The sequence below is a fragment of the Vulpes lagopus genome, chromosome 2 (assembly GCF_018345385.1).
Source record: "Vulpes lagopus strain Blue_001 chromosome 2, ASM1834538v1, whole genome shotgun sequence".
Classification (NCBI taxonomy): domain Eukaryota; kingdom Metazoa; phylum Chordata; class Mammalia; order Carnivora; family Canidae; genus Vulpes; species Vulpes lagopus.
Window position 1 is genome coordinate 117635968 of NC_054825.1, and position 72089 is coordinate 117708056.

The following is a 72089-nucleotide window of genomic DNA, read 5'->3' on the forward strand; positions in this document are numbered from 1 at the left end:
ACCATCATAAGTCAGGGACTGTCTGTATATACACTCTAGCTTTAGGAAATCTTTCTTCTTTCCCCATTATATCTTGATCCTTACAATGAAAAATAATTGACTATAATGTAAATTTCTTTTGGATTTTGAAATATCTCTTTAAATAGAGGAGTGCTTTCAAGCATTGAAGCTAGAGAAACCTAGTTGCCTATCTTACTCCACCATTTACTATCTGGAGATCTTTTTTCCTCATATATAAAATTACAATAAAATTATGTCTACATTATCATTTTTTTGAAAATTAAACTTATAATGCATGTAATGCCAAAATATAGTGATCACTGTTATATACTGAGTACTCAATAAATGTTCATTATTCCAAGTCATAGGAGAAAATTATATTTAGATAGTGTTACATTTATTTGGTTAAATGCCTATGAGCTACAAAGAGACTGACTATAAACCCCCTAAAATCTATGAAAATGTTATTCTGATCATGCTCCACAAACTCTTATGTAAAGCAGGTATTCAATTAATATTTGTTGACTTGACTGATTGCATTGATTAAAGAACACTTTTTAAAAATAAAGCTTTGTCTGTAAGTGTGTTTTTTCCAGGAAAAGGAAAACTGTAATTAGCTCTTGTTGTGAAGAAAATTCATAAATCTGTATTGCCATGCTGTACTTTTTCTTCTACCAGCATATGATGTATATAATGCTTAAAAATAATTAGAAACTCTTTGGAGGTAATCAGCATGCCTTCATACTTTATCTAGAATGTATTAAACTGCATTTATGTTTGGAATTCTGTTAGTCTTCACTAGAAGCTGGTATCTGCTGTTTTGTTTCCCTTTGCTTTGTTTTCATTGAGAACAGTGACTCCCACATACCACAGACAGGGTAAGTTAGAATTACCTGTGTTGATTATTAGCATCACAACTTGCTGGCCTCCATGTCTGACCCATTCATCAGAATCTCTGGGGAGGATTCTGGAAATTATACAAACCCCCCAAGAGATTCTGATGTGTAGTAATGTGTAAGAAACTCTCTTCTGGAAAAGCAGCTAATGGAATTACCATGTACAAAATAAAGGGCAGCAGACTTTTATAGTAACTATCATTTCTATTATATTTTCTGAAATGAGGGAAATTTCAAGCTTTGGATTTTCCTTTCACAGAGAAGTCTAAATGATTCTCTGGTTCATGGTTTCTCACTAAAATTAATGATAATTTAAACTTATAGTTTCCCATTTCTTAATTGATAAAGCCTTTTGAATATTCTGATGGGGCTATAAAATTTTAAAGATTTTAAAACTATAAAATTTTTAAATTATATAATTTATAGAAATAGAAGCTTGTCATTACAGAATAAGTATCAATGAAATAATGCATAATCCACTGACTTTTAAGATCTGAATAGTAGCAGCAGTTTTGAAACTATATTCATCTTGTTGTTGAGTAGTATTTCATTTATAAATATTCCATATTTTGCTTATCTACTCACCAATTGATAGGCATTTGGATTGTTTCCAATTTTTGGTTATGAATGCTGCTGCTATGAATATTCACGTACAACATCCAAGCCTTTGCCGGGACATATGTTTACATTTCTCTAGACTGCCTACATAGAAGTGGAATTGTTGGTTCATATGGTAACTTTGGGTTTTTAAGGCTTTAAGACACTGTCAAAATCTATTTTTGCCACTAGAAATGTATGAAAGTATCTGTTTCTCTACATACATGCCAACACTTGTTATTACATGCTACAGCATGAATGAATCTCTGAAACATCATTCTATATACATGAAGCTAGGTGGAAAACACCATATATTGTATCATTCCATGTGGATGAAATGTTCAGAGAAGACAAATCGACAGAGACAGAAAGTAAATCAGTGATTGCCTGACAGTGGGAATAAGTGTTGCCTGCAAAAGGTTATGAAGTATCTGGAATAATAAAAATGGTTTTTAAAATGGATCATAATTGGGGCATCTGGGTGGCTTAGTTGGTCAAGTGTCTGACTTTTGATTTTGGCTCAGGTCATGATATCACAGTTTTGAGATGAGCCCCACTCACATAGGGCTGTGTACTCAGCAGGGAGTCGGCTTGAGATTCTTTCCCTTTCTCTGTGCCCCTCCACCCACTTGCAAGCGCACACTCTCTCAGAGAAATCTTTTTAAAAAATCGATCATAACAATGATTGAATAATTCTGTAAATTTACTATTTTTTTAGTTTTGTGATATGTAAATAATACCCACCTAATGATGTATGTATATGTAATTATATATGGACATATATATGTAGATGAATGTGTTCTTTTTCAAAACCTTCATTATGATAATCAAGAGGCAGTTTTCTCTACTATATTGAATACAAAAAATAAACATAAGAGCTTATGCAATTATCAGCTGAGTTAGTGGTTATATCAATGATCAATTTTCCCATAGTTCTTGAAGTAGAGAATCATTTCTTGAAAAATGTGTAAAAGATAAAAGCACAATATATTTCAGGAATGCCTCTTGGATGAAAAGAAAAAAAAATCTTCATTAATATGCTTAGTTTCTATTATAATATCTTCCCCAACTCTTTATAAGGATGTCTTTAACATCTAAATTCATAGTTATTGGTATAATTATGCTATTAGTAATTATAATCTTGTATTTACAATGTTGTACTTTTAGTCTTCATGATAAACATACTTTGATATTTTTGGTCATTTGTTTAATTGTTCTGATATAGGTGAAGTGCATTTCCTTGAGCGGTTGAGCTTCTTCTTTTTTTGACTTATATGTTTGTTTCCAATACTTCTTCAGTTAAGTATGTTTAAATCCTTTGCCCATCTTTAATTAAGTTTGCTACCTCTTATTATTGAATTTTGAGAGTTCTTTATTTGAGATCTTTTTTTTTTTTAAATGTATTCTGGGTACAAGTACTTTATGGGATATGTACATTACAAATATTTTTCTCAGTCCATAACTGTCTTTCCAATCTTATTCCCTTTTCAAACAGTGTAAGGTCATTAATCATGATAAACTACAATATATCCCTTTTTTCTTTTATGGATCATGTATTTTGTGATATAATGAAAAATCTTTGACATAATCACAAATATTTTCTCCTGCATTATTTTCCAGAAATTTTATAGTTTTAAGTTTTACACTGAAATCTCTGATGGATTTGGTGATTATTTTTGTAAATGGAGAAAAGTCTTGAATGAGGTTCTTTTTGGTATATATGGTTTTGCAATTGGTACAGCAACATTTGTTAAAAGGACTATACTTTCTGCATTGACTTGTTTTAGTACTTGCCCAAAATAAATTGACCATGTAAGCATTTGAGTGCATTTTTAGAACTCTGTTCTGTCTCATTGATATGCTTTTTCTAACTTTCACTAATAACACACTGTCTTAAATATTGTAGCGTTAGAGTAAATTATAATATCAAATAATGTGAGTCCAGAAAATTCGTTCTTGGAAATTTCTACCAAAGCCCAATTGATACTTTGATGGAGATAACATTGATTCTACAGACTAATGAAGGGAGAATTGACAATATTAGCAATATTGTATCTTCTAATCTCTGAACACCGTATATTTTTCAATTTATTTAGTTTTCAGCATAAAGTCTTGCACCCATTTTGTTGGAATACTACAGTATTTATGATTTCATTATACTACAAGACTTATTTTTATATTCCAATTATCATTATTCATTAATATATAAGATAAATACTTTTGTATATATATGTATATTCATATTTTATGTATTTTTTAGTCTGACTTCAAATTCTGTAATAATTATATAGCAGTTATAAATTATTCAGATTATTCTGCCTTGAATAATGTCTGGTGTCTTTGACGTATTTAAAAAAATTTGACCATTTCACTAAATTATTGAATTAATGGCCATAAGTTTTTCATAATAAATATTCATTTTACTTTTCATCTCCATAGGATAATAGTGATATTCACTGAGTTAGACAATTTTCCTTTAAAGTGATCAAAAGTAAAGTTAAAAACAAGGACTTTTGTTATTTACCTTAATTTCACCATTTCTGGAGCTCTTTTTTGTGTATATATATATTTTTTTCTGGTATCATATTCCATATGCCTAAAGAACTTCCTTTAATAGTTCTTTTAGTACAAGTCAGTAGTTAATTCCTTCACTTCTTTGTCTAAAAAGGTCTTTCTCATTTCTTCTCTGGATATAAAGTTCTGAATTGACAAGATTTCCTTTCCTTTTTTTATTTTTTTTATTTTTTTTTCCTTTCCTTTTTTTAAAAGATTTTATTTATTTATTCATGAGAGACAGAGAGAGAGAGAGAGAGAGAGGCAGAGACACAGCAGAGGGAGAAGCAGGCTCCATGCAGGGAGTCCGAGGTGGAACTCGATCCCGGGTCTCCAGGATCACGCCCTGGGCTGAAGGTGGCACTAAACCACTGAGCCACCCAGGCTGCCCCTTTTTTTCTCCTTTCTTTTCTTTTTTATTTAGCACTCAAAGTTACTCCCTTGATTTCAGGTGAGACATCTGCTATAATTCTTATTTTTGTTATTTCATATGTAATGCATCTTTTTATTCTTTGCCTGTCTTCATGACTTTTTTTAGGTGGTTTTAAGTTATGGAAATATAAGAGTTGCGCACATATGTTTGTGTGTGTGTGTTTCTTTTCTTTCCCTTGTCCTGGGTGAGGGAGGACAAGAGGGATTGTGTGAAATTATCTTGCTTAAGATTCTCTGAAATTTTTGGTCTGTAGTGAGATTTTCATTTTTCATTTTTGTCTTACATTCTCTTCTCCTTCTAGAATTCCTATTAAATAAGTGTCTAATAGAACACTTGAGAATGTCCCATGGGTCTTGGTGCTCAATTTGTTTTTGTCATTATTTTTTTCTCACTTTGATTCATTTTGCAAATTATATTGCTTTATCTTATAGGCTTATATGCTCTGTTACCATATGACTTTAATTCTAAATTTTTATTTGACCCTGTCTTATGGTACCTATCTCTGTTGAAATGTCACATCTATTCATGCATGTTATTCACCTCTTCCACTAGAAATTTCAACATATCCATCATAGTTAATTTAATTCCCTGACTGACAGTTTCAACACATGGTTAATCTTTTTGTCAGGTTCTTTTGACTCTTTCTCATGGTGGAATATTTTCATTTGTTTTTGTGTATGTTTCATAATTATTTTATTGAACACCAAAATCAAGTGAACAGTAAAGACTGAAATAAATACTATTTATTTTTCTAAAGAGTTACAATTAAAAGAATAAAATATTTTCTGCTCCACTTTCAACTTTAGTCCTCTGTGGCTTATTGATCCTCAGAGAGGGTCTCACCATGTTCCAGCACCTCTCCCAGAGACAGACTGCTGTTGTCTGTTACCTGGTGCTTGGTAAGGTGCAGGGTGACTCCTTTGTTTTCCTGATATAGCTTCAGACTTATGCAGATCCTATATCCCTGGGTCTCAGCCGAGGGTTTTCTATGTACCTGCCTTGCCCCTAAGATTAAAAGATTTCTAATTGAGTTCCCCTTTCTCCACATCCTCACCATTCGTTGTTTCCTGCCTTGTTAATTTTAGCATTAAGGAGGGCGCATGATGTAATGAGCCCTGGGTATTATATGCAACTGATGAAACCCTGAACTCCACCATGACCAAGTAGGATTTATCCCCGGGACACAAGGCTGGTTCAACACTCGTAAAACCATCAATGTGATTCATCATATCAGCAAGAGAAAAACCAAGAACCATATGATACTCTCATTAGATGCAGAGAAAGCATTTGACAAAATATCTCTGCCTCTCTCTCTCTCTCTCTCTCTCTGTCTCTCATGAATAAATAAATAAAATCTTTTAAAAAAAGGAAAGGAAATCTTGTCAATTCAGAACTTTATATCCAGAGAAGAAATGAGAAAGACCTTTTTAGACAAAGAAGTGAAGGAATTAACTACTGACTTGTACTAAAAGAACTATTAAAGGAAGTTCTTTAGGCATATGGAATATGATACCAGAAAAAAATATATATATACACAAATGCTGTATTTTTCTGAACACCCTTCAGAGTGTTGGGATAGAGGGAACTTTCCTTGACATCTTAAAAGCCATTTACAAAAAGCCCACAGCAAATATCATTCTCAATGGGGAAGCACTGGGAGCCTTTCCCCTAAGATCAGGAACAAGACAGGGATGTCCACTCTCACCACTGCTGTTCAACATAGTTCTGGAAGTCCTCGCCTCAGCAATCAGACAACAAAAAGACATTAAAGGCATTCAAATTGGCAAAGAAGAAGTCAAACTCTCCCTCTTCGCCGATGACATGATACTCTACATAGAAAACCCAAAAGCCTCCACCCCAAGATTGCTAGAACTCATACAGCAATTTGGTAGCGTGGCAGGATACAAAATCAACGCCCAGAAATCAATGGCATTTCTATACACTAACAATGAGACTGAAGAAAGAGAAATTAAGGAGTCAATCCCATTTACAATTGCACCCAAAAGCATAAGATACCTAGGAATAAACCTAACCAAAGACGTAAAAGATCTATACCCTAAAAACTATAGAACACTTCTGAAAGAAATTGAGGAAGACACAAAGAGATGGAAAAATATTCCATGCTCATGGATTGGCAGAATTAATATTGTAAAAATGTCAATGTTACCCAGGGCAATTTATACGTTTAATGCAATCCCTATCAAAATACCATGGACTTTCTTCAGAGAGTTAGAACAAATTATTTTAAGATTTGTGTGGAATCAGAAAAGACCCCGAATAGCCAGGGGAATTTTAAAAAAGAAAACCATAGCTGGGGGCATCACAATGCCAGATTTCAGGTTGTACTACAAAGCTGTGGTCATCAAGACAGTGTGGTACTAGCACAAAAACAGACACATAGATCAATGGAACAGAATAGAGAACCCAGAAGTGGACCCTGAAATGTATGGTCATCTAATATTCGATAAAGGAGGAAAGACTATCCATTGGAAGAAAGACAGTCTCTTCAATAAATGGTGTTGGGAAAATTGGACATCCACATGCAGAAGAATGAAACTGGACCACTCTCTTTCACCATACACAAAGATAAACTCAAAATGGATGAGAGATCTAAATGTGAGACAAGAGTCCATCAAAATCAGAGAAGAGAACACAGGCAACACCCTTTTTGAACTTGGCCACAGTAACTTCTTACAAGATACATCTATGAAGGCAAAAGAAACAAAAGCAAAAATGAACTATTGGGACTTCATCAAGATAAGAAGCTTTTGCACAGCAAAGGATACAGTCAACAAAACTAAAAGACAACCTACAGAATGAGAGAAGAGATTTGCAAATGACATATCAGATAAAGGGCTAGTTTCCAAGATCTATAAAGAACTTATTAAACTCAACACCAAAGAAACAAACAATCCAATCATGAAATGGGCAAAAGACATGAAGAGAAATCTCACAGAGGAAGACATGGACATGGACAACAAGCACATGAGAAAATGCTCCGCATCACTTGCCATCAGGGAAATACAAATCAAAACCACAATGAGATACCACCTCACACCAGTGAGAATGGGGAAAATTAACAAGGCAGGAAACCACAAATGTTGGAGAGGATGCGGAGAAAAGGGAACCCTCTTACACTGTTGGTGGGAATGTGAACTGGTGCAGCCACTCTGGAAAACTGTGTGGAGGTTCCTCAAAGAGTTAAAAATAGACCTGCCCTACGACCCAGCAATTGCTCTGTTGGGGATTTACCCCAAAGATTCAGATGCAATGAAACACCGGGACACCTGCACCCCGATGTTTCTAGCAGCAATGGCCACAATAGCCAAACTGTGGAAGGAGCCTCGGTGTCCATCGAAAGATGAATGGATAAAGAAGATGTAGTCTATGTATACAATGGAATATTACTCAGCAATTAGAAACAACAAATACCCACCATTTGCTTCAACGTGGATGGAACTGGAGGGTATTATGCTGAGTGAAATAAGTCAATCGGAGAAGGACAAAAGTGTATGTCCTCATTCATTTGGGGAATATAAATAATAGTGAAAGGGAATATAAAGGAAGGGAAAAGAAATGTTGGGAAATATCAGTAAGGGAGACAGAACATAAAGACTCCTAACTCTAGGAAACGAACTAGGGGTGGTGGAAGGGGAGGAGGGCGGGTGTTGGAGGGGAATGGGTGACGGGCACTGAGGCAGACACTTGATGGGATGAGCACTGGGTGTTTTTCTGTATGTTGGTAAATTGAACACCAATAAAAATTAATAAAAAAAAAAGAAACCCTGAACTCTACCTCTGAAATTAATAATTCACCACTATATGCCAATTAACTTAATTTAAATAAAATAGAACTTAAAAAAAGAAAATAAATAAAATGAAATTACATTTAAAAAAAAAAGATTTCTAATTGTTGGGCCCAAAATGGTTTCTTCTCTCTTGGGAATAAAAGCATCTTTCTATTCTCTTCTTGAACTAGTAATGTCTTCATTGGTGGTCTGAGACAACAAGGTCTAACTGATCCTCCTTAGTCACCAAAGACTTTGTTCCTTAAGGTCAAGGCTGTCACACTGACTGCTTCCTGCCTCTCCCACAGCAGGAGCTGATTCCTTTCTCCTGGTTGGCTCATCAAAGGAAGCTTTCTCCAATCCCAGCCTTGTGAGCAGCTGGTGCAGGGCCATAGAGAAAAATCTGTAAACCACTATTAAACACTCTGTATCTTTGACTCCAGGGAATTCTATACTCTCATGCTATTCTACACTTGGCCTTCAGTAATTCACTAAAAAGTTTAGCTGAATTTTGTTATCCACTTGTGTCGCAATTAATGTCTTTTTTTTCCCAAACTCTGTCATTAAGTGACATGTTCTATCTCTACTTAGATTTCAGCCTAGTTGTTTGCCCTGCAAACTTTGTCGTTTGACGGATTTAAGAAAAATCATGAACTTGTAGATTATTATCAACCTTCTCTTGTAGTTAGAGTTAAGGTGATACTTTTTCTTAGTTTTATAAATCCTAGCTGGAAACCAGAAATAAGTAATTTAAAAACAAACAAAAAATCTGGGTACCTGGTTATTTCTCATCAACTTTGGGTTTTTTTAATTTAAAAAAATTGAGTCTTAAAATGATGTTATTTTTATCCAGACATTTTCATTTGATTTTACAGGTCACTGGAAACACTACCTTTTCATAGTACCTCAATATTTTTCTGGAATTGAGACCTTCTGGCTCATTCAGATGACATGAAGCTAAGCTGCATTTTACACAAGATGTTATTTAGTTGTGCAGTCCATGGGGATGAAACCTAAGGCACAAGATATTTTGGAGAAATGTTACCATTGCCAAACCATAAAACTCAACTTTTGTCCTCCTACCTCAGGGTAAAATAGTCACAAATGCTAAGCTCATTCTTCTAGATCTCTGAGTTCTACCATTTCCTGTGTCTTGACTGGGTACTTTTCATCATCCTATTGTTTACCAATCTCAGTAATACATCAGTGCCTGAAACTTTTTTTTTTCTTAATTCTAGCTGGTTCTCCTTAAACAAAGTCTTGCTTTAACTCCATTGGTCTTTCATTAATATCTGTATGGGTTTTAGATGACTTAAGTAGTATAAATTTGAACCTCAGTCCTATTTGTCAGTTTGTTACTTTGAATTTCCAGGAATTCGTCTTCCTTCACATAATGAATGTCAAAGCATTTTATTTTTCTCACCAATCCCCTGTGCAACCTTACTTTTTTACTTTTTTTTTTTAGTTCATATTATCACTGACACTGTAGCATGTGTTCTTCTTTACCTTCCCACCTCCTGTATACTTTTAACAGTTTTTTTCTTCTGCCCCATCTTCTCACTTATAAAATGAAAACCCCAAGTTCCCAGTTTTAGCAGATTCTTTCAGGATAGGCACCAGATTTACATTTACATTCTTACTTCTTTGAGTTGGTGCTTTAGATTCATGTTTGATCTCTATGGCATATTAATATAATAGGCTAAATTTAAAAAAAGTTTACAGTTAATATTCATGTACCTACTGTTTATATCATACCAATTAACAATTTGCTAGGCTTGTTTTGTCATATATCTAATCATTTCACCATCCATCAGACCTCTTATTTTTCACTGTAGTATTCCAGCTGTTCTCTCTTTAAATCTCAGGCTGAATTCGTTGGTTTTCAGGATGATTTGAAAGCTATCTAGGTAATTTGGTGGGGACAGGTGACTTGGGGACCCTACTCTTCTGCCATCTTGTCCCTTCCTTAGACCTTTTATTTTTAATTTAAAACTTAACTGTTGACATTTCTATTGAAATATCATAAATATGTTGACATATTTATTCCTTAAATATATCAGCATACATACCATTAAATAAAGTTCAATATTTGTTTATAGTTTTATTTTAATTATAAAGTTTACATACAAGAAATTGCACAAATTTTAACTGTATATTCACTGAGTTTTAACAAATGCATGTATCTATGTAATGCATTGTTATCAAGATACAAACAAACATCTGCATAGAAAGGATTTTCAATCTTCTTTGCAGTCGATACTTGCCTCCATCTCCACCTCCAAAGCCAATCATTTCTTCTTCTTTTTTTTCTTTCAAAATAGACTATATTTGTTCTGAAATATCATAAAGTGGATTTTTATTATATTTGGTCTTGTGTATAAAGTTTCTTTTATTCAGTATGTTATTGAGATTTATCCATGTTGTTGCATGTATTGGGAATTTGTTTTATTTTATTGCTGAGTAGTTTTCTATTTTATGAACCTACTACTATATGTTTATCCACTCTCATGTTGAGGTGTACCAGGACTTTTTTAAATATAGTTTTGGATATTATAACTAAAGCTACTATAAACATTCATATACACATCTTTTGGAGAAACAATTTTCAATTTTTAGATAATCTCCCAAGGTTGGTATAACTAGGAAATAGAATAGGGTATTTTTAATTTTATAATAGTCTGCAAGAGCTTTTAAGTGGTTACATATACTGTATTCTCACCATAAGAATATGTTTTATATCTTCACCAATATTTAGTATTAAAAGTATTTTCAATTTCAGTCATTTTGATAATCGTATAGCAATATCTCAGGTGCACCCTGACATCGGCATCTCTTCCAAGGCCATGAGTATCATGAACTCATTTGTGAACGATGTGTTTGAACGGCTGGCTGGCGAGGCTGCCCTGCTGGCCCAGTACTCGGCTGGACCACACTGACATCTGGGGAGGTCCAGACAGCGGTGCATCTGCTGCTGCCCAGAGAGCTGGCCAAGCATACCGTATCTGAGGGCACCAAGGCCGTCACAAACTACACTAGCTCCAAGTGACCCAGGGCCTTCCATTAATAAAGAGTGAGCTGCTCCTCCTCCCCGCCCAAAAAAATTATAATTTTTACTTTTCTGATGACTAATGATGCTTATCAGTTTTTCATGTGCTTAATGGCCATTTGCATGTAAAGTGTTCAATTCTACTGCTCATTTATTTTTTACTAGATTGTTTGTCATTTTATCATTGAGTCGTAGGAGTTCATTTAAAATCCTGGACACTGGTCCTTTCTCAGATATGTCTTTATGAATCCTATCCTTTTGACACCTAGCTGTGTATTTAAACTGGCTTTAAATATGGATTTTTAGTACTTTTGTAGTGAGAAATTTTATTGAGTTATTTCATTTTTTATATTACTTGATATTAGAAGGGAAACTTTATGTTATCCAATCTGCCAGTAGGTGCAATAGATTTTTGTTAGCTATAGAAGTATAGAGTTTGGGAGAATAAATTACTGTATAATGCCTGCCTCAGTGGTATACACAAGAGGTGAAATCAAATGCCTCAATGCTGAACAATATGAAGATGGATATAATTTAGCTCACATATATTAAACATATGTGACCAGCACTATTTTAACAAGAATAAGAAAATATCTTTATCTTTGAAAAATATAGTCTAGATAGATAATATGATTAAACAGCAAAAAATGTACAAAACCATAAGTACTATAAGTCAACAAATAAATATACAATCATGTCTGTTAGATATAACTATGGCCATTATTTACAGTAATTAAAAATCACTGAAAGCTAATGTAGGCATAACCAGCATCACAAAATTAAAATGGACCCTAAAGAACAATCTACATATAAAAAAAGAGTATTTGAATAAATTCACAGAGGTGGAGAGAGTCATGAAATGTTCATAGTATATTACATTGGGACAGTAAAAAATAAAGTTAGAGCAGTCAGGATATACTATGTTATCAAGATCTTTGCAAGTCAATCCAAGGTACAAGAAGGCACTGCAATAGGTGAGAAACAATCAACATAAGGTCTATATATCTATATATGATGGGATTTGGGGGTCTTGCTAACAGGATGATAGTGCTATTTTAAGCAGATTAATTGGGCAATACTGCAGGTAGCAAAAATTATGTAACAGAGGCTCAAAGGAAATGGCACTGATTCAAACTTACTAGGAAAGAAGTCTTAGCCATGATTAAGGCTTGGGAAGGGAGAAATGCATGGTAACAAAGATTGTTCAAAGGAAAAGAATAACCAAGATATTTAGTGACTAACTGGAAAAATGTATGAGTGATGGTAAGTAGTCTTATTCAGTGAAATATAGTAACTATTTAAGAATCCCTAAAGTGGCTACAATAAAATCTTAAATTTTAAACTGATTAAACAAATTATCCAGTCTATGTAGACAGATGTAAAATATACAAAATCACATGGGTATGCAAATGTGACTCAGCTCACAACTGCTTATTTTCCACAGAAAATGATTATTGAGAGTGCTATTCTGAAGAACTTAATCTGTTAATCTGAAAATGGACATATCCTATAGAGACATCTTTTGCTTTTCTTATTAGTTATTCTACTTCTTCTTCTCTTCTCCTTCTCCTCCTCCTCCTCCTCCTCCTCCTCCTCCTCCTCCTCCTCCTCCTTCTTCTTCTTCTTCTTCTTCTTCTTCTTCTTCTTCTTTTCTTTACTGCTATTGTCAATTCTCCAGGTTATCTAACACCTGCTATGCTCTTTGAAAGTTATTTTCCTGTTTAGCATTTCTTTTTTTAATATGTGAACATCTGGTAAATTTTTACTTTAGAAATCCTCTATTCTAACTTTACATTATTCTGTGTTATCAGACAGTGATATATTAGCATCAGAAAACAATTAGTTCTGATGAATCTTTAATATTTGAGTGATAATCAACTCAATCAACCCAGGATTTACTGAGTACCTATTTTTTGTTCAATACTCTGATGAGCCCCTGGGGAGGAGAAACATATATGATTTCACTGTTTCTGGTTGGGAAAAACAAGAACAAAAAACAACCAAAACACTGAAACCAAACAGACTGAAAAAGACAGGTAGTGTATCATTAAAAATTTTATTGTACGGTTTTACAGAAAGAAATAAATGAGGGCTGAAGAAAAGAGAAAAGGTGTCATAGAAGAGATAGAACTGAACAAAAGATAGGCTCTAGGAAGCTAGAAATTAAATTATACATATTTATAACCAAGGGAAATACAAAGTAGGTAATTTGGGGACAGTATTGCAATTTAGTCCCATGGCATTCTTGGCTTTTTTTATTATTATTAATCTAATCTTTATCAAATTCCTTTAGTTAAATTAGAGGCTTAAAATATTTGTGATCTTCCAGGCTATTAACAAGGACTTCATTTCTAAGAGTGGGATGTGCTATTTTATACATATGTTTCCTAGATCAAAGTTGGGGTTGTCTGAAATTTTCTGCTGCTGAAAATATCTCATAACCTTTTTACTACCTTTTTTATTGGCTTTATTTGGGGGCAATTAGGAAGGAAATATTTGGGGAACTAAATCTAAGCCATAAAGTTTTCTTTCTCACACTTCTAATAAAATTTAGCTCATTAAATGTTTACCATTTTAATACAAAATAACAATTTCCCATTTTATTTAGTATTTTTTTCTATAAGAAAAATAAATAGATGAATCTCACAAGTATAGGATACAAACTTATTTTTATATTGATAAATCAATTTGTCCTTGTTTCATACAAGTAATGCTGTAAATACAGGGTAAATAATCAAGTATTTGTTTAAGTAAGGTAATTACTTATAATAAGGCAATTTTCTATGGCAATTTCTTCACCGAGCCAATACTTTACCCTATATATATATATCATAGTGTATTTAAGTAGAAGGGATTAAATTGTCTTAAAATAGATTGTTATTAATTGTTGGGCAACCAAAGAAAAATGTGGGGTACTCCTATACTTCAGTGTTCCGTGTAAATCCTATGATTTCTGGTACTCAGAATTTTAAGAAGTAAATTTAAGACTCAGAACTTTTACAGAAGAAAATTAAGAGTAGATAGAGTCCATCTGCAACACACTGTCTTTCTCACTAATGATTTTATAAAGGTGTCATTTTAGAGCAATCCTAGAACATGAGGCTATAATTAAAGACAGACATCCATCCATCCTATACAGAATGATATGCTCATTGCCTATTCACTGGGATCTGTTTCACTATGATTTCAAAATGGCACATTGTAAATATGTGGAACAAAATATCTACTGAGCCATCTGCTTCTAAAACATGGAAAATGGAAGTCATGTGGACTTTATAAGCATCCACACCGAATCAGTCACTCAATTCTACTGATTACATATCTTAAGTACCTCAAATGTATTCTCTTTGAAATTATACCCCCATTACAGTCTTGGTTCAACCTTAAATCATCTTTTTTCACAGACTATAGACATAAGCAAATTGTCCTAAAATTAGCAGGGTTTAATGTTATGCTGGCAACAGAGGGAATAGATGTTAGAACAAGTCTCTAGACATAGACATAGGATTGTCTCTCTCTACATACACACACGCACACACAGGTACATGCTTATGTGTGTGTACATATATAAAAATCTAAATAAATATGCATGTGTGAATTTTTACTAATAGAATTTACCAGTTTCCTAATTTCAGTAAAAGTGAAGCTTCAGGGATAATCAGGATCCTTTTCTTATTTGTGCTTATCCTGCTTTCCCTCTCTAATCCTTTGTACCTATTTCTCCTTTCTATTCTGGACCAAACTGCTCTATGGTAATACCAGAAATGATATGCTAATTGTAAAGACTCTCTGAAACTGCTTCATATCTATTCCTTATAATATGAAGACTTTATACCTTGAATATAGTTTTTGATCAACTGTATTTTATGGCTTGAGCTATTCTTTTCCTATTTTGCTATTTCACTAGTGGCAAGTTAAAATCTCAAGATATGCAAAATTCACCTTAGATTCAAATGTGTTCTGTAAAATCCTTTCAGTCTTTAAATAACTTTTTCAAATATCTTTTGTTCTGCAAGTTAAATGAAAAGAATATTAAAGACCTTGAATTTAGGGGAAGAAATTGTCCTCCAGGCTGAGTATTGCTGGCAAAAATCTTGCCACCATTCTTAAGAAGGTTTTATTTTGGGGGGTTTTGTTTCTTTGGGTTTTTTTTTATTTTTTCTTTCCTAATATTAAGCTCCACATGCCTGTTCCCTGTCCTCAAAACTCATATTTTCCAGCATGAGGTAAGAAGTAATAAATTACTTAAAGATCCTTTAACATCCTAATATTCCACAGTTCTAAAGCTAAGTTCTTTGCAGTAGAGTTAAAGGCTTAAATTATTGTTAATTTTGATCTAATATAAATTGCATTGGGTAATAATCTGAGTAATCAGTCTTCCAATTTTTTCATGTTGTCTCCTTTCCTCTAATTACAAATAGTATTTTTGTAACTAAAATCCTGTATTTTGGTTATTTATAGGTGACAACAGGTAAATATATCTGCTCTTAAAAAGCACCAAGCAAATTACAATCCCTGATACTCCTATGACCCAAGTATAATGAAGATGCACATGTGCTTGTCCATTTTTTCAAGTCTTTTTCTCAAAACATCCCCTCTCTCACTGGTAAATATGACCACATTGGAGTGATTATGGATGTACTGCTTTTACTTTGATTAGATGTTTTTCTACTATGTAGATACCTCCTATGGAAGTTTTTTATTAACTGTTTTTAGTCTCCTTTCATCAATTTATTAAGATATCAGTATTTAAACACCTGGACATTTTAGACAACAGTCTAAAAAACTAAAAGCACTGAAGAAGGCAACACAATTTTCCAGCTGACTGAATGGGAGTTTCAGTCTTTTATTTGATTCCACAGATATTTGCTGAACAATAGTGTCAGTCACATTGGAATGCTAAAATAGACCTCAGTCTCAAAGGTCCATTTTTCTGTAGCTGCAGTATTAAAAATGAAACGCAGTCACAGGAAATAGAGGTAGGAAATAATTTTACCCTAGTATCTCATGTTTCACATTTGTCTAAAATTTAATTTATCGGGGTAGAAGGTTGATAGAAAGAGGGAAAAAGGACCAAGTATATAGAAATGCAAATTAAGCAGGAATCAATACTTATGAATTTTAAAAAGTGCTAGCAACTATTTATCAAATCATCACATTATTATACAATAGAAGAAAAGGACTTTATATTTATATGAATATATGATATATACGCAAAATATGTAATACCTGTTAAACTATATTTTTAATATACAGAAAATGTTCATATGATCCTAATTCCTGTGCTGCCTAATAAATTAGGAAGGCTGAAGAACTGCTAGACCCCAAAAAGGTGCTAGAACACTAAAACATGAGGGATAGTAAGAGGTACAGAGGCAGAAAGAGACATTAGAAGAATTATAGGTAGCTCAAAATAGAGAATAATATGTAGAACTGTAAGAAATAAACAGGAACATTAAACAGGACTCAAATACCAATGATCAGAAAACTTGATCTTGATCCAGAAAACAATGGAAAATATTTTAAAGCATTTATTTATTTTTCTTTTAAAGCATTTAAACACCATAAACATAATCAGATTTGTGTTCTGAATGGTCAGGAAAAAGAATGGATTTGAAGAATAGACCTAGAGGAAGGTGTTATCATTCAGTAAAGAGCAGATAATGCCCTGAACTCTGACAGTGAGAATACAGTTCTGTGTTAAACAGCTCACCATGGAATGAAACAACTACCTTTCTGGCGGAATTTTAGTCTAAGTGGCAGAAAGGCTTTCATCATGTTGTGGAAATAACTGTTATCCATGGGAAATGGAAAGACAGGCTCTTCTGGAATGAGTCCACTAATGTCTACTTTGACTGGATCTTTTTAAAATTTCTTAAGCAAAATAGCAGACCACGTGGATTGATTCCACATCTGCCATGTTGTTTTAGTTTTCAATCTTTGGAAAACTTACTTAACCCCTCTATGTATCAATATTCTTATTTGTAAAATAGAAATAACAACAGTATATATTATGTGTTAATAAATATTTTAACAACTGGCCTAGGGGGAAGGGACAGCTGGTAAATGTTTACCAACTGGCTCCCTGAAGTGGAGAGAAAAGCCATACTTCATTGTATTTATTGATTCCCATTGTATAAATTATTCCACTATAGCCATTTTCAAACTACTTCAACTTGATGTCAATCAACTTATAGACATGGAACAATTTTATTTTTCCAGTAACTTCTACCAACTTTGATCTGTTATCTATCCCTCACTCTTTTCTGCTGAATGGTAGTCATCTTTAGTGGCAGCTCAATCTGATTCCATACTTTTTTGTCTGTCACTTTCAGTAATTAAAAGCGCCGTTCTAGTTTTTAAGACTAAGTCTTCTTCATTTTAAAACTTAATTATCACTTTGTTTAACCCCAATCTATCCCATTATTTTCCAGAAGCACATAAAATTCATATAACTTTGCCTTGTTTCTTCTGTACTTCTTGTCTCACCTTATTTTATATGTTCTCAGTTCTTTTCTCTATGTCCTGGAAAAGTCCATCACATTAGCTCAGTAACTTTCATATATGGGAGATAGCTACCCACTGTCCTTGAGCTAAAACAGAGAAGAGGATAGCTGGCCATTCCCAATTTTGTAAAAATAGTCTATCTCTTCCAAAAACAAGAAAGGGGAAGTGATGCTAGGATCATGAAGACATAAGTCATTCCTTTAGTCTTTCTCCTTCAATTTACAACTATATGGCCATCGATAACTTAAAAAAAGCACCTCTGCACAGCATACCAGGACACACAAGAGATCTATCCAATCGTGTACCCGAAAGTGAGTGGTCTGGACTGTGGAGAAGTGTGTAGAGCAAGGGGAGTGGCAGCAGAGCTGGTAGCAGCAGAGGCAGTGCTAGTAGAGAAGACAGCCGAATACCCAGCAATATAACAGTGCAACCTTTCGTACAAGTAGATAGAGGGTGAAGGCAATGCATGGGGGTTTGTCTGGCCCACATTCTGCAGCTAGAAGGACCCATTGCTCTTTCTGAGACAGCAGTGACTGTATTATAGGAAAGGAAAGGAAAGTAGGCAAAGAGAACTGAAAAACAAATGTCTCCTGCTATCTGCCCAGGGATTTTAGTGACAGGACCATCTATGGACTTCTAGGACCCCGCCCCCCCCAATAAGATCTGCTTATAAGGCATGGACACACCCAAAGCTCCAAGTGCTTAGTATATATCTTCTTCCACTCTACTGTCACCTCTCCCCCCAACCCCCAGCAGCTTTTTTAATGCACATGCTCTCCAACCTTAGCAAGAGTCAACTGAGAAGAGAAACCAAAAACTAATAGTAGTGCCACCTTCTGGGAAACAAAAGGAAGGCTCGTAATTATCAACCTGTTGAACTGTTAGAATCAAACCTTGTCTACCTGAAAAAGTTGTCACTGCTTCAAATACAGTGGCAGAGGCACCATTCATCAAACATAAGAAATCATGGTAAGACAGTATCACAAGAAAGTGACAATTTTCCAGGAACCAAACTCAAAGACACTGAATATTGCTACCTAACTGATAAAAATTTCAAAGTAGCTGTTATAAAGAAATTCAACAAGCTATAAGAAAGCTCACAAGAGCAATACAATGATCTCAAAATAAAATTAACAAACAGAAGGAGTAATTTAACAAAGATATTAAAATTAAGAAAAGAACCAAATTCTGGAGCTGAAGAACTCAATAAATAAGATGACGAATGCATTAAAATGCATTAGAAATAGAGTAGATTAGATAGAAGAGAGAATTAGCAAATTGGAAGATAAGAATCTAGAAACATGTGCACTGCATGGAGAAAAAAAAGAACCTAGAAATAATTTAACTGGAGACAGAACTCAGATTTCTAAAATTGATGAAATGCTACAAAAGCTTTCAGACATCATTTGAAAAGCCAACATAAGAATAGTGGGTATTTCAGAAAGAGAAAAGAGGGAGAAGGGGGCAAAGTTTATTTACAGAAATAATAGCTGAGAACTTCCTGAGCCTGGAAAAGGAACTAGACACACAAGTCCACAAAGCGTAAAGACAGCATATTATCTCAAAGTAAAAAGACTGTCTCCAGGACACATTCTATTAAAACTGCCAAAAGTTAAAGAAAGACTCTTAAAGGCAGCCATAGGGGAAAAATAACATAGCTACTATAATTCAGTAACAAAATTGCAGCATAAAAAGAGATAATATGTGATATTAAAAATATAAAAGAGGAAGAGTAAAATAATGGTAGGTAAATAAAGACAAATTGCTATCAGAGAAAGAATAATTTTGAGCTATGAAATGTTTATGAACCTCACCGTAGCTGCAAAGTAAAAATCTACAGGAGAGACATGAAACATAGAAAAGGAGCAAATCACCATGGAAAGCCACTTACTTAGAAAGGTAGACAGAAGCAAAAGGCAAAAGAAACAATGGAGAGACAAAAACAAACAAACAAACAAAAAACAAAAAAACAGAAGGCAAAAGATAAAATGGCAACAGTAAATCCTTACATTCCACTAATCACCCTCAATTTCAATGGATGAAATTCAAAAATTAAAAGGCAGAGAGTGGCTAGAAAGATTTAAGAAAAAAAAAAAAAGACTCACTGGGTCTGCAGGAGACACAACTGTAAAGGCACACCAAGGGGCAGGGCCTTAAGCAATAAGCAGGTCATGTGGGGGTCATATGGGAGGTGGCGGGTGTAGCACAAAATGGAATCAGTCCTGCTCTGCTTGTCCAGGGGTAGGGGATTTTTGTTAAATTTCCTGGGTCCCACACTTGCAGCTCACGCATCTGGGCCACCCTCACCAGGTGGACTCAGCGTGCACACCTTGTGGTGCTGGATCTCTCACGCCAGCGTGTGAAAGGATGAAAGATAATACTCCAAGAAAAAAAGCCAAAGGAAAGCAGCACTAGCCATCTTATATCTAACAAAACTGACTTCAAGTCAAGAAGGGTAAAAAGAGATAAAGTCATTATAAAATGATAAAGGGGCAGCCCGGGTGGCTCAGTGGTTCAGCACTGCCTTCAGCCCAGGGCATGATCCTGGAGACCCAGGATCGAGTCCCACGTCTGGAGCCTGCTTCTCCTTCTGCCTGTGTGTCTCTGTCTCTGTCTCTCTCTGTGTGTGTTTCTCATGAATAAATAAAATATTTAAAAAAATAAAAAATAAAATAAAATGATAAAGGGTTAGTACATGAAGAAGATATATATATAGTGTATATATATATATGCTTCCAACACCCAACCACCAAAATATATTGAGTAAACAATGACAGATCTTAAGGGAGAAATAGACAACAGTACAATAATTATAGATAATGGATAGATCATCTGGACAGAGATCAACAAGGAAACGCTGGAATTGAACCATACTTTTGAACAAATGGATTTCATAGATATATAGAGAACATTCCACCCACAGTAACAGAACACACAAATTTCTCAAGTGCACATGAAACATCTTCCAGAATACATCAAATGACAGACCACAAAGCGTATCTTAGCAAATTTAAGAAGACTGAAACCATATCAACTATCTTCATAGGCATGAAACTATAAATTAAAAACAAAAGTAAAGTGATAAGATCTACAAATATGTGGAAACTAAACAACATACTTCTGAACACTGGGTTAAAGAAGGAATCAAAAGGGAAATTTAAAAAATTATCTTAAAACAAATAAAAATGGAAATGTAAGTATTGTGGGACACAGCTAAAGCAGTTTTGAGAGGAAAGCTTATAGCAATGAATATTTTAAGAAATTAAGAACTCAAATAAACAACCTAACTTTATAACTCAAGAAACTAGAAAAAGAAGAACAAATTTAGTCCAAAGTTAGCAAAAGGAAGAAAATAACAAAGATCAGAGTGAAAATAAATGAAATAGAGACCAGAAAAATGATAGAAAGGGTCAAAAAAACTATGAACTGTTTTTTTTAAGATAAACAAAACTGACATCTTTAGCTAGACTAATAAAAAAAGACAGACGAGCACTCAAATAAAATTAGAAATGAAACAAGAGACATTACAATTGATACTATAGAAATGCATAAAATAATAAGAGATTACTAGGAACAATTATACACCAACAAATTACATAACTAGAAAAAATGAATACATTTGTAAAACAAAGCAAAACAAAACAAAACATACCAAGACTAAATCAGGAAGAAATTAAAAATACAAACTGATTGATAACAAGAAAAGAGACTGAATTAGTAATCAAAAAACTACTGATAAAGAAAACTCTGAGACCAGGTGCCTTCGCTGGAGAATTCTATTAAAAATTTAAAGAAGAATTAATACTGATGCTCCTCAAACTCTTCTAAAATATGGATGATGATGAAACACTTCCTTTTTTTTAAGATTTTTTAAATTTATTTATTCATAGAGACAGAGAGAGAGAGAGAGAGGCAGAGACACAGGCAGAGGCAGAAGCAGGCATCATACAGAGAGCCTGATGTGGGACTCGATCCAGGGTCTCCAGATCACGCCCTGGGCTGCAGGCAGCGCTAAACCGCTGCACCACTTGGGCTGCCCTGATGAAACACTTCCAAACTCACTGTACAAAGCTATAATTACATTGATCCCAAAAAAGACAAAGATGCCACAAGAAAACTATAGACCTATAATCCTGATGAACATAGATGTAAATTTCTCAACAACATATTAGCAAATAAGATTCTAGAGTACATTAAAAAGATTTTACATCATGACCAAGTAAGATTTACTCCTGGGATGCAATAATGGTTCAACATATGCAAATCAATAATATAATACATCACATCAACAAAACGGAAAGATAAAAAATGACATGATCATCTCAAGAGACACAAAAATAGCATTTGAAAAATATAACATTCTTTCATGATAAAACTCCTTAACAGATTGTATATAGAAGAAACATCTCAACGTAATAAATGCTATATATGACAAATCTACAGGTAACATTACACTTAATGGAGGAAAACTGAAAGTAACACTTCTGAGATCAAGAGCAAGACTAGGATGCCCACTCTCACCACTCCTATTCAATACAGTACTGGAAGTCCTTACTAGAGCAAAGAAGCAAGACAAAGAAATAAAAGTAATCTAAATTAAAAAGGAGGAAGCAAAACTGTCACTTTTTGCTGATGATGTGATCTTATTACACACACACAAAAAAAAAAATCCCAAAGGGGATGCCTGGGTGATTCAGTTGAACCTCTGACTCTTGGTTAGGTTCAGGCATGATCTCTGGGTTCTGGGATAGAGCCCTGCATCCAGCTCCACACATGGCAGGGAGTCTGCTTGAGGATTCTTTCCCTTCATCCCTCTCTTCACATGCACTATTATTGCTCTCTCTCTGTCTAAAATAAATAAATAAATCTTTTTAGAAAATCCTAAAGAGTCACTAAAAAACTATTGGAATGAATCAATGATTTCAGTAAAGTGGCAGGATACAAAATCAGCATACAAAAATCAACTGCATCCCTCTACAATAGTAATGAAGCTTTTATAAAGAAATAAAGAAAACTATCCCATTCATAATAGCATCAAAAACAATGAAATACTTAAGGATAAATTTAACCAAGAAAATGAAAGATCTATAGAATGAAAAGGCTACAAAACTTTGATGAAAAAATTAAAGACGATAAAAATAAATGGAAAGACATCCATGTTTGTGGATTGGAAAATTTAATATTGTTAAAATGGCCACATTATCCAAAGCCATCTACAGATTTAATACAGTCCCCATCCAAATCAAGGACTTTTTTTTTTACAGAAATAAAAGAAACAATTTTAAAAGTTTGTGTGGAACCACAAAAGACCCCAAATAGCCAAAGCAATCTTGAATAAAAAGAACAAAGCTAGAAGTATCACACTTCCAGATTTCAAACTATTACAAAGCCATAGTAATAAACATGAAAAGATACTGGCAAAAATAAATAAATAAATAAACACATTGACCAACATAACAGAACAGAAAGCTCAGAATTAAATTACAGCATATATGGTCAACTAATACTTGACAAAGAAGCCAAGGATACTCAATGGAGAAAAGGTAGTCTCTTCCACAATGGTTCTGGAAAAACTTGTGAAACACATGCAGAACGATGAAATTGGAACCCTATTTCACACCACTCACAACAATTAACTGAAAGTAGATCAGAGACTTAAGCATAAAGTCTGAATCATAAAATTCCTAGAAGAAAACATAGGAAAGAAGCTCAAAGATATTAGTTTTGGCAATGAGTTTTTTGAACATGATGTTAAAAGTATAAATAACAAAAGTAAAAATCAATAAATGAGACTACATCAAACTTGAAAGCCTCTGCACAGCAAAAATATATATATAAAAATAAAATGAAACAAAACAAAACAAAATAAAATAAAATAATAAATGACAAAAATAAAAAGACAACCCAAGAACGGTAGAAAACTTTTGCATACCATATGTTGAATTAAGGGTTAATATCCAAAATATAGAAAGAACTCAGTCATCTTAATAACAACAAAAATTAAACAATCTATTTTAAAAATGGGCAAAAAAAAAAAACCCTTCTAAGTAGACATTTTTCCAGAGAAGATATAGAGATGGTCAACAGACACAGGAAAAGATGTTCACTGTTAATTATCAGAAAAATGCAAATGAAAGCCACAGTGAGATATTACTTCACACCTGTTAAAATGGTTACCATCAAGAAGATAACAGACAACAGTGCTGATGAGGATATAATGAGACGGGAAACCTTATACATTGTTGGTAGGAATGCAAATTGGTCCAACCACTATTGGAAAACAACAATATGGAGGTTTCTCAAAGAATTAAAAATAGATCTACTATACTAAGCAATAATTCCACTTCAAGGTATATACCCAACAGAAAAGAAAACAGGATTTTGAGAATGTGTAAGTACTCCCATGCTTATTGTACCATTATTCATAATAGCTAATATATAGAAATAATCTAAATGCCCATCAATGGATGAATGTATAAAATAAGGTTTGGTACACATATACAATGGACTATAATTCAGCCATTAAAAGGGAGGCTACCCTTCCATTTGTGACAACATGGATAGACCTTGAAGACATTATGCTAAGCAAGGGAAGCCAGACAAAAGAATACAAGTACTAAAGTATATCACTTACATATGGAATAAAAAAAAGTTAAATCTGTAAAAAAAAAAAAAAAAAAAAAAACAAAGAAACAAAAACAAAACAGAGAGTAAAATGGTGGTTACCAGAGAATGAAGTAAGGGAGAGAAGTGATGGTGCTTAAGGGTATTAACTTGTAACATGTAGTAAATAAGCCACAGAGCATTCTAGGCACAGTATAATGAATATAGACAATAATACTATACCATAATTATATAAGGTGATAAATAATGCTACATTGGTAATCATATTACAATATATAAATGTATCCAAGTAACATGCTCTATACATTGTCAAATTTTTTACAATGCTACATGTCAAATTTTTTCAATAAAAAAGAATGGAACAGCCACTGGAAAACAGTGTGGTGGTTCCCAGGAAAAAAACGGTGGGGGACTTGCTTATTGTTCTTAAAAAACCAAAACAAAAACTTGCCTTTAGATAAGGCTACCAATCAGTTTGATTTCTGGCTTTAAGATATCCAAGAAGTTACAAACCAAGAATGAAACTTACTAAAAATTTTTCACTGGAGAAGTCAGTATTTTGTTCACAACCATACAATATCTTCTCTGCAATTTCTGCAGGATTCTTATACTCCTTTAAAATATTTTAAAACACAGGATAATATATTATAGGTAACTTTTTGGCAATTTTGGAATCAATATATATTCAATTCTAATATGAAGAGTAGTAAGTCTTAGGATATACATAGTGCCTTTAATCATCAAGGAGAGATTAAATATACAAATATATTTTTACCAAAGTGTATTAAGATCACAATACAAAAAAAAAGTCACTAGTAAATGTTACAATCAAAATGATGCTTGTTAATTGGCATGCTCTATACATTCCAATTATTTGAAGCTTTGCTCTATTATATCTTGAGAATTAAAAACCAATAGAGAGCATCATCCTGAAATGCCAAAGTTCCCAATGTAATGCATAAAGATCCCCAAAGCATCCTTCTGAATGAACTGGATACATGGATCTACTCATATACACCAAGGTGAGTTATTAAAGAAAGAAGTATACTGATGTTAGCAGTCCCTTTCTCTCCAGCCCTTTCACCTGAATATAACTAGCATTGTATATCTTAAGAATCTGACTTGGCTTACTCTGACTAGGGATATGATGAAAGAGGTAGCAATAGTCAGGAAGAGAACTTTTGTGTTCCAGGACCATCAGGAAGCACTAAGAATAGAGGCTGGTGCTCTGAGTGGGAGATTAAGCTGGGAGGCACTGAAAAGTTTGTTTTTTCAAAAGTTGAGGAGAAAATAAAAATTAATTATTTAGCTGTATTTTTAAAAAGGTTTTTCTTGAATTACTAATCTTTGCTTTGTATTATTAATGGTCTTATTATATTATGTATATACAGGTTTATGACAGTTGAACCTACAGAACTATACATCTAGCTTTTTGTAAAAGTCCTGTTTAGAATTTCCTATTTTATTTTATTTTTTTTAATTTTTTTTAATTTCTTATTTATTTATGATAGTCACAGAGAGAGAGAGAGAGAGAGAGAGAGGCAGAGACACAGGCGGAGGGAGAAGCAGGCTCCATGCACCGGGAGCCCGATGTGGGATTTGATCTAGGTCTCCAGGATCGCGCCCTGGGCCAAAGGCAGGCGCCAAACTGCTGCGCCACCCAGGGATCCCTAGAATTTCCTATTTTAAATACAACCAACCTAATATTTGTACTACTATTTTTACTCACATTTCCCATCCCCCCATACTCTCTCTTTACCTAGTCTCTCTTTGCCTATCACTTTATTTTAAAATCTTTCATAATGGGGTACCTTGGTGGCTCAGTCAGTGAAGCATTTGACTATTGATTTTGGCGCAGGTCATGATCTCAGGATTGTGAGATCAAGCCCTACATCAGGCTCTACACTCTTCTCTCTTTCTCTCTCTCTCTCTCTCTCCTCTGGCCTTCCTCCAGCTTCTAGGCTCTATCTCTAAAATCAAACAATCAATAAAGTAAATCTTTCATTATAACTTTGTTTTATACGCAGTTTTTGAAAACAGTATATGAGTGTTTTAATTAGTAAGCTATCTAATTATATAACATTTAGATGGCTCAAATTTAGAGGAATGACCTTACTTTATGTTATTTTATTTATCCTTTCCTTATTTTCACTCATTTTGTTTTTTTCCCCATTGTTATTTTGAAAGACCTACTCTTTTTTTTAAATTTTTTTTTAAATTTATTTATGGTAGTCACAGAAAGAGAGAGAGACAGAGACACAGGCAGAGGGAGAAGCAGGCTCCATGCACCGGGAGCCCGACGTGGGATTCGATCCCGGGTCTCCAGGATCGCGCCCCGGGCCAAAGGCAGGCGCCAAACCGCTGCGCCACCCAGGGATCCCAGACCTACTCTTTTTTATTTCCTTAATGGTCACATTCCCTTTATCTGCTCTCAAAAATCACACATATTTCTCTATTATAATTTAAGACAAAATACTAATTATTTTTCCCAAATAAATAAGCTCAGGTCTCTGGGATATTTTCATTGATCCTTCTCTATTCCTCCTTTCTCTTTTCTTATTCTCTAAAATGTTTAGAAAGCTTGCTTTGTCTATATTTTCCTTCCCCATCCAACTTTTAGGTATACAAATGTGTCACTCACAGTGTCATTATTCTGTTTCAATAGTCCTATTTAGAACATTCTTAGAAAAGGTGCCTTAATGGGCACCTGGGTGGCTCAGTCAGTTGTGTCAGCCTTCGGCTCATGTCATAATCCCAGGGTCCTGGGATGGAGCCCGCATCAGGCTCCCTGCTCTGCAGGGAACCTGCTTCTCCCTCTCTGCCTGCAGCTCCTCCTGCTTGTGCTAGCTCTCTTGTCAAATAAATAAATAAAATCTTAAAAATAAGAAAAAAAAAAGGTACCTTAAGTATACTTGGCTGTATATTTGTAGAATATATATTTCACTGCTCACAACTCTTTCCTTTCCTTTTCATTTTTCTCTATGTCAAAGTTCCCATTCTGATTGTCATTTGGATAGTGTCATTGATTTATTTTCTTAAAAACCTTGTTTATTAAATGATACTTAGAAATTCATGTTCTACCCATTATGGATGTACAACAAACTGCTCCCCAAAACTAAAGTAACAACATTTATTCTACTTTTGAATCTGCATTTTAGGAAAGGTGCAATAGGGATAGCCCATTTCTGCTCTATTTGGTATTGCCTGGAGCTTCTGGAAGACTGGGGGCTAAAGTAGTGGAAGGCTTACTCACCCACCTATTGATGATGCTTGGAAGCTGATAATTTGAAAACTCAACAAGAATCTAGAAGAGCCCTTCCTTAGGCATCTTTCTCTATCCTTATGTAGACTCCCTATACAGTCTCTCAGAATGGCTGCTTTAGGGTAGCTAGACTTTTTATTTTCAAAAGCACACGTTCTGAAAGAAAGAGAGAAAGAAAACAAGAGAGAGGCCAAGCATAAGGTATATTGTCTTTTATGATCTAGGATGAAAAGCCACATAATGCTACTATTAACTCATTCTAATAATTAGAAGAAAATTTCTAAGGTCAGCCTATGTTCCTATACTCACAAGGAGGAGAATTAGAGTCCACCTTTTAATGGGAGAAATGCCAAAGATTTTGCAGAAATGTTTTAGATTCTCTAGAGCCTATAACATGATGATGATGATGATGATGATGAAGAAGAAGAAGAAGAAGAAGAAGAAGAAGAAGAAGACAACTTCATTTTCAGAATATCACAATCTATGCCCAAGTGCATTCAAACTGCAGGCTTAGAACTCTATTTGGCTCAGAGAAAATTACCTTCATTATGTGTTTAATTATCATCTCTGTTAAAATAAAATACAAAATGGAAATCAAACTTAAAAATTCCCCAAGCAGACAATAGTAGTTAAGCAAGACCTAATTTAGCATATCCTATTAACATAAGCAAAACTTAACTTGGGTTGTTTCTTGCAAATGCCTCTGAAAATCATAAACAAAACCTAAATTGATTTTCAAAACTGGCATAAGATAACCACTTTTAACCAACCCCCTGTCACTGGAAAAACCCCAATGCCATAACTAACCATCATAAAGATTCATTATTTTCCAATATACCTATAAGCTTTCCTTTAGCAACATGCCTTTGAGCTTCATTTCACTGTTGAAGACTCCCAGTTCATGAACTATTCTATGCACCATATACTCTTATTAACTACAACTGTATTGATCTTTTTTTTTAGCAGTTTCTGGATTTTGATATCTCCATAAATGTTTTCATTTGTCCTTCTTTCCAGAACCCTGGTCTTCTAGATCAGTGGACCCATATTTCTTTCATTTTCTACTATGTTGTAACCTCAGCACTCCAAGATTTGTTTTGCACTTGATATTTTCGGCAACTAATTAGAACTCAAAATTAATTTTCTTTTCCTTAAATTGCTTCATTGTTTATTAGAGAATTGTATTTCAGATTCCAAAAAGTTCTTTTAACTGTACACTTATATTTGGCTCACTGAAATGATTCTAAAATACGTATTTTTTTATTCAGGCTTTTATATATCTCTCCCCCAATTTTATTTCACTGGATATACATAGTTCTTTTTTTTTTTTTTTTTGGATGTATATAGTTCTACCTAAATTTCCTCACTTTAACAGATGAAACCTAAATGTGTTGTCTTTTTTCTCTGTAGATTCAGATGTTGTTACTCCCCATCTTAAATGGTGGCTATCTCCCAGGCTTGGAAGGTGAAATGTTACCCTATATCTAGGGATTGCAGTATAGATGAAGCAGAGCACTATTCCCTTGCTGAGGTACATGCAGCAATTCCCACTGTTCCCTTGTCTCCTTGTTCTCTCAGCATTTGGGCAATGAAGACATCTAGCCACCCAATTTCTTGTTGGTCTCTTGGGAGCCAAAGAGATAAGGCACCTTCATGGGGGGGAAGAGTGGGTTGATGACAGCTTTTCTCAGTGAGAGTCCATAGATCTCTGTGAGGCAAACTCTTCCTGGGATTTAATTTTGTCTTTTCTTTTAGAGCATCTCCAAAGTTGATCTTCAGATATTGATTGTGCTCTTTTTTTTTTCTTTGTTTTGTTTGTTTGTACTGGAGTTTAACTTTAAGTATTGAGACAACATAAAATTACTCATTTTGGACTTAAAACCCATTATATATCCATAAGGAAAGAATTCTTGGCACTACATACTTTCCTAGTATCTACTTTCTCAATCCCCATCTCAGGAATCTTAACTTCCAGCTGTGAACAAGTTACCTGGGAGTTTCAGTTTTCAGTTAAAATGAAGCTGCATCCTTATAATATAATACTTTCCTTTAGGGCTGTCCAAACTACTGGATTCCTTACCTTAATAGCTTTATTAGCATTGAAAAGGTTTCTTTCTGCTGTTAAACCAATAATTTTAACTTTTTTGCAATTTGAGTATTTCTGCTGACATACTAGCCTTAAAAGAAACCAGATATTTTCTTTTCATGACTTAAAATGGTATTTGGATGTGACAAAACATAGCAAACTGATAAAAACATACAAAGCAATAATTTCCTCATAAATGCTTAAAAATGGTCTGCATGTGAAAAATACTCACTCTGGGAAAACTTTTCCTCATAATTTCAAATTATGTTAGAGACAAGTTGCAAATTGTCTAAAGAGGATTGAAAAATCCAATGCTAATTTCATATCACAAAAACAAGAAAAAAGGTAAACCTGAGATAACAAATTAAAGGAGACTGGAAGAGGTCCTATTAATTCCCTTCCCAAAAAGTTAAGTTTATATGTGTTTCAACAATAACAAAACAGTGATAGGAGGGAGGGAGGTCCAGTTGCTGATGCATTACATGTTTGTAAACTCCCTATTTTTTTTCATTCATAAAGAGACTAGTCCAGAGGGAAATTATTATTAAAGCTTTACTTTTATCAAAAGCCTGTGACAGCTGAAATAAAGAAAGGTGTGGCCATATAAAGGCCAAACCACAGGAAGGATTTTAGAATCAAGTAGGCCCAAGGCAGAGCTGTTTTTCTAGAGGTTTCATTCCAAAGTAAGAATGATTAATTACTGGGGCACCTGGGTGGCTCAGTGGTTAAGTGTTTGCCTTTGGCTCAGGTTGTGATCCTGAGGTCCTGGGACCGAGTCCTGCATCAGGCTCCCCTTGGGGAGCCTGCTTCACCCTCTATCTATGTCTCTGTCTTTCTCTCTGTGTCTCTTATGAACAAATGAATAAGGATCTAGATAGAAAGAAGAAAGAAAGAAAGATTAATTATTAAAAATAATCACCTCCTTCGTCCCTGGAAATAAATCTGCATTAGCCTAGATTATGGAGAAAAGTGTCCATATAGTTTATTTGTTTAAATCTTATTCTGGGATTTTATATTCACCTCTAAACACATTGTTCCTTAATATCACTTTGCTTATTAGCTTATTTTCATTAAGGCTTAAGTGAAGGGTAACTTATGTAAAAGAGTCTTGTCTCTGGTAGTTAACACATTTTCTGAATGAAGCCTAGTGATCCAGATTATACAGATAAATGACAGGTAAAGGTCCAAATGCTGAATTTACAACTGAAAACAGAAACCAAATATGATCCATTTATTCGTGTAACAAGTGTTTATTTAGCAACTACACTGAACTAGACAGTGCTGAACATTAACAATCCAAAACATGCTTTCCTTTCAGACATAATTACTGTCTGCTCTGATGGTTAAGTTATAGGTAGTATAAAATTCAAGTATATGTCTGCTGCTTAATCACTTTAAGTGTATTCCTATCTTTAAAAACTATGAGAGCATTATCTTTTAGTAATAAAGTTAATTTTGGAATAAGTTTTATGTAACAGAAAAGCTACAAAGATAATACAGAGGTCCTTTATCCTTTTTATCCCGATTCCCCTGATGCTAACTTATTATATAAGCAACCAGTTTATTTGTCAAAATTAAGGAATTAACTTTAGTAGAATATTAACGATTAAATGATAGCTTTTTATCCATAGTTCACCCATTTTTCTACTTTTTTCCCTTGCAGGATTTTATTAAGGACATTAAGAGGCAGGCAGGGCTAGGTAGGGAGAGATAGGCAGAGTGCCATGGAATCAGGCTCACAAAACAAAGTCCCAAAAATGCTGAGAAATAAGGAAACCAGAGATAAGGGAACAGACCAGACAACCCTGCCCTAGGTATGGGTGGAAAAGATATTTTTTTATAACAATCACCTGTGACCAATGAAGAATAACCAGACCCAAAAGGAAGCCATTAAAGATGTTATCACCAGTCCTTACTCAAACCAAGATAGCACAAGAATAAGGCCACAAGCTTCCTGGTCAGTTTTAAATAAAAGACTGTCAGTGAAGGCCCATGTGGGCAACGCTGTTGGGACCCCTCTCACTCCTGAGAGTTCTCTCTGTATCCTTGCTTAATAGACTTCTATTGCTTTACTTTTATATTGTTTTCCTTTGTGCGAGATTCATTCTTTGATTCCATGACAAGAACCTAGCTCTCTTGCTTAAATATCACATGACATTTAATCACTGTATCTCCTTTGTCACCTCTGGTCTGTGACAATTTCTCTATCTTTCCTTCTTTTTCAGGACCTTCCCACTTTTGAATATTAGCAGTCAGGTATCTTGTAGAATGTTCATCAATTTGGCTTTGTGTGATGTTTCTTATCATTACATGCTGTAGAGGTGAAGTGCCCTTCTTATCCCATTATATCAGAGAATAGATGATATCAACATTACTTATACTGGTAATCACTTGATCACTTGATTTAGATGTGATAAGTTTTAACTTTCCACACTCTATTTAGTAGAAATGAGTCACCAAGTCCAGCCCATGTTCAAGGGGAGTTGAATTAAGCTCTAACTCCTAGGGATCCCTGGGTGGTGCAGTTGTTTGGCGCCTGCCTTTGGCCCAGGGCGCAATCCTGGAGACCTGGGATCGAATCCCACATCGGGCTCCTGGTGCATGGAGCCTGCTTCTCCCTCTGCCTGTGTCTCTGCCTCTCTCTCTCTCTGTGTGACTATCATAAATAAATAAAAATTAAAAAAAAAAAAGCTCCAACTCCTAAAGGGACCATTTTTTTGAAAATTTTTATTGTATATTTCTATATCATATGACAAAAAGATAGGTCGGCCTTCACTTTCTGTAGTATTCAAAGAATCACAATATCCAGCTAATTTAATCAAGTCAGCAGAAAAACCACAACACAATCAAACCCACAATTAGTTATTGTTGTTGGTATTATTTTACTTACCATATATAGATGAATAACAATATAATTTATCTTCTCAACTTTCTCTTTTGAGAATGAATGGGTGCACTATTCATAATCATTTTAAAACAAGAGGTATAAGGTGGGACATGTTTTCTCCCTACAAAAAGTCAAGTAATTGACTGAATTGCAAACTTTTCAAAAGGTTACTATAGAGTCATAGAAACAAGAGTTGTGAATATAAAGGGTGCACGTGGAAGCAAGGTGGGAGCATCTCAGCAGATTCAGAAGTCTAGGGTAATTCTGAGTCATTGTGTACAAGGGCCCGTCTTTGAGACATACAGAGAAATGTAGAGCAGTGGTCTCAAACTTGTATCTCTGAGACCACATCAAGCTTATAGATGTGTTTTTTGACCACTGGTATTCAGAAAACATTGAATTTCTTCCCAATGTTCAATCATTGAAAATTTTCACATAAAAATTCAAGACCTGACTTTTTTTTTTTTTCAATAAAAAGATGTATTGATACTGGACTACCAGCCTACATGGATGGCTATAGTCAGTGGGACCTGGGTAGTTGAAGCCCCCTTTTGTGGTTTCTAGGATGCACCATTACAAACTTTCCCTCACACTGAAGTTGAGAATTAGTACCACTCCACCAACTCATAGGTGCTTGCTTGTTAATTTCCCAAATGGTTTCTTGTGGGAATTTTTGTTCCTGATCTTTATCTGACATTCATGTATGAGAGTCTTAAAGATAATAAAGGTGAGGTAACTTTCAGGTGAGTATCTCTGACACATTTCTCTCATGGACTTGATGCTAGCACTCAACCTCAACTTGAGAAAAAAGATACTTCCTAGGTATTATCAAGACTTGGTAGCCAACAGTTTGAGTCATGTTTTGTCCCGTCCACTGAGAGAAAGGTATTTTTCACATCCACTTCTATTCCCATCTAGAGCAATGGTTATCAACCCTAAATCCACATTAGAATCACTTGAAGAGCTTTCATAAAATACTGATGCCATGGATCCCTGGGTGGCACAGCGGTTTAGCTCCTGCCTTTGGCCCAGGGCGTGATCCTGGAGACCCGGGATTGAGTCCCACGTCGGGCTCCCAGTGCATGGAGCCTGCTTCTCCCTCTGCCTGTGTCTCTGCCTCTCTCTCTCTCTCCGTGTGACTATCATAAATAAATAAAAATTAAAAAAAATTAAAAAAAATACTGATGCCTGGATTCATTAACAATTAATTAAATCAAAATGTTTGGGGCTAAGACTCATGTATCAAAGCTTCTTTAAAAGTTTCCAATTTGATCTAATATGCAGCCAGTGTTGATATTCACTAATTCAGATTACCTCTATATTTGAAAAATAGAGAAAATCTTTTAGAAAATTTGCTGTTGCCCAGATCTGCCACAGCTCCAAAGAAGGTAGCCTTCTTATCTATGGGCCTGAGGGAGAATTCAAGAAGTCATTACAACTACATGCACCCTTTGACATCTCACATCTTGTCCACTGCCCTTATTTTTTTCTCCATAATAATTCTAATATCTGTTCTATTTCTTTTCCTGTTCCTCAGGTCATCCTGCCCATCTGCCATTCATATTGCAAACTCTTCATTACCTCTACATCCCATTCAACTTCTTGATATGATGGGTAATTCTAAATAGTCCTGTTGATGCTTTGACTTCCTGCCCTAATTTTTTAAATGACCTTTTACTTTAAAAAAAAAAAAAAAAAGAAGAAGACCTTTTACTGTCCTCAGCATAGTAACAATATAAAGTACATTCAGCTTCCAAGTCCTATATTAGGTCTCTCAGAACTAACATTTCTTATTTAAAAATCTGACTTTCTTTTCTACTCCAAGACTACTTTCTATCCTCTAAGTTCACATTGTGTAAAAAATTTTGACTCCTGGTAAATGCTTTAATTATTTTAAATATGTTCATAAATTTAATCATCGAATACTTGGTAAGCATGATCAAATTTTAATAATTTTACATTTTAATTAATTTATTTTTTTAAAAAATTTTTTATTTATTTATGATAGTCACACAGAGAGAGAGAGAGAGATAGAGACACGGGCAGAGGGAGAAGCAGGCTCCATGCACCGGGAGGCCAATGTGGGATTCGATCCTGGGTCTCCAGGATCGCTCCCTGGGCCAAAGGCAGGCGCTAAACCGCTGCGCCACCCAGGGATCCCCATTTTAATTTATTTTTAAAAACAGAATATGCTCTTAAATTTAGAACTTGATAGAATAATCCATTGTTTAATATCCTGTTCAAAGGCAAAACAGCTGATTTTGCCCCATGGTCCTTGCTCCTTAATACATGAATAGATTCTCACAGCCTCTAGACTTCCCAAAATATATGATCCATCTATGAAAGACATGGGATATCATTTTTCTTTCACCTTAAAGAGTTGGGAGAATTATAGTATCTAACACAGGATTAACACCTCTAGTGGAGGTCATGCATGAAAATTAGAATACCATTTTTTTTATTGTGCTGTGTTACACATTGCCACTGAAACTGCAGAGAAGTTCTCATTACTTCTTATCAAAAACATTGTAAATTTTATTAATGCCAGCATCCTTCCATGAATGCCAATGTACTATTTGATATTTTTACACTCTGAATTCTTCCCTTTCCTAGAAAAAGGGCAAAATGGATTAAGTCGACCTACATATTATGACCCTCATCTATGTATCCTTTCTTTAAAAAACAGTCTGTATATATATAAGCATTAATCCATAAAATATTTCTGTCCTGAACTGAAATGAACTGAAGACATCCATATACATTTTAATTTGACTACATCATGGATCAGTGGCAATCTACTTTGCACCCAATGACAGACGTTGTTTCAGTTGATAGTTTATGTCCAAGTACATTGTCTTAGTTGATAATTTTAACCTGAATCCAGAACTTTTACCTACTAATTCTAAGAATGTTAAAGAATCCAGGTAAATTACATTTAATAGTATATTTCAATTAAAGCACTATTAATTTCATAATAATATATTAAATTAAACCATTTAAACCAAAGTCTTTGGCTTTTATCTTAATTTCACTCAAAGTGCCTAGGAAATAGAAAGCAATCCTTTCATATCTAATGCAGGTTATTAATTCAATATTTGAAAAGGACAGTGCCAAAAAATATTTTTATAGTTACTATCCCTCATGCACATCAAGGGTCTAAAGATTTGAGGTAAGAAAATGTGGTACATTTTGAGTTCCACCATGAGCAGCGGAAGTGGCTTTTCTGCATTTCAGGCCAAGTGAATGGGGTTCAATGAGCTCATGGAAAAAGCTTATATTGTGATACTTGGGGTCAGAGTAAACTGATAATTACTCAGGCATAAGAATCTAAAAGACAATCACTGTACCTACCTCATTGCTCTCCCAAAAGATCACCTAGAATGGCAGAAAGAACCCAGATGAAAGTAACTCAGGAGGAGACTATGACTTGTGTAGTGCTAAAAAACATAAAAACAAAAACAAAAATTAGGCTGATGGAGATGCCAGTGACTGAGCTTAAAGTCAGAAATTCATATTAAATGAGTCTCAAAGTGTCCTTTAAAGTGTCTAATTAGAATACATGACAAGCCCAGACGGGCCAAGGCCAGACTATTTAGTTCTGGAAAATTCATAAGTATTTCATTCCTTACTTCCACTTCTTCTCCTCCACTGCTCCCTTTCCACTTGCATTCAAACCAAAGAAACCAGAGGCAGCCTTTTGAACAGGAAGATGAGGTGGGCAAATCAAGGAGAAGCTGTCTGACCTTTTCTACCTCAGAAGAGTAGTCTTTAGAAGGCTTGTGCTAGCAAAGGAATGAAGCCATAAATGAAACAGCTATTGCATTTGATCACTATTCTAGACTGGACACAATAATCACTGAACTAAAACTGCTTTTTTGTGAATAAAAATTGCCAAAACTTTTTGATTACGTAAAGATAACTAATAATGTCATGAGACATTATTGTTTTGAAAAATTCACCAACTCCTTCAAGATGAGTTTGAAGCACCAAATGGGAAACAATTTTGGTGCTTTCTGATTATTGCCACCGCTCTTGCCTCTTTTGAAGAACAGTGAAAATCATCATCTGAAACATCCTTCCCTGGGGCAGTCATTCATAAATTGTCAAGACTGGTGTCTGCTGTGAGTGGCATTTTCACGCTGCATTGTGACAATAGCCCAGTGGTAGGGTTGCCTACCTTTCTGCCTTTGATTTAGCAAAGAAAAGAAAGGATTCCAGCTTAAACTTGAATTTCAGAAAAGTAAGGACTACTTATATTCAGCATAAGTGTATCTCACATATGGCATGGGACATATTTATACAAACAAAAATTCATGTTTATCTGAAACTCAAATTTAACTGGTATCTTATATTCTTATCTGACAACCTTAAACAGGGCCTGTTTCAATGACTGGAGAAACGTAAGAAACAGACTTCTGAAGGTCCACTGTCATGAAAGGTTGTGAGTGATCAGAATTATATGAGGTGTTCAGGAAGAGAGCAGAGATCTGAAAGGAAAAATAAAAATGGAAACGGGGAAATTGTGAGAAATGGTTAGGGCAGATAGCACATTCCCAAAATGTAGAAGGTAAATGTGGCATTATTTAAAACATCAATTTTTTAGAATAAAGAAGGGTAGTCAATGATGATAAGGGATGATTGGACAATATTGTCCTACATTTTCTTAAAAAAAATCACTTTGCTTACAGAAATCATGGAAACAAAGGTTTACATAGACCTTTGATAGATGAGCCCTGTTAGTATTGTTTTTCACTGTCTTTCAATGTCATGCTTACTCTTCCTTGTTTTTTGAACTGTGCATTTTATGTGACTAAAGTTTAGCTTATGATTCACAATAGCCTCTGTTTTATGTTTTTTGTAGACTTATACAGGTATTCGTTCTCCCAAGATCTCTTTATATTTCTTTCAGTTAAATTTTTGTTCCATATATACTCTTTTAACTTATCCTTACTGAACTTTATAAAATCACAGGCCCACTGCCATTTTGTAAATTATGTTTCTATTAAATAAGAAAAGCTACCAGAAAACAAACTTGCAAACAAAATTGAAATTTAATATTTAAATCCTGTACTTTGATTTATATTCAAACACATATTTCTTTATCAGTGCACCTGTAAATCAATATTATGGAGACAGTGATCCAAGTACAAGAACAACTGAATATGTATAAACCAAACTGTATTCATAAATATGTAGATTGAGGTAGTAAATGCCTTTAATATCAGTTAGAAATCTGTCACTGATTATTCATAGGGCAGAAAGTAAACATCACATTTTTAGTAAATAGCTTAAGAATTTTAAAAAATATCAGTGGTCCAAGAAAGGTTTGTATTCTACACTGATAGGCTGGATAGAGTATTTGATTACATATAAAGTATAGAGACATGATGCAGAGTATAAATCCACACACAGTCTTATTTATGATATACTGTAAACTTGCAACAACCATTATTGACACTTAAAAGTCTCTGAAAAATCAGTGTTACATAACTGTATTTTAAGTATATCATCCAAGAGCACTGTCTTTTTAAATTTTTTTCTTATAAAAATAAAAATAAATGGAGTTATCAGGTTAGATGTATTTTTAGTTTACTGCCCCATGACATAAAATATACTAAATTTTTTCCAGGTTAGTATTATCTTGCAATAGTTAATACTGGGTTCAAAATTTTTTTCATAGCTAACGAGCTAAGGATAGTCAAATCTATGTCTGCCTCTCCTAACTCACACTCAGGCTCATCTTTACCTCTCAGTCACGGGGCCCCTTTTGTCAATCTGATGACTCTCTTTCCACAAGGGACTTGAAAACCTCCAAGTCAACTGCATGGCTCATGATCTCACAATGCTAAGTTGCACCCAAAGAAACATCAAGAAAGCTCTTTTCTTTAGTATTAAACTATTGTATTAGAAAACAAGACTATCTATAATGAGGAATATCATGAGGAAATGACAAATGTTCTCTTGTCAAATACTGAACACCATATACTTGAGTATAGAGAATGATATGGGGGCATATCCCAAGGGAGTATGAAGAGAGACATCAGGAACTGTTTCTTGGTATATCTCTTGATCGTATTTGCTTGTTACACCAGCATTTTTAATTTTAATTAAGTAATTAAGAAAATTAGATATAAATAAACAGAAAAATAAAAGAAGCAGGGAATTTTCTTAGACTGAGAGTTCTCTATTACAAGGAAACTTGAAAAGAGTTGCAGAAACTCAGTGGAATACAAAGTTTTCTTAATAAAAATCACAGAATTTCTAAGGGAACTTGCTAGGGTAGCAAAGCTGAAATATCTGGGCATTACTTCCTTATATTGGTTATATTTTTATTTTTTAAAATTTTTTGGTTACATTTTTAAATCTAAAAAAATAATATATAAAACTCAAAATGTGCTCTGCTAAAATACTTTTAAAATATCTATTTTTTACTTGCAGATCTTAAATTGTTCCAAAGGAAGACCCTCTTGCTAATTAGTATGACTGCCTGGACCCAATAATATCCATACATATTATTACCTAAATAAAAAAGCAGGGGCACCTGTGTGACTCAGTTGGTTAAGTGTCTCCCTTCGGCTCAGGTCATGCTCCTAGGGTGCTGGGATCAAGCCCTGCATTGGCTCTCAGTTGAGCCGGGATTTTACTTCTCCCTCTCCTTCTGTGTGCTCTCTCTCTAAAATAAATAAATAAATATTTGAAAATAATGGTAAAAAAGTCTTTTGTGTATTATTTTGTATTTTCTGAATATTTCTAAAACTATCAGGGTTGGGATCCCTGGGTGGCTCAGCGGTTAGAGCCTGCCTTCGGCCCAGGGCATGATCCTGGAGTCCTGGGATCGAGTCCCACATAGGGCTTCCTGCATAGGGCCTGCTTCTCCCTCTGCCTGTGTCTCTGCCTCTCTCTCTCTGTGTCTTTCATGAATGAATGAATGAATAAATAAACTATCAGGGTTTTGTATCTATATATTCATATCTATGAAAACTTGATCTTTCAGACCTTGGTGGTGCATATGATGTTGGAATTTTTGCCTTCTTTTTTAAATTTAACATCTTCATATGAAAATGTTTCTGTTTTGATTCAGGATAAGGATGGGATAAATAATGTTTAATTTTGTATGCCATACTTGACTTAGATCATATTTAATATTTATTTACATAATCCTTTCTTCTCTTTTCTATGCTTTGCATGAACAAGGAATTGTACTACACTTTTCTAAAACACAATATTGTTTGCCTCCCATCCTAATGCAAAATAGCCTAGATTACTAGGCATTATGTATTATGGTGGTTCTGAACACTAAATCTGAGTCTGATTCATCGTAAGCCAATTTGTGTTTAACTTAAAAACACTAACTTGTGTAAGATAAACTTAAATATATTAAAAGGAATATATTCCAATGGAATGGAGAGAAATTGCAAAGATATTTTTTGATAGAACCCCCTCGAAGTCCAACTTTAATAAACATCATGAAGCTGATTGAATTCTGTGTGTGTGTTACAAGAAATTGATTCTTGTACAGACAGTTCACTTCTCATTTGATTCTTAATGTGCAGCAGCAATAGCTTTGAAAAGAAGGAACTGCTAGGAGTAACTTAATATAAATTTAAAAACCATCAGGCAAAGGCTGTATGTCACAATTCCTTGTTATTCTACTGAATATTTCCATTGAAAGGAAACATTTCTCAGTGTCCTCTCAATTATATTTCAGACTTCATGATAGTGTAGCATAAGAGTTAGCTTAAGTTTAATCTATGATACAGAAACCAAACTGAAGGAGTGGAGAAAGAGGTCTGAAAAAGACGTATTTTTTTAGGATAAGAAATGTTCATAAGGAAAAAACACACCCTAAATAAAGAAAGAGGGTTTAGACAAATACATCCAGTTCAAGAATAATACACTAGTGAGTGAGAGAGGGTCATTCTAAGTGTATTTTAGCGGTCTGTCACAGTCCTCATGAAGTTACAGTAAAGGGGTTAAAATAGAAAAATTAAGAACTCAAGTGAGCTAAGACACAAAGAATACAAGACATCAGGAGAAAAAAAAAAAAAAGACATCAGGAGAATATTTTCAGAAGTTTTGCCAGCAACTGGAGACAGAATTCTCTGTGCAGGTATCAAAGGACTTTCTGTAGGTACAGAGCCAGAGATGATAACTACTGAGAGGGCAGCCCTAAGTTATCCCAGTTTTATCACTGTAGACAGCCTTCTGTTCAGTGTGGTCTGAAAGATTTTGGGAATAATCTATGGCTACAACCCTTACCTCCAATTAAAAGCAATTAGGCATGATCAACATAACAACTGATAAGGCATTGCCTGTGATCAACAATTCAATTCTTGGGTATACTTTGTGACCTCTTTGCAAATGTTTGCTAAGAGATATTCACAAGAATATCATAATGGCATAATGACATATTTTATAATTAAAAATGAATTTTAAATAGAATAAATAAAATACTCACACATACAAAATTCTCTCAGAATATTCTTAGGAAGAATAAGCAAGGGGGCATCCCTGGGTGGCTCAGCCAGTTAAGCATCTGTCTTCTGCTCAGGTCATGATGTCCTGATGGGATTGAGTCCCACATCAAACTCCCTGTTCAGTGGGGAGTCTGCTTCTCTCTCTCTCTCCTTCTGCCTCTCCCCCTGCTCATTCTCTCTGTCTCTCTCCATGTCAAATAGATAGATAAAATCTTAGAGAAAGAAAGAAAGAAAGAAGAAGAAAGAAAGAAAGAAAGAAGAAGAAAGAAAGAAAGAAGAAAGAAAGAAGAAAAAGAAAGAAAGAAAGAAAGAAAGAAAGAAAGAAAGAAAGAAGAAAGAAAGAAAGAAAGAAAGAAAGAAAGAAAGAAAGAAAGAAAGAAAGAAAGAAAGAAAGAAAAAGGGTACAATCCAGGAGGCCCAGGTAAAGAGGGTATTAAAGTCCATAGGCTAAAAGAAAAAGCCATGAAGTAGACAATGATGAGTCCACTATATCCAAAACTCTTTGCTGTGACATCCATAGCCTCCCTTTCTCCTTCCTGGATCATGTCTCATATCATCTTTCTTCTCACACTGATCTTCTGATTTCTCCAAAACTCCATATTTATCACTGCAGTATATTTGCACTCTCAGTTCTTTTCACTGGAAATTCTCTTCCCCCAATCTCCCTAAGGTTTATTTTTATTATTAGCTTAAATGCCATCTTTCAGAGAAGTCTTCTCTAAAACTTAGAATAAAATTCTAATAGCCATTCTATTATCTTGTTTATTTTGTATTCTCTGAGTTTATGTATTTTGTATATTTATCACCCAGCATTCTGGTTGTCTATACTAGAGTATAGACAAGCTGAATAGTTTGTCCTGGTCAAAAAGCTAGTAAATAATAGAGCTGGGATTCAATCCTAAGTGTTATATATCTAGAGTCCATGACTGATAAACACTAAGCTAATTATAGCTAATTATTACATGGAAGGCTCATTTGCAAATATTCTTTTACATTGCAGTGACCAAAATAAAATATGTGATTTTATTTAAAAAAATTTGTTTTTGTTTTTGTTTTTATTTTTTAGGAGGGGAGGGGCAGAGGAAGGGAGAGAATCTTAAGCAAGATCCATGTGCAGTGCAGAGTCAGATGCAAGACTCCATGTGGGGCCCAGTCTCACAACTCTGAGATCATTGAGATCATGACCTGAGCTGAAATCAAATGTCAGATGCTTAACTGAGCTACCCAGGTCGCCCAAAATATGCTATTTTAAATAAAGACACTGTTCATAAATATTGACATACACTTAAAGAACATTTATCTTTATTATCTATACACAAATACATTTTCTGTTTCTCTAAAAGACTAATAATTATTGAGTATAATCTGTATTTACTTACCAGTGCTTCTATTAAATAAACATGATCATTACCAGAGTAGAGTTTAATATTCAAGGACAGTTAAAAGATGCAATGTGGGAAGAGGAAGTTTAAGAATATTTAAGAGACTTTGGTTTCTCTTTGTGAGATTACGGAAATTACCATCAGCTGTGAAATATGACTCATATCTGAGCACTCTAAATAATATATTTTTTCTCTTTTAAAAAGAAATCTATTTAGCAAGACCAAATTGAAGCTACATAACTATTTAAAACATGTATGTTTTTTTCCATTTCAACTCACTTGATCTCCGACCTTGGACTTGAGGATGGTGGTGATAATTTTTAAATAAAATAAGTATCTTATAAGGAAACAGATTCCATTATAGTGACAAAAAATTTTAAAAAGTGTGTCATGGTGCTGAGCAACCATCCTATGGGTGAGAAACAAACAAATGGTAATTTCCTTTAGATTCATTGAACATGAGTTTTATTTGGCTTCACACAGAAAACTGACCAGTCAATATCTTTTCTCCCAATAATCTTAGCACTGTTTCCTTTTGCCTTTGGCAATGATATATTCAGTCACAACATTGATGGGTTTTATTTTGTCTTTCTGATGGGAATTTATGTTTCCCATAGATATGTTACCAAAATATAAAGCATAGGATATTTTAAGTTAATTATATTTAATACTGTGTAAATGTTTCTTTATTTAACACTTTCTATTTGTATGTTTATTTATACCACATTACTCACGTCATCACTACATTGTACATTGTCGGCACGTACTAATTGGAAATATTTTATTCCCGCAAATTATTTCTTTAATCCACATTTTGGTAGGAAGAGTGAAATATATAAATAAATGTAGTAATTTGATGTTTTTATAATGACTTAACCCTTCTGCTTCTGATCTGCTAAGACACAGTGATTCAAGAGAACTGTAATGTGACTTTTGTCTTGTTCATATCTCATCCTTCTCACAGAAATGTGTATTACTAGAGGACCAGAATTATATCTTACACATTTTTTTCACTTTAAATATTCATCAGAGTGTTTGACATATTACAAGCACAAAATAAGTGAATAAAGTCAGTATGGAAAAAATGAAGAAAAATAGTTTTAAATACCACTTAGGAAATTGAGCTTTTAAGAACACTTTAAAGCTTTCAGACACATCTCTAACTAACCTTTTCTATGAAATTTTACTTTCAGTTCAATTTCTTCCTTTATGAGAATCTCTATTCCCTATTTTAATTATTTATTAAACTCAGAATCAGCCTTTTTTTACTACTAAAAAAATTATTGAAATATGTTCACCCCCTCCTAGGTTATAAAAGACCAATAAAGGATAAATAATAAAAGTTAACATTAAGAAGGAAAGGAAAACAAGACACCATAGCACAGTAGCTAATAATTGAACAAAACTGAATTTAAATCCTATTATAAGGTAAGTGACTTCGTGTAGGCTAGTTAATATTTCTAATTATCAGTTTCTAAATCCAGAAAAATGTTATTTACTTCATAAGGGTCATTTTGAGGGTTAAATTAAACATCAAATATACCAGTAAGGTGCTTTTGCCATACTACAGGAACTCACCTACTGGTTTTCATTATCATTGTTTTCAATTATAGTTATGTTATTAATTATACTAAAATTATCAATATCTGTTGATAATAAAATACCAATAAGTTGATTAGTATATTGATATGATATCAATAGCATACATATTAATAATATTATAATAATTATCAATAACAATAAGTATGCAAAATAAATGAGGGGGAATACCAAAAGTTAAAAGAATCCATTTTGAAATTGAAGCATTTGGGGATCCCTGGGTGGCGCAGCGGTTTGGCACCTGTCTTTGGCCCAGGGCGCGATCCTGGAGACCCGGGATCGAATCCCACGTCGGGCTCCTGGTGCATGGAGCCTGCTTCTCCCTCTGCCTATGTCTGCCTCTCTCTCTCTCTCTCTCTCTCTCTCTCTGTGACTATCATAAATAAATAAAAATTAAAAAAAATGAAATTGAAGCATCTGAGTATCTCAAAATACAAGAAATTTAAAAACAAAAAACAAGAAAAAACTTTTCATCACAAGAGATTCCTATATTACTATTGTAAAAAATCTAGCTCAGATAACATTTACAGAAAAAAACTGAATATACATAGAAGTAACTGATGGTAAAAAAAAATTCTTAATCCTTAATGTAGCATTTCTCACTGAAAGAACTCCAGTAGTAGAAGAAGAGCACATAGACTGTAGGCAGAGTTCACTGCTACTGTTACAGGTCAACTATCAGTCTAAACAGCAGCTTGTAGAATCTGTTTTAAAGTGGACATACTTCCCATGAACACATTATTTTTAAAAATATATTTATGAAGATTATTTATTAATGACCCAGATTTTTTTAAAAAAATAAAGCATGAAGTGATGGTCTCAGGTTTTGTTTACTTAGGACTGTTCTGAAGATCTGGATCAAAAAATATAGTCCTGATATAAATATTGGGAATATCGAGAAGGATTTTTACCTGTCTTGTTAATTTTTGCTGTCTCCATGAAAATAAAATTATTTCTGGTACCAAAAAGAAGACAAAGATTATAATTTCAACTGTGAATCATGTGTGTTGAAAAAAAAGTGTTAATGATTTTGTTTAGTTAAAGCTCAACATTATGTCCCCTGTGCCAAGTCAGTGACAATTTAGCTTGATTCAATGCTTTCTTCATATATTTATTTATTTATTGAAATATAATTAACATGCAATGCTACATTCATTTCAAGTGTATTTCTCTCTGCGCTAGTCCACACTTATTTCTGTCCTTTTATTTATCAATACCCTGTTGTCAAAATATTTACTTACAAACCAAGGCAAGAAACAAAAAAGCATTTATTTTGTTAGACTCCTTTTCATCTTTTACCTCCTCCATTTTTCAATATGCTAAAGATTTATTTAGAATTAATTAAATTAAATTAGCTTTTGAGTACTTATTATTATTATTATTATTATTATTATTATTATTATTACTATTATTTTAGCTTCTTGGATTTGTAGCTAAAATATGACTGTGGGTATAAAATTGTGGTAATACCTGAGACTAGACTGATATGCAAAGACTAGAGGCAATGTAAAAAGGTCTTTCTCAAAAGATATACTGCAAATGCTTCAAAAAGATTTTTATTTCCAAGAGGTAGCCTTCTCTGTGTAAAATTATTAGCATCCTGAATTCAATTTACTTTGGGTTAAAATACAAGGACAATTTGGTATTCTCATAATTATCTGAACTTAAAAACTGATAAATTTTTATTTGAAGTGGTCTTTTTTTTTTCCTTGAAAGCATAGAAAGATTCTAAAGAAGTACAATGATACAGGTGTCTTAGCCAACATTCTATGCAAATATTATCATTGTTATAAGTTTTAATATAGTATATTAAAATGAATATTGACATTTAGAAGTAAATGACACCTTAAGAATCATAAAATGTATATAAGACAGCTATAGATTGTGGGAATAATGGCATCTGGAGAGAAACATCTGGACACCCATAGTTAGCTGTGTCTAGGTGTCTACCTGAGTCTTAGTGTTGACACATGGTACATACTTGATCACTAGTTTTATTCAGTGGGTCTGCACATGAGACTGTAGCCCCCACCTTGCCAGGCCTCCTCTTATATGAGTATATATTTTATCTGTCTAGAGAAATTTTCATAAATAAGGATGATAACCATAGGCTATAAGGGATAAAGGTTTGTGAGAATTGACTTCCGGGTGCCTGGGTGGTTAAAAATTTGACTCTTGATTTTGGCTTAAGTCATAACCTCAGATCGTAAGATCAATTCCAGCATTGAGCTGGGCATGGAGCCTGCATACAATTCCTTCTCCCTCTCCCTCTGCCTCTCCCCGCCTAAAAAATAAGAAAAATGATTTCAAATCAATAAAGAAAAAACTACAAAGAGAAGAAAAATTTAAAGTTGACACTATAAAGAGAAAGAAAATACATTTTTCTTTCTTCAAAGTGAAAGGATTTTGCATTTAATCCCTGTTTTTCTTTAGGAAAAAGATAACTCCATAGACCTCTGACTGTTAATAATCACATAGTAACTTCTAGATTTCTGCAAAATGGGAAAGATATCAGAATTTATCAAAAGCATTAGAAAACACAATATCTTTCTGTGTCAAGAATCAGAAGAGTCTCACCTTCTTCTCCCCTTGTCAGACAGTCTTAGCAAGGAAATGACTCACAGGACCAACAACATGGTGGCACTTAGTAGAAAGAAGAAAAAGAAGACTGCCAGCTTTGTATCAGAGACTATGTTAATGTTAAACATTATTTTTTAAATTTTTAAAAATATTTTATCTATTTATGCATGAGAGACACAGAGAGAGAGAGGCAGAGACACAGGCAGTGGGAGAAGCAGGCTCCATGCAGGGAGCCCGAGGTGGGACTCCATCCCGGGTCTCCAGGATCATACCCCAGGCTGCAGGCAGCACTAAACCGCTGGGCCACCAGGGCTGCCCTAAACATTATTTTTAAATAAAATATGTTAGTTTAATACTTTGCCAGTAAAGTTCACAAAAAGCATTCACACTAACTTATTTAGAGTAAAACAGTTCTCTTGAGTAGAAAATATATTAAAGAAGTTAATATATTACAAAAACCTTATCTGGGGCTTCTTGAGTCAGCAAGAGGGCTATGAGGTAATACATATAAATTACTTCAATTTCTCTTTCCAAATAACCTAGCTTGCTTTCCTTCTTTCTTTCTCTTTCTTTCTTTCTTTCTTTCTTTCTTTCTTTCTTTCTTTCTTTCTTTCTTTCTTTCTTTCTTTTCTTTTCTTTCTTTCTTTTTCTTTAAGAGACAGAGACTGAAAGAGAATGTAGGAGTTGGGGAGGGCAGAGGGAGAGAGAGAGACAATCTCAAACAGGCCTCATATCCAGTGGTGGGTTGATCTCCCAACCCAGAGATCATGATTTGAGCCAAAATCAAGAGTCAGACACTTAACCAACAGAGCCACCCAGACATCCCATTGCCAGATAAGCAATTTTATATCAAGCTGGAAAAGGATTTTTTTTGTTTGTTTTCTGTTTTTATTTTATTTGTTTTTACAAAAGGTTTTGGAAAACTTTTTTCAAACTAGTATTCCATGGAATTTGATCCACAAGATGTTCTTCCCAAGAATATGTTCCATGGCAAAATCACTCTGGGGAAGATGCATACTAGATCCCCCCCACTTGGATATTTGCTATCACTTAAAGCATACTAAAGTTTCTATTGTAAAGAAATGCATTTAATCTAGCATTTTCCGAGTCTCTTTAAACATGAGCCCTCTCTCCCTCACTAAACACAAGATCATGGGGAGATGGTAACTGAGTCTTAACAGTCTTAAAGAATACCAAGGGTACCATTTCAGATGGAACTACCTTACAAAGAGGTATGACAATGTCATTGTGATTTGGTAAACAGCAATCAATTTAATGTGGCTTGAGCAGAGTGATGGTGTTTGTGTATATATATGGAAAATTGTCACAAATAAAAAAGTTGTTATAGATGAGGTTCCTTCATTGAGGGACCTTGTATATCCCATTCATGATGACTGATTTATCCTGTAGTTAGGAGCTAGTAAAGGAGTTATCTGTATATTAGGACAACTGTCCCAGCAACATGTAATATGAATCAGAAGATGATAGTGGAGATAGAGACACTAGTTTGGAGGCTCTTACCCTTATAGCAACTAAGCTCAGTTCCTAATTTATGAGAATAGAAATAAAGAGATTGAGAGATATCCAAAGAAAGTAAAAGAAAGATGTTGCTGGACTTCATGTCCACTTCTCAGTAAAGCTGTAGTCAAGGTTATCTCGACTGTGAAGAAAGCCAGGGGTAGATCTCAGCTAGTGAAGGCTTTTTCAAGAGGTTATCAACTTATGTTATTTTTCATTTTTGCCTGTTAGTTTAAAAATTGATTTAAAAACTAAAAAGAAATTTTTATTTACTTGTTAATTTCTTGATAAAAGATAAATCTGCTTGGATAATTATCAAGCATACTTATCTTGAGATCAAATTAAACTTTATTCTCTTAGTTTTTTCATATTGCATATTTTCATCTCAATTATTACTGTATTAAAACATCTTTGCAAAAAAAAAAGAAAGAAAGAAAACATCTTTGCATACTTATTGATTAGCTATATTCTCAAGTTTCAAAGTTCAATTGAGTGGGGGTGCCTGGGTGGGATAGGTGTTTAAGTGTCTGACTCTTGGTTTCAGCTCAAGTCGTGATCTCAGGGTCCTGATCTCAGGGTCATGAGATAGAGCAGCATGGTGTCTACTTAGGTTTCTCCCTCTCTCTCCCTCTGCCCCCTCCTCTGCATGTAAGCAGCTTCTCTCTCTCTCTCTAAAACAAACAAATCTTTTTTTTTTTAATTTTTATTTATTTATGATAGTCACACAGAGAGAGAGAGAGGCAGAGACATAGGCAGAGGGAGAAGCAGGCTCCATGCACCAGGAGCCCGACGTGGGATTTGATCCCGGGTCTCCAGGATCGCGCCCTGGGCCAAAGGCAGGCGCCAAACTGCTGTGCCACCCAGGGATCCCCTAAAACAAACAAATCTTAAAAGCTCACTTGACTGAACTCAGTGAACAGTTTATATTGATTTCACCTAAAATAGTTATTATTCAACACTTGATCTTATCTTGCTTTATCATGGTTTATCTGTGCACCAAAGTTATTAGCTACCCTGATTGTAAGAAAATCAGACCTTAATTGTCCACCATGAAAAGAAAAATAACATGGGCCATTGACTCTAAAATAGTAAAAATAACCATATTGTTTTGTATGTATTTCCTCCAATTTGAATTGTTTCTTAACAGAACCACTAACAAGTAAACATGTATGTTTTGCCCTCAATTTAATATAAACAAGCAGCCTAAACTGTAAGATGACTTTGTAAACTACATTTCTGATGATCAATCCAAGGCTAAAAACAAACAGGCAATACCTCTGAAATCGTTGGGTTCTAAATATGTGGAATTGCTCTATTTATAGTGCGAAATTATGCCATTTTGCTTTCATATTTGAGAACTGCAGAAGAGAAGTGAAAGAATATAAATTGATCTTCACTTAACCTATCCATAGAGCAGGCTGCTTTAATTTGAAATATTCATTGAATATGTGTGCAATAACCATGGCTAGCCCAAATGTATTTCAAGAGATACAGCTACTTATTAAGTGCACGGAACTCTGCCATCTACTCTGTTTGAAAGTAGGTCATAATTAAAATGTAATCACTTAGTTTCACTGGAAGTTCTGCTTAAGCTTAAGAGTTAGAATTAAACAAAATCATTTTAAGAGGTACTTCTATAACAGCAGGAGAAATTTGTCTTTTCCTTTTGAACTAGACTTCTAGTTCACTCATCAGTATCACTTTTTCCATGGCATTTTCTTTTATTAACCAAAAAGATGGTATAAAAACATGAAGGAACACACAGAGTTCCATGATTCATTTAGGCATGGATGTTACTTATGCCCATTTTCAGGCACTTTTCTATTAAGGTTTTTCCTTGTAAAAGTTAATGAATATCTCTTTAACCTAATTTACATTAGTTATGATAGAAATTTAGTTAATAATTTAGTAATAGAATAATCCATTTACAGCTTAGGGGAATGAATCTGAAGAAAACTGAAAGGGTATATAAAATTGCGATTTTTATTTTTACAGTGCAAAATGTAAAACATACAGTTTGGAAGACTGAATCTGGGGAAAATTGAAAGGATATTTAAAATTTAAATATAATTTTTTGTATTTAAATAAAATTACATGCAAACAATCTTATTAAGTTAGATTCTATAATATATAAACAGAAAATATATATAAGATTAACTTTTAATCCAACTAATAGCTATGCAGTACAACCTAAATCTTGTGATAAAAAAAAAATTTTTTTTTGAAGCTCCCTATCTTAATTTCAGGAAATTTATTCACTAAGAGAATAGGATTCCTATCTATCTATCTATCTATTTATTTAACTAATTAATTTTTTGTTTTCTTTTTATTTGTATTTTATATCTTTGTTATTCTTTTTATTTTGTAAAGAATTTCTATTTTCCTAGGATTACAATATCTACCAATACAAAACCTATAATCATCAAGAAGATAGACTAACAAGAATTAAAATTTTCCTCCCACCTTAAACAAATTTAAAAACAAAATATATATGGAGGCACTTGTCTGGCTCAGTTGGTAGAGCATGTGACTCTTGATCTCGGGGTTGTGAGTTTGAAGCCCATGCTGGGTATTGAGATGATTTGAAAATATATATAGTTGAAAAAGAAACAAAAAAACCCCACAAAATGTATATAACAATATGTGTATAACAGTATGTTGTCAGATAGCACAACACGGATTCCAGAGATAAGGATATCAACCAAGGTGAACCACAAAATCACATAGGCTAATTGCTGGGAATGAAGGCAATGTCCAAGCTAAAGGCCAGGGTGGGTGAAATGCAACAGAGCCTAATGGTTTAGCTAAATTCAAAAAGCAGAAACTAAAGAACACATAGCTCAGAAATGAGCTAGTTTGCTACTGTGTATAAACCAGCACTCTCTTGGTAACCTTTACTAGGATGGTTATTAGAATTAGTGACAAAAAAAGCAGTTTGCTGGCTTCTGGGTGCTGAATAGTTGAGCATGGATTAAGATAAAAGTCACAATGAGTACCTACTCTCATACAACTGAGAATGTCACAGGAGGAACAAACATTCAACCTATGGAATTGGATTAGAGTATACTATGTCTATAATAAAAATGGAGAGTATGTCACCCTATATTTTGATCTGAAATGGAGTGTGCCCACTGAACAATAGAAATGTTTCAGTACAACCCTTCTTAGATGCCTGGTGGTTCCTGAATTTAGTGGACAAACTAAAATTCTGAGATCATGCAATAGTCATAATAGTATTCCAAATAATAGAAATCTAGAAAGGGGGGCACCTGGGTGGCACAGCGGGTTAAGCATCAGACTCTTGGTTTTGGCTCATGTCATGATCTCAGGATCCTGAAATCGAGCCCCCTATTGGGCACTGCATCTACTTAAGCCTTTCTCTCCCCTCTCCTTCTGCCCTTCCTCTTGGTGCAGTCTCTCTCTCTCAAAAAAATAGATATTTTTTTAAAATTTTTATTTATTTATGATAGTCACACAGAGAGAGAGAGAGAGAGAGAGAGAGAGAGAGAGAGAGAGTCAGAGACATAGGCAGAGGGAGAAGCAGGCTCCATGCACCGGGAACCAGACGCGGGACTTGATTCCGGGTCTCCAGGATCGCGCCCTGGGCCAAAGGCAGGCGCCAAACCGCTGTGCCACCCAGGGATCCCCAAAAAATAAATCTTAAAAAAAAAAAAAAGAAAGAAAAGAAACTAGAAAGGAGAACTTCTATAAATTCTAGCTTTCTGCTGTTTTGAATACTAGCCACATGAACAACCCTCTCTGAATCCACTATTATGATTGAATAGTATGGGTAATATCAGCCCTAAAATCCTGTCAGGATCACCGTATGTTTGGAAAAATGGGAAGCCAAGAATGTTTCCTGCAGATTTTTCCTTTAAGGGGTATTACCTCTCTGTCATTTTGGATGGGTATGTGAGAATCTAGTCTTATAGTGGCCTGAGGATGGTTCTCTTGGTGTGGGTAAATCAGTGTGTTTGCTGGGGCTCTTAGGTTTCATCCCAAACAAATAAATTACTGGTATTTATGGGATAATATAATTCTAAGAAAGTAAATTAAAAATAATTTGGGTTGCCCTAAGAGAAAAGAGTAAGAAGGGGCAGCCCAAGTGGCGCAGCAGTTTAGCGCCCCTTCTGCCCAGGGTGGGATCCTGGAGTCCTGGGATCGAGTCCCACATCAGGCTCCCTGCATGGAGCCTGTTTCTCCCTCTGCCTGTGTCTCTGCCTCTCTCTCTCTTTTTGTCTCTCATGAATAAATAAATAAAACCTTAAAAAAGTAAGAAAAATGGAAGAAAACTATGATAATTAAAGGCTCTGTGCCTTTCACAGAACCCTCTGTCTTCTTTCTCTACTGCTTCTCTTCCCTTGTATCACTTTATCCCTCCCTGCCTCAGATGGACTCTGGTGATTGGTGACATGATGATCTTTAAACAGGTGGTTGACTTCATTAGTGGATTTCCCTGTAAAGAAGAATGAGGGTACTACTTCTTGAGCTGATAACGAGTTACCTATTTTGTTTAAGGACACAGCTGTATATGCCATGTGGCCCAGCCCTGAGTTCACTTCAGGTCTAAGCCCAATTTTACTTCCAAGAACCCCTTATCATCCACACATCATGAAGATAGGAAAGAAGATATGATAAAGAGATTCCTGATTGGAGAATAATTGAGAATTAGATAAAAGATTATGTCCTTGGGTGAAAGCAATAGGATAGAGAACAGCTGCACTAATCACTTGGAAAAAGAGACAAAGTGACGTTAAGCTGATGAATGAAGGGTAACCAAAGTGTCATATAATTTATCATATCTCAGTGTGAGGAAAACCAGTCCTTCCCATTTAGATCACCTTTGAGAAGCTACCAAGGACTCCCAGTCATCTATATATCTCCCATACCAGCTGGTATTACTCATAAAGGCTTCTTTTCCCTGTGCCTGAGAACTTCACAGAAGTTCCAATTTATAACACCAGGCATGAGAGATGCACTGGCTCCTGCATGGAGTTCTGCTAACAGCAAACTTTGATCCTTTGATGGAGCAAGCATGTCAGTGTCTGGATTGCCACATCAAAAAATATTGACAGTGGCCAAGGGAAACTGACTATCCATCATCCTCCACAACTACAGAAAGGCCTACCATCATTAATTTTTGATAATAACAAAGTAGAGGTAATCTAATATGCATCTAAGTAGTCGAGTCTTATATCAGACACAGAAGTGTGTTGTAAACTGGTTTGGTTGGAAAGAGGGTGTACAAAAGAAAAAAAATCTAATTAGGAGACAAACAGGAATCTGGCAATTACGTACAGGAGCTGTAAACAAAAATAGATTTAATATCACTTGATTAACTTTGGGATGTAAGTTTTCTGCAGGCCCAGTATAGATCAACAAAAGTGAATGCCTGTTATGAAGATTTGACAGAGTGTTATAATAGTATAAATACTGATTTATATTATATGCAAAAAAAAAAAATGTTCTCTGCAGAGGTTAGTCCTCAATACCTAAAATTAAACAGTGGAAGCTAAATGTAAACCCTTCAATGGAGGTTTTGTAATAAGACTTTGACACTACACAATGGCAATAGATGTTTTCGTGTTTTGCATTTGGGAAAAATTATCATAGAAGATAGAATAACTACCAAAGGATCTAGATTATCATATAAATATGATACTACTCATGTGATTGACTGAAACATAGGTGAAATTTATTAGACCTTGCAAGGAACTCTCTTAATTAAAATTTTTTATTATTAGTCTGTAGAATTAAACTACTCTTTAAAATTAGATTAGGTGAGACTTCATAAGGAAACTACCAAATAATATCTAGATCACTAATCATTTAAAAATGTAAGCAATAATGACATCACAATTTGTAATATTAATTTATGACTAAGAAAAATACTTGTGTATTGCTAACCAACAATCTGATTTAAATCTTCAACAAAATATTAGTAAACTGAATTCAACAATGGATTAAAAGGATCATATACCACAATCAAATGGATTTCAAGTAAACAAGGATGATTAAACATCTGCAAATCAGTCAATGAGATACATACAGCACATTAACAAAATGAAGGATAAAAATCATAGTCATCTCAGTAGATGCAGAATAAACAATTGAGAAAATTCAAAATTCATTTACAATAAAAACTCTCAACAAAGTGGGTATAATAAAAAGTCTCAACAAAGTGGGTATAGAAAGAATGTACCAAGGCACCTGGGTGCCTCAGTCGGTTGAGCGTCCAACTCTTCCTTTCAGGTCATAATCTCAGGGTCAAGGGATTAAGCCCCATATTGGGCTCCACTCTCTCTCTGCCCCTCGCCCACCATGCACACTCTCTCTATGTCTCAAAAAAAAAAAAAAGGAATATATGAGATAAAGGCCATATATGACAAACTCATAATGAACATCATATTCAATAGTGCAAAGCTGAAAGCTTTTCCTCTAAAATCAGGAATAAGACAAGAATATCCAGTCTCACTACTTTCATTCAACATAGTACTGGACATTCTAGTCACAGCAGCTTGGCAAGAAAAAGAAATAAAAGAAAACCAAATTGTAAAGAAAGATATAAAATTATCACTATCTTCATAACACAGGATAATATGTACAGAAAACCCTAAAGACTTAATATCGTACACATATATTAGAGTTAATAAGTTAATTCAGAAAAGTTGAAGATACAAAATTTACAGGAACTAGTTGCATTTATATACACTAATACTGAGCTATCAGAAAAAGAAATTAAGAAAAAAAATCTCACAAGTTCATCAAAAATAACAAAATACCTAAAAATATATTTAACCAAGAAGGTCAAAGACCTGTACTTTGAAAACTATAAGACAATGATAAAAGAAATTGAAGATGACACAAATAAATGAAAAGATTTTCTGTGCTCATGGATCGGAGGGATTACTATTATTAAACAATCCATACTACAAAGCAATCTGCAGATTTAATGCAATCCCCAGGAAAATACCAATGGCATTTTTCACAGAACCAGAACAAATAATCCAAACATTTGCACAAAACCACAAAGACCCTGAAGAGACAAAGTAATCTCATGAAAGAACAAAGCTGGAAGAAGTATAATCCCTGATTTCAAAAAAGCTATAGTAACCAGTACAGTACTGGGATGAAAATAGACATATAGATCAATGGGAAAAAAAAACAACAGAAATGTGAGAAAGTCCAGAAATAAGCCCATGCATAACTGGACAATTAATCTATTACAAAGGAGGCAAGAATATACAATGGGGAAAGGACATTCAATAAATGGACAGCTACACATAAAAGAATTAAACCAGACCCCTATATCATACTATATACAAAATAAATTCAAAATGGAAAGTCTTGAATGTAAAACCTGAAACCTTAAAACTCCTGAAAGAGAATATAGGCAGTAAACTCTTTGACAACAGTCTTAGCGATATATTTTTTTTTGTACCAGTCTCCTCAGGCAAAGACAAGAACAAAAATAAACAAATGAGATTACGTCAAACTAAAATATTTTTGCACAGTGAAAAAAAACCACTGACAAACAAAAATGCAACCCACTGAATGGGAGAAAATATTCACAAATCATACATCCAAAAAGGGGTTGATATCCAAAATATCTAACTTACGAAGAGAACCATAAGAACGAACAACCTGATTAAAAAATGATCAAAGAACTTGGAATAGATGTTATTTCCCAAAATCAATACAGATGATCAACAGACACATGAAAGATGCTCATGACCACTGATCATCAGGAAATGCAAATCAAAACCACAATGAAATATCACCTCATATCTATTAGACTATTATCAAAAAGACAAAAAACAATGTATCGACAATAATGTGAAGAAAAGGGAACCTTTGTATACTTAGAAGTAAAGTGGTGCAGCCACTGTGGGAAATAGTATGAAGTTTCTTCAAAACATTAAAAATAGAACTCCTATATAACCCAGCTATTCCTCTTGTGGATATTTATCTAAAGGAAACAAAACATCAATTTGAAGAGATATATACACCTCATTGCAGCATTATTTACAGTAGCCAAAATATGGAAGTAACCATATCGAAGTGTACATCCATAAATGAATAGATAAAAATGTAGGGTATGTGTGTGTTCACATTTGTGTGTGTGTATTACTCATCCACAGAAAAGAATAAAATCTTCCCATGGATGGATTTAAAGGGTATTACGCTAATGAAATAAGTCAGACAGAGAAAGACACATACCATATGATTTCCCTTGTATGTGGAATCTAAAAAATAAAACAAACAAAACAGAAACAGACTCAAAGATACAGGAAACAAATTGTTAGTTATCAAAGTGGAGAAAGGTTCAGGGTGGGCTAAATAGGTGAAGGAGATTAATGGGTACAAACTTCAAGTTATAAAATAAATAAGTCATGGGAATTTAAAGTATAGCATAGGGAATATAATCAATAATACTGCAATACCGTATGGTGACAGATGGTAACTAGACTTGTTATGGAGATCATTTATTAATATATAAAATGTCAAATAACTATCACTTACACTTTAGACTAATGGGATATGGTATGTCAATTATAATTCAATTAAACAAAGAATTTGACTTAACCATACACCACTGGTATGATATATTCAAAGGTTATTCTTCCAAGGCAAATGATGTACTTTTAAAAAAATTCAGTAATTCTGTTATTTTACAGTAATTCTGACCATTGCTTTGCTTTGCTATGGACTTACTAGATATTTAGACAGCTGCAACTTTCCTAAAGACTTAGTAATGATCTCCTTGAAATGTACACTGCTTCTTGGCCTTTTGGCTAAGATCAAGTGAAATGTAATAATAAGAAAGACAGTGCCCCTATTTCACAGTTCCTGTGGGCAGATAGGAGCCTAACTGCTGAAGGAACCTACTCGAAGTTTCAAAATTACCTCTCATCATAAAGATATGAGAAATTTATTCTTTCTTTGGATAAAGTCAATCAGCTAGCACAAGTGATCACTCCAACTGAAAGTGAATTTAGGATAAACTGTATTTGACAATCAGTGCTATTGAGTCCTCTTATCTGAGGACTAGTTATTGGTTATCTTGAGAGCATCTAAGTAATAGGTTGTATCTGCCTGGCTATATAAAAGGCGACATTTCTTTTTATCTTTGCAATTTCTTAGCAGATTACCTGAGACATGCATAACATTTTGGTTTAATTATAGACAAATATTATTTTATAACATATACTTAAAATTCCTTTATGAAATATCATTATCAAAACAAAATCAGAAAACATAAAAAGATAATACATGACCAAACAGAGCTTACAATCATGAATGAAAAATCAATTTAATATCTCAAATGCAATCAATGTAATTTAATATATTGATAACTAAAAAATTATTTTCTCCATACATTTAGAGAAAGCATTTCTCTTAAGATTTATATATTTATTTATTTGAGAAAGAGTGAGAGCATGAGCATGAGTGAGAGGGGCAGAGGGAGAGAGAGAAAAAATCTCAAGCAGACTCCACACTCATGTGGAGCCTGACACAGGGCTCAATCTCATGACCCTAAGATCACAACCTGAGCTGAAACCAAGAGTTGGACATTCAACTGAATGTACCACCCAGGTGCCCCACAGACATTTTAACAAAAGTCTGCGAACTGGGAATTTAAGTAAGCTTCTTCAATATGATGAAAGTAAACAGGAAGATCTTAATTAACATCTAAGCAAAAGACATAATGTTATACACCCTTATCCTCGTATCTAGAACAAGGCAAGGATGCAATTCTCATCAATTAATTGCAATATTTTACTGGAGGTTCCAGGCAACACAGTAAGATAAGTAATAAAAGCATTCAGATTTTAAAAACTAAAACTCAATTAATAGAAGACATAATTATGTCTATGTAAAATAAACTACTTATAAAGCAACTACTAGAAAATAAGTGAATTTTGCCATGTCACAGGATACAAAGTTTATATACAAAAATACTTGTTTCTGTATAGCTATATCAAATAAATGAAAAATAAAATGTAAAAAGCTCCATTTGCAATAGTATCAACAACCACCAAAATACTTACAAATTTAGTAAAATTTGTTCAATATTTCTAAACTAAAATATTCAATAAGGCCTGAGATAAATAGCAAAATAAACTGAGAGACAGAACTCTGAATGTCCATCAATTGACACTAAATATTAAAATATTAATATATTGATATACACATGCATTACAATTCCAATCTTAATCCCTGCAGGATTTTATGGACTTGAAAAGTTGATTAAATTTTTTATGATAATGCAAAAAGATCTAAAGTAGAAAAAAAAATCTTGATAGAGCAAAAACAAAGTTTGAGACCTCATATTACCTATCTCAAGAATCGTAATAAAGCTGCAGTAATCAAGATAGCATGCTATTATCATAAAAATAGATAAATACATCAATGAAAAATTCAGAGAACACATTCAGTTAATTTTGACAAGGGTGCCAATGCAATTCATTAGAGAAAGGGAAGTGTTCTTAGTAAGTGGTACTGAAACAAGAAACTTTTTATATGAAAAGAAAATGAATCTCAACACTTACTTTACCGTTTACATGAAAATTGACCTGACATAGATCACAGACCCAAATATACAAGCTAAAACTACAAGATGTCTGAAGATACAGAATAATATATTCATGATGTAGGTATAACCATAACTATTTCACCACATCACAAATAGGAATAACTGTAAAAGGAAATAATAGGAATTTGATAACTTCATCAAAATTAAAAATGTGTGTTTATCAAAAGACATTATTAAGAAAATGAATCAGCAAACCAAAGACTGGAGAAAAATATTTGCAAAAAAATATATTTGGCAAAGTACTTGTTTCTGGAACATGTGAACAAATCCTGAAAGTCAATAATAATATATAGTTTTTAAAAATGATCATGATTAAAACAAAGGGAGATATATAAGTAAGCAAAATATATATATCACAAAGGAAGATATATAAATGCTTGATAATCACTTGAAAAAGGTGTTCAATATCATTAGAGAAATACATAATTAGAACCAGAGTGAATACCATTCACAAACACTAGGATTGCTAAAGTGAAAGAGACTGACCCCTCCAGATGCAGGAAGAATATAGAGGGCAACAGAGGATCTTATGTGTTGCTAGTGGGAGTAGGAAATAGCACAGCCACTTGGAAAAAGGTTTTGCAATTCCTTTAAAAATTAGGCATACGTCTACCAGACAGCCCAGAAATTCCATTGCTAGACATTTGCCAAAGACAAATGAAAACATATGTCCACAAAAACAGATTTAAACATAAACCCTTTTTATCATCATACAAATCCTGATTTCTTTTTTTTGGAGTGATTTATTATTTGGAATAAATGAGGTGGGCTAGGACACTTAATCTTTCATTCAGCAGTAAATGCTCATCTATTAAAAAACAGCTACTTCAGAGGACAAAGAGTTCCCTACCCTGACCTAGACATAACAGTTTGAAAGTACTCTGGGCTCTAATCTCAATTTAAAGCTTTATATTACAAAGATTTTCCAAATTCATAATCGTAAGTCCCTTTTAGTTTGTTCTATATGTGTTAATTCTAATTTTCTAATGTAAAGGAAAACATATTCTTTTGAAAACAAAAGCACATAAAAATAATAAAAATGAAAGGAAAGGAAATGGTTAATAATACTCTATTTTAAATGTCCACGGTATCCAACAAACTTGCAAAACTTTTGTTCTATTTTTCCTTCTGGGAAAAAAAAATAGTCATATTAGTTGGAGAGGCAATTTTGTTTTCCTAAATATTCTTTGGAGAGTGAGTAGACTTCCCTTAGTCACAGAAGTGTGGAGCTGTGGTTAATTTTGTAAGAGTGATGATGACACATCACTGCACTTGATTATGCTGGCCTGTCTCAGTTTAAGTAATTCACTGTGTGTCATTTCCATTCAGAGAAGCGACAATGTTTCCTCTCTCCCTCAGCCAAAAGCCTCCTCAGGAGGGAGCTACTTCTGACCTGCCAAAGGTTTAGCAGCTTTAGGCACTTCCTGGGGTACTGTCTAATAAATTCATTGCTATTGCTGATATCTAGTAGTGATGTAATCATCCATCTAGAGCTGTGTTACAAGTCATATACTTGTTGGGTGAAGGTAAAGCAAACATACCTCTGTCATTCATCATAATCTTAAATTGGGTGACCAACTCTTCATTCCTTTCACTATTCACATCAGGGAGGAGATGGATGAGCAATTTGAAGATCAAATCAATTAATTTTCTCAGAGGTGCTAGTTCTTTTTTTTCTCACAAAGAGAAGAAATTAACATTTTTAAGAGCCTATCCCCATTGCTAAATGCTTAACATAAATCATCTCATCAAATTGCCCCTTTATGAATACAGAAACACACTCTGGAAGTTTAAAGTTCTCCAAGGTCATGCAATTAATAGATATTGGAGGCCTGGTATTAAACTCAGGGCCATCTGACCTCCAAACTTTTCAACACCCAACTATTGCCCTTTCCTCCTTTAGATAACATGGAAAAGAACATGTTCATGAATGAGTCAAAGAACAAAGACTCTCAAAGGAAAACACACATTTGGAGGAAAAAAAAAAGGTATGTCGGTGAATCTGTGTGGAAATGTTTAAGTCTTTTCTTTATGTAAGTTCAGTAGAGCCTAATATTTGTTACCTACAAAAATGATAGCAAACACAAAGCACACAAATTTGGAAACTAAGATGCATTTCTTCAAAACAGAAAAGCTACTGTAAAAAATATAAATGTGCAAACAGGGACGCCTGGGTGGCTCAGCAGTTGAGTGTCTGCCTTCGGCTCAGAGTGTGATCCTGGAGTCCCCGGATCAAGTCCCACGTTGGGCTCCCTGCATGGAGCATGCTTCTCCCTCTGCCTGTGTTTCTGACTCTCTCTCTTTTTGTGTCTCTCTCATGAATAAATAAATAAAATCTTTAAATAAATAAGTAAATGTGCAAACAGCTCAAACTTAAGAGCAGAAAACATTGCACTATAAAAACAAAAAGGAAAGGACAATCTCTAAAAAATGTGATAACAAGGCTGTATAAACATCAAAGATATTTATCTGTAGTGTGTGCACTAGATCTAGTATGCTAGTGACAGATTCTGTGTTTTAAATTCTTATACAACTATGATATCAAAGGAAATGAGCAAATTTTAAGCAAAGAGTATTTTCAAGATGATCTAAAGTTATTAATCATTGACTTTCTGATAGACTAGCAGAAAAATAAAATTGTTACTTCAAACATCTGGATGAAAAAGTAAAAATAAATAAATAAATAGATATATAAATATCAGTTAATTAAGTTTTCAGTCTACATAATGCCCAATATTAGACTTAATAGTTGATACTTAGTTAAAAATAAAGAGAAGATGAAAAAAAGGGGAAAGTAAATTCTTCTTTATGAGTATACTTGTATAAAGCAAGGTTATAAGGAATTGACAACAAAAATGTTTGAAAACAATGATTATAATAATTTTGAGGATACTGGATTTTAGAAAATAATTTTGTTTTTTAAATTTCAGTTATCTTCCCAAAGTCAGTGATCTAGGACTCAGAGTTTATCTCCACTAGTTTTTGTTGGTGAATTTCTGCCTCTATAAAGAGAATACCAATCCAATGTTTTGAATGAAAATTGCTTACAGTGTTTAACCGCAAATGGGCTTGAGTTACCACAGGGATATCACCAATAGATATAGATGAGGGCCCAGAATGTGTCACAGGAAAAATTACACTAAACAGTTACACAGATAAGAAAGATTTTATTCAAGGCTATTGCAATAGGGAAGAGAGACCAGAACTAAAGTCTGAACTCAACTCTGCTGAAACAAACAGCAAGAGGATTTTTAAGCACCCAGTCAAAGGGAGAACAAAGGTGATGTGTATTTGCTAATTGCTTTGCCCAAAGGAAAAGTAAAGATTCTTATATATTCATGACAGGAGATAGTCTTACAACTTGGAATAAGGGACCCATAAATGGTATGTTCTTACCCTATCCTCCAGAAACTGGAAAATAAATAAAACTGACAAGAGGCTTAAGTACATTACATGAGATTTATGTAGATTTCACAGAGGCAGAGAAAATTGCAATTTTCTAAAGTAAATGGTCTTATAAAAAGGGAGGTAAAAGCCATAGAGTCAGGAAGAAGCCTGTTTAAAGTTTAGTCAGGCTGAGGGAAACATTTAGACTGTTTTGATAAGTCCCAGAGCTAAAGACTTTAGCATAAAATATAAGGAAATAAGTCATAATTCTTGGTCTCTGATCAGAGACATATCTTAACAAACCCAAATGTTTTCCAAAAATAGGTTCTAAAGCCTCTAAGAAGGCAATGATAATACACTGTAGGCAATTATGACTTACAGTATCATGAGTATATTTTGAAATTTGGGTTGAGCCAATAGCCTGAAAATCCATTATTAATGATATTATGTGTGTTTCAAGTCTACCTTGGCCTTATTTTCTATTCCCTGCCCCCAGTACTACTACTTTAGCTTTGACATTTGCATTTTTGCATCTGAATCCTCAGATCTGCAAACAAAATAAATTACAGAAAATTTCCATTATTCCTTCTCTTTGTCTACCTGTACAATAAGCCATATGACTTTGTGAACTGATTCCAAGGTTTGGCCCTTATAGAAGGTTACAATCAGTGCAATTGGTCTATGGAAATATAAAATTAGAAATTGGTTGGGTGGAAAAAGAAAAGTTGGTGAACAAAGGATAAACTGGTGAAAATCAAAAGCAATTTGGGCTGACACCTGGCAAATGCATTATGTTTATATATGAACTGCTATGTCTATTTGTCCCAGAAATTAAAGCATAATTTTAAAATTAACAGTATTAATGCAAACTAAGGGGGGGGTGGGAGAAAGTATTTAGCAATGCACTGATATCATAGGTGACCTTCAAAATGTGTGGATAATATACAGAATGGTAATTTAATTGGAATAACAATAAGAGATCAGCACATTTTCAACCTGAAATAGTTTTGTTTTAATTAAGTAACAGAGATAGCAAACATACAGTGTCATCATTCTCCTTTCTCATCATTGTGAAAATTCTCCCTATTTTCAGTCTACCTTTATTTTCATCATCTAGTGTCAAAGACCACAGTATCATTCTACATATTGAGGTAAATGCCAAAATCTTTTCTGTCAAACTGCTCCCATTTTTACTCCTTAGTCATCTGCTCTCATTACCTTCCTTTTCATCTACAAATGTACTCAGGATTCCTCTATCTTTAAAAATTTTATCTAAGCATGTTACCTACTCACAAACTGAGATCTTGTTTATCTTCCTGTTTTTACAACATTCTTAAAATACACACTACATTCACTTCCCTTACCACTTTATCCCTTCCCTGCACATTCTTTAATCCACTACTTCAAAAGTTTGTCCCCATTGTTCTATGAAACTGCCTTTGTAGAAATCACCAGTGACTTCCCGATCTTTAAATGCAATGACCCTTTCTTAGACCTTATCTCTTTGAGCTCTCTACAGCATCTGACATAGGTAATCTGATCAGCCATCATTTCCTTGCAATATCTTCTATTAGAACAAAACTTTCTTTATTTGAAGTACTACCACTTACAATATCCATCCTACTTTTTTTTTTTTTTCCATCCTACTTTTTAAAACAACTGTAAAATCACATGACTAATGACTGTCTATGTCTGTTCATCATTGGTGGTCTGGTGCTACTGTCATTATGACAGGCTGCTGAGATGCGCAATTCAGTGGCTAGGACCTGAGCTTTACAATTAGAACTAATTTCACATTCTAATACCCATTTTACTTTAAATTATGTACATTACATTTTCCTTATGTGTAAGGTGGGAATAGGTGTACCCACATAATAAGATTATGGTTGGGATTATGGTGTTATATAAGTAAAGCTCCTAACTAAATTCTGTCATATATGACACACAGTAGCCATGATTATTTCTATCTCTAAAACATTATCTACATACCCAACAACTTAGCAATGATAACAGTGTCTTAGTCCTTATAGGTAAAACAGAGACTAAATAGAAATGGCAGTTGTAAGAATTTATTCTTCACTTTTCACTTTTGTGATGCTGCACTGTCCATATTTCCTCCTCCATTCCATTTTTCCTCCATGTTTTCTCACTCCATTCTACTTCTGCTTCTCTTGGTAAATCCACTTCTTTCTTTTTATATTAGACCATAGCCCAGAGTCAGTCTTTAAATGTTTGCAATGTCTCCTATAGAGATGTAAAATTTCTCTTGGTCCAGTTGTAACTACATCTGTGTACTCTCTCCTAAACTTAAATTTTATATCAACAAATGCTTGGTGTAAATCTCTGCTATATATTCAATGTCTCAAATTAAGCAATTATCTATGTGTCTAACCAGATTTATTTTTAAAAACTTGCCTATTTTATATTGCTACCAGACCTGACACCCTAGGGGAATTTCAAACTCAGTCTATAAATATGACTATCATCCTGCCTTCCCATAAGTTTGCAAACATTTTCATATTTTCTAATTCATTGGTGAAGCCATCATCCACCTAACCTCCAAAGTCAGAAGTCATATTGTTATCTTCTGCTTCTCTTCCACTCATCTATGTTACCTTCTTAATATCAATGTCATCTATTTCCAACCTTAATTCAAGTATTATAATCATCTTACATCTGAAATAGTAAACAAAACCCCAAAATTTCACTAAAAATCATTTTATCTGATACCCATTCTCCTAACTTCAAACCTTTTTTGAACCTGCTACCTAACCTCACTACTTGCAATGCACACACTTTGTGCCAGCAAATTGATGCTTACATATTTCACATAATTGTCCATCAAACACTCCATAATTACCTCTCCATTGCATTACGGTTGGAGCAAGTCATTGAGCATGTCCTCAAGAACATCCTTCTCCAAAGTGAACTTCATCTAACTGGATTCCACTACCATTAACCTCCTGCCTTTCAGCTTGCAAGCAATGCCACATACAACCTTCATACCATTCATAACTCTGTGCTTTTGTAAAGGCTGTTCATCTGCTCAGAATGTGTTTTTCTACTGGTATGCATAGAAAAAGTCTAGTAATACTTCAAAATCTTGTTATTAGTAATAATGACTCCCTTATTCTGAAGTACTCTCTAGGGGCTTGGAACCGTGTATTTTCACTAACCTATTAGATTCTTACCACAATCTGTTGAAAATAGGCACCGTCATTATTCTCATCTTTTACATATGGAAATTGGCACAGAGAAACTAACTAAATATTGGTAGACTTACTTAAGATTCAGATTTCATTTTGGCATGATCTCAAAGTTATACTGAACTATGCTGATCCCATAGTGGTTGTTTATCACCTCTTTGGTGAAGCCTTCCTTTTCCTCCCACCCATTACGCTCCAGTCCTAACCATTTACAATTTCCTCTCCTGGGAGCTCCTATATTTTGTCTATACTGTTCTCATCTTTAATAGTGTAATATTTTTTAATCTCCATGTTACCCCCATGAGAAAAAGTCTATCATTATCCCCATTTTTCTGATGGGGAAACTGAGGTAGAGAAAAGTAATTACCTATGAAATAGGTAATTATAATTCCATGGGCATTTTGAGAAGCAAACTATCTTTTTAATAATTTTATCTCCAGGATATACAAAGTACATGGTCTCTGGGGACACTCTGCAAATATTTGTTAAATTGGCTACCCTTGCTTGTCCCTGTCCATCAACCCTGTCTCTGCCTAATAACACACTAACTATTCCTGAACACCGACCTTTTTCATGTTTTCACTTCAAGAGAGTATTGGCCAACAGCAAGGTAGGGTGACTTAATCTTCCTGGTACCTCTTTTTTTTTTTTTTTTCTTTTTCACATATCCACTCTGATCAAAAAGGCATAATGGTTTTCTATTTCCTAAAGAATAAAATTGACACTAGAGCTTGGCACTGAATGCTCTCTCTAGTGAAATCCAAAACTACCCCTACAAATTTATTTCACAATATAGACAACAATCTATGTATTGAACATTTATTCTGTATTCAGCACTGGTAAGCATTTCACATACATTTCTAATTTAATACTTAGACTCTATCTTATAATAAGGAAACAGATTCAAAGAAGTCTCTTATAACAGCTAAAATGATTCTGACCCTAAAAATTTTCAAATGTGTTTCTAGGTGAGAATGTTCTCCAATGACTTAGGATATTTCAGACCCAGGTGTCTTTCAAGGATCATTTGCTAATTTCTTCTTTCTCATGACTCATTCTTCAGTTTTCCAAACCAATAGATTAATGACATATTAAAATTCTTTGAACATTTATTATTTGTCATTTACCATATTACCATTTTCCATGATCCTTGTTATTTTGTTTTATTTATGTCAAGCTCTAGAACTCAAGTTCAAGCCTCCTTAATATAGGAATCATATATATACTTTTTATCCATATAACTTTTCAAAATGCCTTGCAAATATTGTTTATAATAACATCAGATATACAAAATGGTTCAGAATTTTTTTTTTTTTAATTTATGAGAGACACAGAAAGAGAGGCAGAGACATAGGCAGAGGCAGGCTCCCTGCAGGAAGCCCGATGCAGGACTCAATCCCAGGATCCTGGGATCACGACCTGAGCTAAAGGCAGATGCTCAACCTCTGACCCACCCAGGTGCCCCCAGAATTTTTATTCTCCTATAATCACAATGCACATGAGGAATGTGCTATACTTTAAGTATTCACTTGAGGAAAAATGGTACCAGGAAAAAGAGTAAATAGATGTTATTATTCCTATGTCTCTTATAAGAGAAAAAGTAAATAGAGATGTTTCACAGACTAAAAGTTTTAGTGGAAATGAGTTGTCAATTTAGATAATTTCTTTTCGTTTATATTTATCTGGCCCTCTAGAGATTTCATAGATTTTCTGATGAGTTTTAATTTTTCTCTGCAATATTTAGACTATTTTTGAGTTGTCAATGTAGTGCTTAAGCTTTTAGTAAATACAGCCTGATAAATATGTATGCTCATGTAATCATTACATAAAAATCTGCATTTTTAGTGAACAAAGAATTTCCTTCATGTGCCCTTTGTTAGTCATTTTTTAGAGAAAAAATTAGGTCTTCTAAATCACCTCAGCAATTTTCATTATCTGGGAAAAAAACAAAACAAAATAACCTTATCAAGATTTAAATGGATTAAAAAATATGTCATTGAAACTATCAAATTGTATGTAGCCAGGTGATGTCAAACCACAGTGGTCTTGCAATAGAAGATGAGAGCAAGATAAGAATATCTTTCATTTTTCTTAATTTTAAAATCAAGAAAATTAGGTCCATTATCATGGGAAACAAAAAGGTTCTAGAATGAAGAGGTTAGAAAAATCCTCTTCTGTAACATTAAAACCTCCCCTAAAATTCAATCATAAAGAAAACCTGCATTGTAATTTACTATACATTAGCATTTATGATTTTGACTAAAAAGCAAATAAGCAAACAACATCACCTATAATAAATAAGTCATGAAGAACTATATTTTCAATACTATAAGTAATATTACCTAAGCAATTAACCTTTTTAAAGTAAGACTTTAATTTCCTTATAATTGTAAAAATTTGTGAATTAGTGTGGCCATTGAATTTTTAAAATTGTAATCAACAGGTTTTAATTATTGAGTGGAATCCATTTATTTGGGATAGGACTTTCTAAATTTAAGTTATGAAGTACTTCCTAGTGAATAAATTATATTATGAATGAACAATAATTATAACAAGTACTAAGAATCTTAGAATTTTAACCTGAGAATAATGCAGGAAAATAAAGCAGATAGGTAAAATATAATCCATATAATCAAACTATACTCTGCTAGTACTTGGAACATTTTGCATATATATCTGAGATTCACTGATAGTTTGTTATTTCAAAAATGTATATTCATTTTCTATAGTACCGACATCAAAAACAAGTACCTCTTTGAGAATTGTTTCATTGCTATTTGGGTGGATTTGGGGTATCTTTAACCTAAAGTACATGAAATATGTGACACACTGGATTTGGGGATAAGAAGGAAAGCATATTTACCTGATGATATATGGCATATGGAAATGTGCTCTTTATTTGAAAATTTATTGAAGCTTGTCAGTAGCCTACTTCTATTCTTTATAGTCTGCCTAACCTGTTAGGAAAGGGGTTTAATGGCCAGCCTGGACAGATAAAGAATACACAAAGTTCAGCATGAGTGGAGCTTAGAGTTATAATTCAGTTCCAGCACCCCACATGTCTTTGACATTGTGGCTAAAAATGTATTTTCTATAGTAGACTGAAAAAAATTATCTTCCTCAGTTTCTAAAGTGTTTGAAACGCTACCAACATGTTCATTTGTATACTTTTACCTTTCTTCAGATATTACTCTCTCAGAAGGTAACTTCTGGGTCTCCACTGGCAAATGGTCTTATCTCTTTATCACATTGTGCTTAATCCTGATCGTAAATGTTGTATCAGTCAAGTGATTTTCCTGATTATTCATTTTAACTAATTAATAAAGTTCTTTGTCCACATAATATTTTCTTAGCTCATATTATAAGAAGAAAACATACTTTAAAATTTTTAAAATAGGATTTATAATACTATGTTTGAGATTAACATTTCAATTTTGAACTAATAAAAGAGAATACAAAAAACAGATTTAGTAAGAACTTAGAATAATTGATGAGATATTCCAAAATTGTTATAAAAGGTTGTTTCATTAAATCTTCCAGCATCAGGATCCCTGGGTGGCTCAGCAGTTTAGTGCCTGCCTTTGGCCCAGGGCGTGATCCTGGAGTCCCAGGTTGAGTCCCACGTCAGGCTCCTAGCATGGAGCCTGCTTCTCCCTCTGCCTGTGTCTCTGCCTCTCTCTCACTATGTCTATCATGAATAAATAAATTTAATAAATAAATAAATAAATCTTCCAGCATCTTCTCTGCAATTTAGAGCTCTGCTCATCTATAGTCCAGTTCTGTCACATGACAGCACATCTCAGTCCCCATAATAATTTATCAAAGACTTACAACTCAAAGTATCACCTTTTGAATTACTAAAATATTTTAATGGCATATGAGATGAATGAATTCAAAGAACAGGATGAAAAGCTGACATGTCCATAGTGAAACCTTGTTTTCCAGAAATTCTGTTGTTTTGATTTGTTTTGTTTTGTTTTGTGTTATACATTGTTCTCTTTAAGCCAAGAAAAACCTGCCTGTACTATGGGCCACTACACATCCTGTTCTCAAATATTCAGTGGAAATTTCAAGTAAAATTTCAGTGAACATTTAGCTCCATTTGAATACAAGTAATACTAGATACATTTTGAGTTAGTGATTCTCTAAAAAATTTAAGAAATAAATTTTGGGTGTAATTATATTTCTCCTTGAAAATTCATTAGTGCTGAATATTCAAAGGTTGGAGCATACTTCCCCATTATATTCAGCTTTATGGCAGTTCTTTCTTATATCAAAATAATACTACTGAATTGGTTGTATACTTAATGATTCCTACAACTGAATCTATCTTCATATTCAGTATAGAAAATTACAGATATATTGACATTTAAATTCACTCTAGATACCGAAGTTCTTCAACCTGAAAATGTGACAAGGATTTAGCAACACTTTCATAGACATAACAAATTGAGGGACACTCCAAGCTAGGCTGATTTTATGCAACAATAATATAATTCAAATGATGTTTCCCTGTTTCAAAATATCTCTGCTGAAATTTCACTTTCACAGATATTTATTTAGTATTAACAGACTTATCTAAACTATAAATACGCCTGGAATACATAGGTACCACTAAATACATAAAGGATTCTAAACAATCTGATTCATTTAAATTAGTTCCCTTTTCAGAAGAGTTCTGGCAATTTCAGGGGCTAGCCTTCATCTACTACTGGCCACCAAGTATTAGATAAAAAGTTAAAATGTAGTAACGCCGAATGGAGTATAGTCTTCCCAGTGTTTTATATTTGGCACAAGCGGTTAACAAACAGACATGGACAGCAAATCAAACTTTACCTAAAGGTCCTTGTACAAGGTTTTAATTATATATATATATATATGTGTGTGTGTGTGTGTGTGTGTGTGTGTGTGTGTGCGTATATGTTTGACTTCATGGTGTAATGTTTTTCCATATTGCCTTCCTTTCAAGAATTTTGCTAGAGAATAATCTATTACATTTATAAAGTAATATACATTCTTTATGAAATTTGGAGCAGCAGAGTAGCTCACAAGGAAAAGTGAACATTAAGGGAACATCATTTTATTCATCTCTTTATATAAAGAAATCAAATAGGTAAACTAAAAATTTGTAAGTGGTTATCATGTTACATAATTAATTTCACTTGAATTTTATAGAAAAAAATCTTAAGTAAAGCTAAGAAAACTGCTTAACTTCAGATAATAGTTAATATAGGATGAATAATAATTATTTCTTTATAGTTTTTCCTACAAGATCTAAAAAGCTTAATAAACTGCTAATACGTTATTAGGTTTTAACACTATTCCTCAATTTTACACAGCATTGATTGACCTTTTTTTTACTTAGAAAAAAATTAAGAAATGCATCACCCAAGTACATTATTATTCTTACTGTATTTAGTCTCTAAGTATTCTTGCCACATGTTTCCTTAAACCTACTCCATCCCACTTTCACTCTAGCCACTCTACTGAAATCACCTTGTTAATGATCTCCACATTGCCAAATCCCACAGTAAGTTATATGTCTTTATTTTACATGAACCATCGGTAGAATTTAACACAATTGATCTTTCTCTTCTGGAAACAATGTTTTTCACTTTCCTTCAAGGACACCAGACTTCTTCACAAATCTGTCTCCTGTGCTGTACCTTCAATCTGACCTTTTAATATCGTAGAGCTCCAAGACTCAAGTTTTTGGACCTCTTCTCTATTTATACTCACATCCACAGCTTTAAAACCAAGTGTATATGGGATCCCTAATAACTTATATCCTGTGGTCTTTCTTGAACTCCAAACTCATATAACCAATAGTTTGCCTGAATTTCCATGTGGATATCTAATAAACACTTCCAATCTAAAATGCCAAAAACTAAACTTTCAGTAGACAGGAAGCCAAACAGTAAATAAATGAAGAAAGAAAGAAAGAAAGAAAGAAAGAAAGAAAGAAAGAAAGAAAGAAAGAAAGAAAGAAAGAAAGAAAGAAAGAGAAAGAAAGAAAGAAAAAGAAAGAAAGAAAAAGAAAGAAAGAAAGAAAGAAAGAAAGAAAGAAAGAAAGAAAGAAAAAGAAAGAAAGAAAGAAAGAAAGAAAGAAAGAAAGAAAGAAAGAAAGAAAGAAAGAAAGGAAACATTGCTCTATTTATTGTCTTCCCATTTCAATTGATGGTAACATCATCCTTTCAGTTACTCAGGCAAAAAGAAATCATAGGATCTTTTTAACTTTTCTTTCTCATAGCCAACATCCATCAGAAAAGTCCCACTAGTTCTACATTCATAATATATCTAGAATTTGACTTGTCTATCTTCTTCCATATCCACTGTTACCACCTTGATCCAATATACTATCATCTCTTGCCTGAATTACTGCAATCACTACCAGTTATTTTATCAAAAAGAGATCATGGATGTTCTATTCTCTCATTCTTTGATATTTTAGACAATCTGATATCTTTATAACTAAACAAGAAACTAAGTCTTTTCCTCACTATAGAAATTGTTCCATTGTCTTTTAACATTAAGTTGTTTCTCATTCACATCGTTATTAAATGGCTTGCTTTATTCTATCTGAATACCTAAAGAACTCTTTACCAATGTGTTTCAATAACTTAAGAATGATATGTCTTAATGTTGATTATTTTATACCAAGATT